Source organism: Solanum stenotomum, chromosome 6, assembly GCF_019186545.1.
Source record: "Solanum stenotomum isolate F172 chromosome 6, ASM1918654v1, whole genome shotgun sequence".
Classification (NCBI taxonomy): domain Eukaryota; kingdom Viridiplantae; phylum Streptophyta; class Magnoliopsida; order Solanales; family Solanaceae; genus Solanum; species Solanum stenotomum.
The window spans coordinates 13,068,759-13,129,706 of NC_064287.1; the positions used below are offsets into that span (position 1 = coordinate 13,068,759).

Genomic DNA, 60,948 nt, shown 5'->3' on the forward strand with positions numbered 1-60,948 from the left:
AGTAAGCAACACATTATAAACTTTTTCACCACATCACATTCTCAATATCATATAAAAATAACTTTTTTACCTTATGGTTCCCAATAAATCCTGATTGTCCTAAAACTAGAGTTTCTTCAATGTGACAATTTATCCTTGCTCTTTACTCATGAAAAACACATGTTCAAAGAATCAACATAAACTCAATTTATTTAGAGGGAAAATCATTTCCTAGTATTACCCTAACTATGACATGTTATGAGCTACAATTTCACAGTTATACAAACAAGTACACTTCAAACATTTACATATATTTAGGAAACACCATGCACATAATCTCAATCATCAAGCTTTGTCACTAAATAAAATCATGTTCATTATATTCATTCGCATCACGGATGACCATTAGATTATCATACATACGATTACCTAGCCTCTAAGACTAGATACCAATTGAAATCTTCTCGTATCCAACTTCCCCTGCTTGTGCCCCTTTAGTCGTGACAATAACATCTAATTTATTTTGTTGAGAAACAAATTGGAATTCTGAGACACCAATTAAACTCAACGCATAGAAACAAGTGACGGATCTCATTAAAAGAGTGAAGAAGTTGAACAATTTTTTAGAATCCTTCATAGCTCCAAGAAGATTATATGTGTATGACAACATACCAATCCTCAGGACTCTATTCAACATTTGCTTTTTTACTAGGAGGTCGATAACTTTAGATCTTATACAAAATTACCATGACCCAATCATCGAACCGCATGGGCACCTATTTTAACACCTAGATAGGAGAACCATTACCACCCAAACTGAAATATGAAATACAAAAGTGAAAATATTATTAACCAACCACCTTATGTGAATACATAAAATACCTCAACTGATTAAAATTAAGTACATTTGAGAAATACATTTATCCTTCCCAAGGAACTTGTCTAACAAGTACAAAAGTTTTTAAGACAGTACAAATTATGAAAGAAAACAGATAGAGCTCCCACCAAAGGGAAAGAGGAGTGGAAGCAGTCGGAGATCATCGTCCTCTTCACTAAGAAACATCACAGATCCTGCAAACAAACTATACCAAGTGGCATAGTTTAAGTATTACAAACACACATACTAGTAGGCATAAAAAATCTACCTAAATCCACCACATAATATCATGTAATAAATTAAAGAAAAAACACAAGACTTGAAAAATCCACCCCTGATCCATTAGCCACCGCTCGTTCTACCAAACACTACCATCTAGATTTATAAACTTTAACATCTCAAATTTAAAAAGGGCTAGAAAAGGGTAAACATGCAAGTCCAACAACCTAAAATGGACCATGGACTATTCATGGTTCCCTAGACAGGTCACGTAGGGGTCCACAACCTTTTAAAAGGCTCGTGAAAGCCACATAGTACTGCCTTAGGCAAGAGTCCCCTGGATGGTGCCCCAAACGGCCCGTGGTGAGTTGGATAACCCGTCTAGGAGTCCGCACAAGTCACATAGTGAGAAATGTTTCATCCTAGGTCACTTTGAAGGACCATAGATGTCTAGACGGTCCATGAAGCTTTACACGGTCCGTGAAGTTATCTGTGAAAGAGACTTATCAGACTTTGAATTTTGTGTCAATTTGAAACAATCATATATTTCATCACAAAATAAATTAGGTATCCCATGACATATCAAATTAAAGATATTTGAGTATGTTTTCCAACGTGGCAATGTTTTCCTAACTTCGAGCCTAGAGTAAAAAGTTATGCCCCTATTAGTGAATCTTTGTCGGGCAGGGCATCATCACGACCCACTAGACATGAAGTGATGCTCTAGACAACCTGTAAACCCCTCCTGAGAGGTACTTCGTTAGCTTTAAGTTAGAGGCATATTGGTCTTCTTCTAATTCTTTTAACCCAATACTATGTCGTTTTATCCTCTACCATAGGTCATATATAGTGATTTTTACCCCCAAAATCACCCAATTCAATTCATTTTTCTAAGATCCAAAAAGTTCATCAAGTTCATCCTCTCAAATATGTTTCTCTCTACGAATATGAATAAAGATAGTATTTCAAGATCAATTCTACAAATTCACCATTGATTGCAAGCTTTGAGCATCAAGGTATGATAATATTCACCTATGATATCATGACCTGAGTCTACACTCAGGGCGTAACTGGAAATCAAGAACCATTTCTAGTCCCTAAACAAACCCTTGCCTTGCTACATAACTAACATTACATTATACAATATGCTGAAGCTTAAGTAGGTGGACAATTAGACATTTTAAAAAGTCTTAAAATATTGTCTTTGCAAAATACATAACATGAACCATGAGTTAAACAAAAATTAATGAGAAAACAATAGAAAACATCTACTCAATCGGTCTACAAAGCCTCTAACAATGTGAGATGGATGTCAGGACAAGACACATGACACCTCCTAAAGCTATTAGCTAAAATGAAAATGAGTCCCCCGAAAGAAAGAAGGCCTCAGCAAATTCTGTCTGCGAGTAGATAATGATCTCAACGAATCACAGGTTGATGATGCAGGTCGAATTACGTCAGCACATTGAATGTAGTGGTATATAAAAAGGTTAGAGTAAACAATAAGCTGGCTTGAAGGACTAAAACAACATTACTCGATCAATACATGAATATGAAGTGAAAACCCATTTAAGATTTACAATATAATATTTAATGAAAGAAACATGTAAATAATATACTTTACTAGTGGGGAGTTTCTTTAACCGACAACCATTACTATGAGCCTAACAATGATACACCATTTTGCCTCATGTTACCAGGGCCACCATATACTTTGCTGGGGTATAGAATGATATCGTGACTATGAATCCATCTAATTTGATCTTCTCAGAGGTAGTAAGGAGTCGCATGAAGAGTCAATTATTTCCTATCCTACGTTGGCTACATAGTTCTGTAGGACTCTTCTGAATAAAAATAAACTCTAACCTTATGCGGTGCTCGATACTACTCCCAAATTATTAACGATAAATTTATGCTCAATTCACCCATTACAAGGAATGAACTTATTATTTGATCTAAATACTTTTCGAAACATTAGACGTGTTCACATTCTTGAAAGTATGCATTTGTGAACTTATCATTCAAGTTCAATAATCCACATAGGTACATAAGTGTGTATATATATATATATAACATGTGAAACTTAAGTGTTTATGAAATACAACCTTTGAACTTCCCTCTTAACTTTACTTTGATTTGAAAAATATGAGTTTAAGAACCAGGATTAGGACATGTATAAGATTTCTCAACGATTTATAGAGATTTAGATAGTTGGTATCAAGAAAAGAATGACAACTCAGCTCAAAGGAATAAGTACGGAGTGAGAACATAGAAGGAAAGTGTTCTAACACTCCGGGCACTATGGTGGTGCGTCACGCCAGGCCAGCTTTTTAATGGGGTTTGATAAGGCACACTGCTGGCGCCTTACGCCAGCCCTAGTGGAGCGTCTTGCGAAGCCTGCTTTTACAGGGGTCTGATTGGGTGCACTACTGGCACCTGCGCCAACCCTAGTTGCGCGTCCACCAGGCATGCATTTATTGGGGATTTCATTGGGTACACTCTTGGCGCCTTGGGGGCATGATGCCCCACCCAAAAAACAAAACTTTGACGAATTTTTCTTGTTCAATTCATGGCCTAGCTCATAAAAAGCTTAATGGTTCATCCCTAAACACATTTAGATTCATAAACCCAACAAAACTAATTGAAACCCCACTCAAATTACATCAAGAACATCACATGTGCGCAAAACCCTCACTTTAACAATTTAACGAGACTCCATTGATAAGGTATGAAACAAAACCCTAAGAATCCTTAAGAACCTTTACATAATCAATTGCATGGAAAACTTAATGAATGAAATACCTGTTTGGCACGAGGATGAACAAATCCATCACTATGGGAAATCTCACGTACCTTGAAAGAACTAATTTTTTTGCGCTTTTCCAAAAACCTTGAAGAACTCTCGAAACCTCCTCTTTTCTCCTCTTGAACTTTTCCCTAACTTGCTTAAACATTTTTGAGATAATGAAAACTGATTTTTATCAGCTTAGACCCCTATTTGGGTAACCCAAAACCTGAGGGCTGAATGGGGTAAGGAAAAGACAAAAATACCCCTCCTTAAAATGGATAAAAAGGCCCTATTTAGAGACGTTGTACCCATTTGGGCATAACTCCTTCATCCAAACTTGGAATTTTTCAAACTCAATGTTGTTGGAAAGAGGACTTGAAAACCTTTGATTTGATACCTCATAGGCCACCTAACTCATTTTGTTGTTTAAGTTATGGTCGTTTGAAAACTCGAAATTTTAAGAGTAACTTGCACGACTCTAAATTGTGTTCTTTCTAATTTATCTCTTTTGAAGACCAAGGTGTTACAATATCTCTCCCTTAGAAATATTTATCCTCGAATAAGACCACTCTAAGTAGAACTGGGTGGAAAACATCTAATATTCAACTTAAACACCCAACATGCAATGCACATATGCTTAATATATTCACTTAAAGAGTACTAAGAAAAGAGTTAGTACCTTATTTTGGAATTTCTCCGGAAGTAAAGAGACGTGGATATCTCTTATTCATATCCTCCTCAGCCTCCTTAGTAGCTTCCTCAAGAAATTGATTCCTCCATAAGACCTTGACCGATGCAACCTCCTTAGTTCTCAACTTGCGAACCTAACGATCAAGAATCTGAATAGGTATCTCTTCATCAGATAGGTTGTCTTTATTACCAATATCCTTAGTAGGTATAATAAGTGAATGATCATCCATACACTTCTTCAACATAGAAATGTGGAATACCTGATGGACTGCTGCTAACTCTGACAGTAGCTCCAACTCATAAGCTTCATTGCCAATTCTCTTGGATATCCTGTAAGAACTAATGTATCGGGGACTAAGCTTTCCTCTCTTACCAAATCACATAACACCCTTCATGGGTGAAACCTTCAAGTAAACACAATCCTCCATCTCAAATTCTAAGTATATTCTCCTAACATCTCTATAGGATTTTTGACGACTTTGCGTTGTCTTTAATCTCTCCTGAATAATCTTCACCTTCTGCATGGCTTGATGAACTAACTCTGTTCTTATCAATCCATCTTCACCAACCTCAAGCCATCCAATAGGAGATCTACACCTTCGCCCATAAAGAGCCCCATAAGGAGCCATCTGGATGCTAGAGTGATAGCTATTATTGTAAGCAAACTCTATGAGATATAAGTGATCATCCCAATTACCTTTGAAGTGGATCACACATGCCCTCAACATATCCTCTAAGGTCTGAATTGTGCGCACTACTTGGCTATAAGTCTGAGGATGAAAAGCAGTACTATGATTTACCTTCGAACCTAAACCTTTCTTGAAAGACTTCCAAAACTGAGTAGTGAACTATGCACCTATGTCTAAAAAGATGGACACACAAACTCCATGAAGTCTACCTATCTCTTGAATATATAATCGGGTATTGTATTATGCTTAATATATAGTCTTTACCGATAAAAAATTGGCCGATTTAGTCATCCGATCTACAATCACCCAAATCTAATCATGCCGCCTATGAGATCGCAGCAAGCAAGTACCAAAATCCATATTGATCATCTCCCACTTCCATTTCGAAAGATCTATATTCTAAGCTATACCACCAGGCCTTTGGTGTTCTACCTTAACTTGTTGGCAATTCGGGCACTTAGCAACAAACTCTGCAATACACTTCTTCATACTAATCCACCAATAGACTTCTCATAAGTCAATATATATCTCTGTGGAACCGGGATGGATTGAATATCTAGAACTATGAGCTTCCTTCACGATCCTCTCGTGGAGTTCATCCAACTTTGGTACACACAATCAGCCTTGATACCTCAATACACCATCTCTCTTTTGTTCAAAAACCATCACTTTCCTCTTATGAAAATTTGCCTTCAACTCAAGCAAAAGGGGGTCTTGGTTTTGTTTCTCCTTCACTTCAGACACTACTGATGATTCAGCCTCATTCATCACCACTACTCCACCTTCATCAGAATCTAACAATCGGACTCCCAAACGTGCAAGCCTGTGTACATATTTGGACAATTATTTCTAGCCTTCCTCAAAATGGGTAGTACTTCCCATAGATAACATGCTCAAAGCATCAGAAATAATATTAGCCTTACCTGGGTGATAGAGAATACTCTTGTCATAATCCTTGAGTAACTCCAAGCACCTCATTTGTCTGAGATTAATCTCTTTCTGTGTGAAAACATATTGAAGACTCTTGTGATTGGTGAACACATCAACATGAACACCATAGAGATATTGCCGTCATATTTTCAAAGAAAACACTACAACAACCAACTCGAGATCATGAGTCAAGCAATTCTTCTCGTGAATCATAAGTTGTCTTAAGGCATAAGCTATAACTTTGCCATTCTGCATCAATACACAACCAATTCCAACTCTAAGCGCATCACAATACACAACAAAGCCTTGTGTAACCTCGGTAGGGTCAACACTAGGCAGTAGTTAACCGGGTTTTCAATTTCTGAAAGTTTTCTCACAAGATTCACACCATTGAAACTTCAGTGTCTTCTGAGTTAACTTTGTCAATGGGGACGAAATAGATGAGAATCCCTTGACAACCCTACTATAATAACCAGCAAATTCCAAGAAACCTCATATATCAGTTGGAATTGTGGGTCTAGGCCAGTTCTGCACTACCCCAATCTTTTGAGTGTCAACTCGAATCCCTTATCCATATACAATGTGGACTAAGAACACCACAGACTTAAGCCAAAACTCACACTTGGAAAATTTGGCATACAACTCTCTATCTTTGAGAGTTTGGAGAACTACTCTGAGATGGCTGACATGATCCTCCTCATTCCTTGAATAAATCAGAATGTCATCAATAAACACAATAACAAACATTTAAAGATATGGATTGAATCCTATGTTCATAAGATCCATTAACACTGCAGGAGCATTGGTCAAACTAAAAGACATAACAAGAAACTTATAATTACCATAACGGGTCCTGAATGTTGTTTTCGGGATGTCACTTTCTTTTACTCTAAACTAATGATAGCCAGATCTAAGGTCTATCTTAGAAAACTAAGTGGCACCCTGAAGTTGATCAAATAGATCATCAATTCTCGAAAGAGGATACATGTTCTTTATAGTAATCTTGTTCAACTGGTGGTAATCAATACACATCCTAAGAGAATCATCTTTGTTCCTCACAAATAAGACTGGACTACCCCAAGGTGAGACACTAGGTCGAATGGAACCTTTATCAAGAAGATCTTTCAACTGTTCTTTTAGCTCTTTCAGCTCAACTGGAGCCATTCTATATGGTTGAATAGAGATTGGTTGAGTATCAGGAAGAATATTCATGTCGAAGTCTATTTCTCTCTCAAAAGGGAATCGGGGAAGATCATCTAGAAAGACCTCTGGAAACTCACACACAACTAAAACTGAATGAATAGGCGGTGTATCAACACTAGAGTCATTGACTCAGACTAGGTGATAGATGCACCCCTAAGAGACTAACTTTCTAGCCTTACGGTATGAAATGAAACGACCCTTAGGCACTGCTGAACTACTCCTCCACTCTATAACTAGCTCATTAGGAAACTGTAACTTGACTACTCGAGGGCTACAATCAACTAAGGCATAACAAGCATGAAGTCAGTCCATACCTAGAATAACATCAAAGTCCACCATATCTAGCTCAACTAAGTGAGCCATGGTGTCCTTGTGATTGACAAAAATTGTACAATCACGATAGACTCTTTCGGTTAGAATTGAATCACCAACTAGAGTAGAAACACTGAAGTTTTTTCAGGGGAAATTCCAAACTTCATGGCTACATACGGAGTTACAAATGACAAACTCGCACCTGGATCAAGAAAGACATAGACAACATAAGCAAAGACTTTAAGCATACCTGTGACAACATGTGGTGAGTTATCCTGCTCCTGACAACTAGCTATACGATACAGATGGCTTGTACCCCTACATATCCCTGAAGTAGATCCTTTCTAGGCACTTTTATCTGTGAGAGCTGCTGAAAAAGATTGGGCTTTATTGCTCCCATTACCCTACCGATTCCTGGGGCACTCCTTAGAAAAAGTGACATGTCCTCCCACACTTGTAAAAAAGATCCATACCAACATGACACTCTCCCAGATAGAGCTTACCATACTTACCACAGAGTGGGTTGCGAGGGAACCTTGTGCTACACTGCTCTGCAATTGAGAACCTTGAAATTAGAAATTCTAGGAGTTTTGATTCTTGTATTCATTCATGTTTCTTGGTGTAGGCACACTAGCTGCTGATGGAGCAGGTGCAGATGAACTCTGCTAAAAAGATGATCGGTTCTTGTTCCCAATCTTATTTTAGACGTACTCATGACCTCTTGTCTTAGCCCTCTTGCCACAGAACTCTTCCCTATAATTCAATTTGTCTTCCTCAACCTACTGCACTCGAATCATAAGCTTGGCTATGTCTATGTCTCCTTTTAGCATAGCCACTGTACCTTTATTACTCCATAAGTGGGATAGTCCAGACACGAACATTCTAATTTTTCTCCTCATATCATCCACCATCTCCGGAGCATTGCAGGATAGCTGAGTGAACTTGAGGTTGTACTCTTGCACACTCATAGATTCTTGTTTCAAATTCACAAATTCTCTTACCTTCGCTTCCCTAAGTTCACGGGGAAAGAAGCACCCTAAGAAAGCATATTCAAACAAAGGCAAAGTCAATTATGGTGCATCCTCGACCCTATTCTTCTTCCACAGATCAAACCATATCCTAGTAATGCCCTTGAGCTAGTAAACAGCCAACTCCACATACTCAGCATCAATAACATGCATGACCTGAAACACCTTCAAAGTTCATCCACAGAGTTTCCTGGATCCTTATTGAATTTTGACCCAGGGGACTCATTCTCAGAAATACTTGAATCTCGATGTATCATTCCCATCTTGATGTCCGGCTCCATAGTGACCAAATTGTGTTGTCACCAGTTGAGTCAACATCTGAATAATATTTCTGAATTCAGCATTGGTGACATATCGTTGAGGTGGTTTCACTCCCGGTGCATTAAGAATATCTTGATCTTGAGGATCAACATTTCTCCTAACAGTACGTTATCAAACATCTCTTTGTGAAGGCGTGATCTGAATGTTAAGCGTACAAATGAGTTAGAAGAAACTTTCATAGAATTGAACTCTATCGCATGAACATGAGTAGAAGAAATTGAAGTATTTCCTTAATGTTGTAGCCTCCCAATTAAGTATGTGGCATGCTTCACACCAATAACCAGGATTCTATAGACACTGTTTCATAGACACCCTAGGACTCTTGAACTCTAGGCTCTGATGCCAAGTTTGTCACGACTCGGTCCTATATCCTGGGTGTAACTAGCACTCGAGAACCATTTCAGATCCACAAGTGAACCCTTGGCCTGGATACATGACTTAAATGACATTAAACAATATGTGAAAGCTTAAGTAGGTATACAAGTAGACACTTAAGAAGGTCTTTAAATACTGTCTTTGCAAAATACATAACATGAACCATGAGCTAAAAACAATGGAAAACATCTACTCAATTGGTATACGAAGCCCCTAACAATATGAGATGGATGTCGGGACAAGACCCACTACACCTTCTAAAACTATTAACTGAAATAAAATGGAGTCCCCTGAAAGAAAAGAGGCCTCACCAAATGCTTTTTGGTAGTGGATAATGATCTTAACAAATCGAATGTTCTATATCTGCATCATGAAATGATGTAGATCGAATGACATCAACACATTCAATGTACTGGTACATGAAAAGCTTAGAGTAAACAATAAGTTGGCTTGAAGGACTAAAACAAAATAACTGGATCAATACAAGAATATGAAGTGAAAAACCATTTAAGCTTTACAATATATTATGCAATGAAAGCAACATGAATAGTAAATACTTTACTTATGGGGAGTTTCTCTAATCGAAAACCATTACCATGAGACTATCAATGATACAATGTCACCTCACATTGCCAGGGCTATCCTATTCTTTGTCAGGGTATAAGATGATATTGTGACTATGTATCCATCTAATTTGTCCTTCTTAGAGGCAATGAGGTGTCACATGAAGAGTCAATGCTATCCTATCCTATGATGGCTACATAGTTTTGTGGGACTTTCGAATCATAAAAGACTCTAACCCAACTCGATGCTCGATACAACTCCCAAAATAATCAATGATAACTTTATTCTCAATTTACCCATTACAAGGAATGGACTTATTACTTGATCAAAATACTTTTCGAAACATTTGATGTGTTCACATTCTTGAAAACATGCACTTGTGAACTTATCTTTCAAGTTCAATAGGCAACATAGGTATATATATATAACATGTGAAACTCTTACGTGTTTATGAAATAGAACCTTTGAACTGCCCTCTTAACTTTACTTTGATTTGAAATATATTATTTTAAGAATGGGATTAGGATATGTATAAGATATCTCAAGGATTTATAGAGATTTAGATAGTTGGTATCATGAAAAGAACAACAACTCAACTCAAAGGAACAAGTACAGAACGAGAACAGAGAAGGAAAGTGGTCTGGTGCGACATGCCACCATGCTTTTATAGGGGTCTGATTGGGCTCACTGCTAGCGTCCTGCACCTGCCCAAGTAGCGCATTTTAGCAGGCTTGCTTTTACTAGGGTCTAATTAGGCGCACTGCTAAAGCCATGGTGGTGCGTCATTTCATGCTTGCATTTACCGGGGATCTGATTTGGCATACTGTTGGGGCTTTGCGCCAGCCCGCCTGGGTCCTTCCGGGTTGATGACATCTTTTTTGAACTGTTGATCTTGAGTTTTACCTGAGGACAACCAAATGTTTAAGTTGGGGGTGTTGACGAGTACAAGATCCAGACTCATATAGGGCCTTGTTTTAATAGATTTAGTGTCCTCAAATGACTAATTTATGCTACAAACTGATGTTAATGCCTTGATTTCAGGTATATGGAATTAATAGAAAAGCAAGGACACTACCATTGCAAAAAGGAGCAAAACAATCAAAAGAAATATATAAAGGCAAGCCTAGTGATTACCAAGAGCACTTGGCGAATTGTCTAATGGCTAATTCAACCGCTTAAAGCTCTAGCGTGCCAGCCCTGAGGGAAGAAACCAAGTCGGCGACAGAAAAGTGATAGTCGGTGAATTTTTGAGCAGTTCCGCAATGACAAGGGTGATCGCCCATAGTTACAGAACTTGAGGATGCTGAGAACTCATGTAGAAAGATGATAGAATAGAGTAATGGGCGGCTCGTCGAACCACCCGACGAGCCCAACTTACCTCGCCCAATGGCCCTTCGTGGGTTATTTTTGGCGACTATAAATTAGATTTTAAGAATCATTTTTAACAACTTTTGGTCTAGAATAGTTTTCTCTGAGTTTGGAGAGTTTTTCATAAGACTTGAAGGATTTTGGAGATTCAATTTGGAGATTTTGGAAGTGGGTTTCAAATTTTTTACAAATTGAAGCATTGTAAAGGCTAAATTAATCTTACATAATTGATGGCTAATCGATTTGGTAACCATTTTTACTGTTTTATGACGTTTGGTTAAAACCCAATTCTTGGTGTGTGATCATATGATTATGGGTTGATTTAGTTTATGGGTACTGTTAATTACTAGTTCAAATGCGATACTGAAGTGGGTTTAATCATTAGCTGAGGTTTAATTTATGAATTGTAGTTCCTAATGCAGTTCTATTCTTGTGTTCTTTGCTTGCTCGAGAGAGAAGTTTTAGAACCAAACGTTTTGATTAATGATTTGTATGTATTGGGTTAATTTGGGTTCAGCTCGAAAGAGTGAATCCTAAACCCAATCCTACCCATATTGCTCGAGAGAGAAGATATATTAAGGTCATGGGTTGTTCTTAATTTCTATGCTTGTTGATGTTCGAGAGAAATCACTTGAAGCGGAATAGTTGTTCAAGAGAAAGCTATTTCAATTATAGTCTAGCCTACCCACTGATATTTAGCTATTTCCTAGTAGTTTCAATTACCCATATATCAAAATTTTCTTATAATCGATCACCTCCCGAGAATTCCTCTCCTTATTGTTATTTCATTATTACTTGATTACGCTGTAGTTGTCAACCGCAAACTAAAACCCCTATCTAACATTCGTGTCACCCCTTTTGATTTTCTTATGTGTTTATTTTGACAAATTCTATTCCTATAGCTAGTTAGATCACCTTTGTACCTCATAATTGAACTTGGAATACATACCGCTCCCTGTGGGTTCGACCCCAACTCTTTGTTGGGTTTTATACTGCTTAACAATCATTTGCACCTAGAATTGGATGAGGTGTACTTGAAACGTTAATCAAAATGGCGCCGCTTTTGGGGAGGGGTGTTGTTGAAAACTCTTTTATTAAAGTTAAATTGTGATTGTTGTAGTTATAGTTGAATCAAATTACTTTGAATTTTGGTTTTGTGTTGTTGTGTTGAACAAAGAAGGAGATGAGTGTTAACGGAAGTAATGGTAGCCAAATGTGCCACCAAGATGACATTGGGAGCCTAAATGATTTCAATGATCCTAATGTCAATGACCCAATTGCATTAGGTAGTGTTGGTGCCATTCGTTTACCACCGACTGAAGGAAACACTATTTTTCATATCACAAGTACAATGCTTCAACTTCTACAATTGAAAGGATTGTTTGGGGGCCTGGCTCATTTGGATCCAAATGAGCATATCAGGAACTTCATGGATGTGTGTGGGTCATTCTCCTTTAAGAACTTATCGCAATAATCGGCCCGTTACCAAGGGACTCCATCACCTCATAGGATGAGCTAACCATATCATTTCAAGTGAGATTTTTTTCCCCCATCGAAGATGATGACTCTAAGGAATGACATCCAAGGATTCAAACGATTGGAAGTTGAGCCAATCTGTGAGACATGGCTGAGATTTAAGAAGCTGGTTCTTCAATGCCTAACTCATAGACTTCCTGATAATGTGTTGATGCATTATTTCTATAGAAGCCTCCATTCGGTAAAAAAATGATAGGCTGATCAACTTTCGCCGGGTGGTACAATGCAACAACCCTATGCAATAGCGTCCCAACTATTTGATTGCATGACCAAGATCAATAGGGCATGGTACACTCGTGAAGACCAGGTCTCTACTCTCACTTATTAAATGACAAAAATAACAGATCGAGAAGGATCAAGAGAGAGACCAAACCATGGCTAAAATGATGAACCAGCTAGATATCTTGACTAAGAATGTCATGGGTATTGGTGCAAGGAGTGTTAATGTTGTGGGTGTTGGTAGAGAAAATCCCTATGAAGCACAATTTGAAGCGCTATACAATGAGGAAGTGAACTACCTAGCCAATCAAGGAGGAGGTTATTATGCCAACTACTTAAGACCGGGTGATTATCAAGGTTGGAATAGAGATGAGGGCTGGAGAGGCCGTGATAGAGAATGGCGTGATAGTAACGCCACTTGGAAGGAAAGAGTAGGGGTGAAGGATAGGTATGTTCCTCCCCATGAGCGTCAAAAGCCCAAAGAATCTGAAGGTGGCCGGACTGAAAATATTCTCTCATGCATTCTCAACAAAGTTGAAGGGTCCGACAAAGTGTTGAAAGAGGTGAAATAAGATGTCTCCACTCTCAATAAGACGATAACCTCCCACTCAGTCTCTATTAAGTAGCTGGAGACCCAAATGGGTCAAATTTTGTCACATTTGAATCCAAGGCAACAAGGGGGGTTGCCGAGTGATACAATCGCAAACCCCAAAAATGAAGTTTGATTTGGTATCCTCGACGTGCCACGACGTTAACTAAGGCGCTTCTTGGGAGGCAACCAAAGTTTTTAATGCTTTAAGTTTGATTTTGAATAACATGTGTTGATTGTGCAGGTTGAAATGTGAAGTGTGCTGGAAAAGTAGCAGTTTTGCAAGCGAAAAGTCCAGTTGGCGACGCGCCGAAGAGGTCGGTGAGCCCAACTTGGACCGCCGTTGGATCCACAAAACCTGAAGTTAATGTTTGTAAAACTCGGCAAGCAAATTGCTAAATCAGGGACTCATCGAACGGGTCGGCGAGCCTGATTTTACCCCATGTTTGGACCCCCACATTGACTGGAGGTCCTGTAAAACTCAGCGAGGAAAGTCAACACTCAGCGCATCGCCGAGTGGTTCGGCGTGGACGACCTACACCGCTAAAAGGGCAGCGAAGTAAAAGGTTTTAAAAGGCCAAACAGTTTAAAATTTTAAAATCTTTCATATGCTCTCATTTCTTACCCCGTATACTCTCACCCAAACTTTAGATCTTCGACATTTTACTATTTCTTTCTTTTTTTGTGTGTGATCTCATTCTCAGAATTGGAATACTTTACCGCCTAGCTTTTCAAATTATCAATTCGGCATAAAGGTTGGTTTTCCGAACCCCACGTCTTTGATTTGTGGTTGAACTCAAATGCATTCGGTAAATTTGTGTTATTGTGTGTTCGATAATTGTTGAAATCATGTTTTGTATGCCGGATCACCCGTAATTGTTTTCAAACTTGTACCTAAATGCTTTAAATGATTATTTCCCAACTTTTGTGCGTTAAAATTGATCTTAAATTGTTAGCTTTTGCTTATTTTGTGTTGGGTCAAGTTGGGTGAAGTTTGAGTAGCCCCGAATATTGCTAAAATGACGTAATTTACCCAATTATAGAGGTTTGACTTCATTATTAAGGGTAAAAGTCATCAAATGGCCAATTTTGGCCAAATTGGGGGAAGTCTGAATAACCCGAAGGCTAGGGTCGACTGGGTCTGTTGTTAATGGAGTGGTGTGTGTGTTTGATTTTTATTACGGAGGCAGCGGGATTGATTTTGGGAAACGGGGTTGAAAACTGGCCCGTTAAGCCATTTGATGAACTGCGTCGAGCTCACCGAATGGGCGGCGGTTTGCCAATGTCTACCTTGATAGGCTTTTAATTTCTTAATTTGGCTTATTTAAGTCTGTAACTTTAAACAGGAAGCCTGAGCTCGCCGAGTTCACTCATCGACTCGTCGAAAGGTTCCTTTGATAGCCCTTTCTACACCCTAACCCTTAAAATACACTGAAATATTCTGCAGGCTAGTCTAAGCTCGTTGAGTGATGTCAGCGACTCGCTGAAGGACCCTGAGTATCACCGACATGCCTTATTTCTGGGAAATATTCAAGCTGGTTCTTTCGATGAGCCCGATTTGGCTCTCCTAAGTGACTCGGCGACCGGTTCGATGAGTCCTTCTGCTACTTTATTTCTATAATTTTCTTAAACGATTTCTAACAGTTTTTGATGTGTTTTGTAGATATGGCTTGACCTAAAGTTTCAGGTAGAGACATGTCACCCCGCAAGCGTGTAAAAGGGATCATCATAAATGATGATGCAACGACATCCAAAGCAAAGGCATCCAAACTCCCTACCACAGGTGGCAAAGGCAAAGGAAAGGGCAAGGCACCCGCAGTTAAGTTACCGGAGGTCAGCTCTGACAGTAAAGGAGTCTACGCGACTCACCTTACCACATAAGAAAGCGAAGGAGAGCACTAGGACTCTCAGACTTCTTTCTCTGATCCCGGAGATGAACAACTTCTGCAAGCTCGGAGAGAAAAACGTCTTTCCAAGGGCATACATGATCCGTCTAGGATTCGAGTGCCTCAGACTCCTTCTACTACTCCAGGTCTAGAGCAGACTGTGGTCCGAGCACCACCTGTACAGGGTCCTCCTCCCCAGTCTCTCAACAAACTTAAGGCTGAGGGATTGAGGACTATCATTGAGGAGAATAGGTTGTCCAAAGATGGCATGGTGGACATGTATATGGGGTCCCTTCATTTCTAATTGGGTCTGGGAGTTCTATTTAGCCTATGGAGAGATGGTACCACAAGGCAAGAGGAAGGCCAATGCATTCAAACTAGTAGACTTTGTGGTTGTCCGGGGGAAGAAGATTAAGTATGATGGTGACGACATTAATTCAGTCCTGGGATGCATTCAAAACATCGCAGATGACTATCAGAGTATGATCAAGAGGGAGACATTGGAGGATATGAAAAATTGGCTGCCTCCTCTCCTTTCTGACAGTACTCGTAGGTGGATTGAGGCTGGAGTGACCATAGAGAAAAAAGATATAAATGTTGTTGCGAGGTACTGGTTTGGGTTTATTAGCAGCACCATTATACCCTTTCAGAATGAATCCATCCTATGCCACACATAGGCTGTCTGTATGGCTCTATAATTGCAAGGATGAGCCTAAATTTAGGTGTGATCATTGGGAAAGAGATGGCCATGAGGGCCAAACAGCATCAGACATCGCTTCTGTTTTTGGAGTTGATCATCGAGTTGTGCAGACGATCACATGTTCCACGTGATGAGAAAGTGGATGGGGAGGTGAATCCCACCTCCTCTACTAACATCTGGCGTATTGAGGATGAATACCAGAAGGATGAGGCCGAGAAGAGGAAGCCAACTCCGGTGGATACTTCCCTAGCGATCGATATTGAGACATTACCTGCACAGGGAGTATTGCCTACTCCGGCCTCCGAGCCTTCAGTTACTTCTAGCTACACCACTTCTATGAATTAAAGTTCTTCTATCGTAGCCCTGCCCCCTAGGTCTGTTGCAAGCACTGTTTCCCGACCTCCACTCACCCAGGCCATACTGCTATGGATAGGGCACCTAGCCCATTTGGCTGATGTGCGTGCCTCCAGGTTAGAGGCTGCAGTACCTGGGATGGTTGAAAGAGCTCTCACCGCTGCTTTGGCACCTTTTAAAGATAATATCGATGCCTTAACGACAGGGATAGAGGTGTGTAAGAGAGGTCAGGGAGCCACTCATGAGGTTACGATCTTAAAGGTCGCAATTGCAGAGTTGAGGAATGACGTATACCAGCTGAAGTCCACTAACATGTTGATGATTTTTAGGACTGTGGAAATTCCTGATGACCTGGACACATATATTTTGGCTTGTTCTGATGTGCCTCTGGCTACCACTGAAGATGAGGTTAGAGCTGATGATATGGCTATAGAGTCCAAAGATGAGACTGATGAGGAGCAGCTCGATGTTCAGGAGGAGACCACCTTTGAGGGCTTGACTGTGGTCGAGGAGGCGATGGTACATTTGGCCATTCAGACTTCGTTGAGGGATACTTCTATGGCATGGTCTAGTATAACTATAGTTGATGCTTCACGTGGAACTGATGCTCAACCTCCGAGTATTACACTAGGAAATGATGCCTAGACAGACTGAGTGACTGAGTATACAAGATCAGTCATTACCTCCCTCTTTGTTGTTTTTATTGAGTATTGTTATTTTAGTTGCATTTTTTTACAACTGCTTTACTTTTCTGGGTGGGGTGAGGTATTTTCATGCCTACCTCTTGTTTTTGTTTTATTTATGAATATTAAGTTTTGTGATATATATGTGTGTGTGTGTGTGTTTTGATCTTGAATTTTGTGGATTGTGGATGTTTTAGCTTATGGTCCCTTATTTTGAATGGAAATAATTTCGAGCCTATTTTAAATATTTTTGCCACCTCTGTTATGTGTAATTGTTGTTGTTCTTGTGCAAATTTGAGTTTTGGTTGTGATCAATACCGATGACTTGAATAGCGCTCTTAATTGATCGAAATGAATGTGCGGCTACGATGAAGCCAATGAAGTTACATAGACAATGTGTGAACTTTGAACATCTCGTTGTGACTAGCCAATTATCGAATGAGTCCCTTGTGATGAACATTGCACACTAGCTAGAAAGTGTGGAGTTTTGTTTGGTATTGATGTCAATGCCTTGTGTGATTAGATTACTTTGAGCATTGTGTGTGATGACACCTAGAATTTTCCCCGTTGGTCCGATTGATTGAGCGATGAAAGAACTTGAAATGATCTTAGGCAACAATTTTGAATAGTGTAAACAATTTGACAATATGCCTCTTTTGTGGCCAACCTTGTGAGATGAGTGAACCTTACTTGGCACACATTTAGCATTAACGTTTTCTTAGAATAAACTTACACAATTGTGACCTCTCTTTATTCCATTCACCCATAACTTGCATGAAATGTGGTTTGTTTGAATAACCAACTTAGGCCAAAAGCATAAGTTGGGGTGTGGTGAAAAGAGAAGGAAAGTCAAGAAGTGTCAGAAATCCCCCTTTGATTAGATTTTGAAAAAGATGGAACCCCTCCATATAAAAAAAAAAGGAAAAGAAGCAAAGAAAAAGAATGAAAAAGTTGTTAAATAAAGTGATAAAAAATGCAATAGAAATGGGGTATCCGATAGTTCATATGAAGTTGAATAATGAGGTGGATTGTGAGCATATTTGAAATGTTAAAGAAAAGGAGGAAAGTGATGTTCAAACCAAACTTCATGAAGGTAGTAGCCACTAAGCCTAAATGACCATACCTTGACACTCAACCCCGTTACAAGCCGTGGAAAAACCTTTGCAATCTTTGAGTGTGTGGAAACGAATATTGATTGGAAAATAATGGTAAATCTATGGGTGAAGTCTTTGTGAGTATAAGAGTTGCATATGATTTCAGAAACTTTAAAATTGTTGAGAAATTTTGTGTGAATATTGAATCATCTTTATTGTGAGGGAATTTTAGAACTTTTGTTGATCTTGAACTCGCATTTGAAGCAAGTATTGTGAACTTGAGCATCTTTGGTAATGATGAGTCACAATTTGAATCTTTTAGTGCACAACTGATCTTTGCATGAGTAGTTCGAGCCTTGTTGTGTATATTCATGACTAAGTCTTGTTATATATATATATAACTACAAAAATAAAAGGTAAAAAGAGGAATATAAGGAAGAGAAATATTTAAGAAATATATGTTTATGTTTAGGCAAAACGGTAGCTTTTGAAATCCTTATTTTTTGGAAAGTATAACTGATCATTAATTAATAATTAATCTTTTCTTTTTTCTTTTTTCTTTTTCTTTTTTGGGATTTTTCTTTATTTTTTCATCATTTATGTGTTATATTAAAAACCTTTAAAACTCACTTCTTTAATTCTATTAATTATATTAAATACAATGTTAAGAAACTAAAAAGTCATTTCTTTAATATACGCTTTAATGATATTTATTTTCATTACAGTAACAACTTTTTATTTTTCTAATTTCTAAAGTAATTAATAATCATATTGATATTTTATATTATAGTCATATAAATAAAGATATTGTCAGATTTTATAGAAATTTTCGAGAGATATTGACAGATTTTGTAGAAAACATCACATTGATTTTTTTTGTTGTTGTTGTTATATTATTTATGTTTATTATTTGCATATTTTAGTTTGACTCAAAAAAATAATATGCAAACCATTGAATTATGATCAACTTATGGGAGTGGATGTCAGTAAAAAAAACTCCAAAGCTTAATTATGCATTGAATTTATATATTATTCTTCGTTTTAAAAAAATAAGGTCTAACGATTATATTGCAAACACATCTTCATCTATATGATACTTAATAAAATTATTCATAGCTTATCATTTTTTATAATCGCGCGAAGCGCGGACAAGTTTACTAGTACATGAATAATCCACAAAAAAACTAATGTCAGTTCAACTAAGCAATTAAGCAATACTAGAGTTATCATTACATGAACAAAGTGATTCAATCAAGAGAAAGTGTGACTATTTTATGTAAAGTACGGTAGGTAAAGACTAAATTGAATTTTGATGGATTTGGACTTAGGATTGTTATAGTTGGGCTAAAGTGTTGGGCTTGAGAGAATGGTGAAGTTAAAAACTTAAGTTAATTAAAATTTAACAAAATATTTTTAATTTATTTATGAATAATATATAAATAATTATAAAATTTATATATCTAATTTATCGGTTCGACTTGGTTATTTTTGCGGTTGTTTTTTAGTAAAACAAAAACCAAACCAAATAGTATCGTTTTCAAAATTTAAAAACCTAACCTAACCAAACCAAACCAAATATCAATTTTTTTAATCGATTTGGTTCGGATTGATTTTTTAACCATAACCATGAACAACCCTAATTACGTTAGGTTGATGAAAAGAAACATCCATATTAAATGGATTTGTAACATTTTTTACCTTTTTTTTAATATAATTCTCTAAAAATTCTATTTTATTTATCCTTTTATTATCATAACTTACTATTATACTTTTTATATCTACAACTTTCTAAAAATAAAATATCTTATTTATCTCGCTTTTACTTCTACCATAAACGTTTTTTGCCCATTAATTTTTGTGTCAATCAATTTCATTTAATTTGTTGCCATAAAAACTTAGCAGAAAATTTAAAATATTTTTTATTTCATCCCTAATACTATTGATTAATTTAGCTAAGACCCTCTTCCTTCTCTCACATCTCTTCCGTTTTATTAAAAAAAAACCTTTTAAATTGGAATAAATTTCAATCAATTTATTTCCTATTAATTGAGTTTTACTAATTAATCATTATAATTTCAAATCAGTTACAAACCTTTTTACCTTCCATTCTTCTTTATATTTTCATAAAATTCTCATAATTTTATGGCCTCTCATTTTTACCACAAACTCATTTACAAGCTTATTCTTTTTAATTTTATACTTTTTCTTTTGAGTTGCAGAAGCTTGGATTTTCTTGTGACAAGAATGGAGGAAAATGATGTGCTAATTTTTTGGAGGAAACCATAATTTAAAGGTGTATTTGTAACTTCTTTTTCTTTTGTTATCGTATTGTTTACGCTCTTTTTTTTTCTTGATTTATTGTGGTTTTAACCTTTTAAAGAGTTCATGTACTCTATTAGAATATTTCAATATGAATCAAGAATCAAGAATGTAGAATACTTGAAAAAAATCACGAGATATTCAATTTCATTTTCAAAATGAATCAAATATGATGATGTACCTTTACTAATCGAAAAATGAGAATAGCATGATGTAGTTCTAATTTAGATTCATATAATTGCTATTCTTTCTAAAGACATAATGTAATTTCTGTAATGACAATTATGTTAGGTAGGTGCAATTACTCTAGGGCCTAGGTGATCTTCTTGGAGGATACACTGTTGCTCACAATAGAAAGAGAAGTGCGTTGTTTGTAGAGAAATAATAATACAGCATACCGTCGTCATATATGTGAGTATGATTTAACATGTGCAATATTTTTTTATGTTTTCATAATGGAAACTACAAGGTTAATATTTTTCTCTTTGTACAGGTGATCATGGCTGCCGCGATTGTGGAGGAAAGGGATCTTTGAGCAAAGTCCAACACTAAATTATATTATTATTTATGTCTTTGTAAGATTTTATTTTAATTTTTGGAATTTCAGATCTAATTCTTTTGGAGTTGTTCCCTAATTTAATTAGATGAATAAGGTTATTATTTCTATCTCTAAAGCTATATATAATAATTAAAGTTAGGCATAGACATTGATATGTGCACTTCTCTATGGCCAATAAATCTATTTATCTTTTTTCTTCTTTATTTGAACTTTTTATTTTCATATTTTAATTAATTGTTGCAATTTTAAAAAAAAAGCAATGTAAAAGTACGAAGGCAATGAAGAGGTGTAATGGAAAAGAAGATTAAAGACTTCTAATCTAATAAATTAGCCTACTATGTTGTTATGAGTTTATCAATTTTTTGGCTAACCTTTTCATATTATCACATTAATGGAATGACACTCTTTCATATTGTGTTTTAATGAAGGATAAATGAATTTCTACGTACTCCATCATTCACCATATTTTTTTATTCAAATACTAAAACAGAATGAACTTGCATTATCTTCAAGTGCAATCATGGCTATCATTACTACTCATAGCAAGGCAAACTTAGAAGGATCGGACATAGTCTTAATTTGTATGGGTTAATATAGTTAGAGGACTGGATATGGGTTAAGATAGTTAGAGGATCGGACATGATTAAAATTGGGTGATATGTTATTTTTAAAGAAAAACATGTAATTTTACTTGATTTGGATTTTTTAATCCAATTGAAAAATACAAATAATAAATTTGTAAACTTCGACGTTTATGGTTGGTTGCATAGTATAACATAGGGTAAAGTTAGCTATTAAACAAAAATTGATGAGTATTTTTTACTCTTCTCCCTACAATTAAACCAAAAGATAATGATAAGATTGGACAGTATAATATAGTGGAATATATAATTAATTGAAAAGAAAATTGATTCTAGCACATATATCTTAACGCACGCGTGAAGCGCGGCTACGTTCCCTAATAGTGTATAAGGCATGTAAAAACATACAATTAATGCCTACAAGATATTCTAATTTCAAATTATTAATTATTACATTTTTTGCACCTTAAATTTTAAATATTTGTAAGGAATTATTCTTACATGTGCTTGTGGATAAAATCTATATTTTTTAGACAATTTTTATTAAAATTATCATGAGATCCAAATCCTAAAGTCAAAAAAATGATACACCAAAATGCTTAAGAACTTAGAAGATCTTTTAACCTCTGACCAAATATTGCTCCTATTATATTTTTAACAAAAAAATGTAAAATATATTCAAACAAACTTTTAATTGTAAAAATATTAATATTGTCATTTTGGCTCTCGACTAAATTAAAATTTGATTTATTTAATTAAATATTAATATTTTAATTATATAATGGTATAATTTAAATACCAAGCGTTGCACTTTAATTCTTTAGTTATTTCCTTCTAATTAAGTTTCCTTATTTACAAATTTGAATTACTTAATTGCATTATACTTAATGAGAAGGAGAATATCATCTTTTACATTTAGTTTTTTCATTTTTTTCTATCATTCAAAAGATATTCTTAAATTGACGTTTAAGTGTTTGATCTCTCACATGAAAATATACTGCTAAAATTTTATTTTATGAACTTATTATGTAATCTTTTAATCTCAGGTATAAACCAAAGATGATTCTTTTGCAGACCGTTGAAGAGAACTTTTAGTAGAAATTGCGCTAATACAAATGAGGTAGGCGGCATGTCTCTCCAATAATTTTGAAATTTTTTGCATGAGTATTTTTTAATAAATTTGATTGAGATTTGATTATTGTATTTTTAATTAGATTTTAATAACTTAATGAATGTGTATTTTACAAGGTAGAGCCTCCTTGATAGCTTTAGTTTGACAATGACTTATTGAAATTATATTTTGCTTTAGTCTCCTAGCTTTCAAGGTAAAAAGGACAACTAATATTTCTCCCTCAACAACATCGAGCAAAAGAAATCGAGAAAAACTCTGAAGAAGACATATTCTAACAAATGAGGTAATTTAATTTAATATGAAGGAGTACTTAAAAGTCAAATAAGTGAATGAACATTAAAATTTATCTTTTTAAATATGAAAAATGAATAATAATCTTAAAGTAAAAAACATATAATAGAAATTCAATTTGAATATAACATAGAAACAGTGATAACGTTCAAATATACTTCTTGAAAAGAAATATAAACGATCGTATGCAATATATTTACCCAACTATGAGTCGGGATCGATCCCACAGAGAATATGGAAGAGTATTGTCAATAGTAAATATTTAACTCGATAGTTGTTATAAAAATGGGGGATTTAAATTGAAATAAAATAAACAAATAATAAAAAGATAGCTTTGAACTAAGTATTTATTTATATTCAGATTATTAAAAGTAACTAGGAATGTGTTCCCCATAAGCTCATAACACAGTAATCCTAATAATAATAATCATTTTCTAGTGTATTACATGCAAAGTGATAAGTTAGGTGTCTCTAAATCCTTGGTCCGGCATTTAGAGAATTTCACCCCGCACCTTGGTCCGGCTACGTGTGTATAATTTACTAACCCTTACCTTTACCTCATATTAGACATCATAATCGATGTTTGGCTTAGTTATTACTTCGCACCAATTGACACTAGCCTATTAGATAGTATCACACTAAATCTATGTTGATAATTCTTTTCTTGTTAATTACCTCCTTGGTCCGGCAAGTAATAACAAGGCTAGTTCTAACGTTGGCCGCCGTTAAAAAGACTTCTAAACGAAAGAATTATCAATGCATGCAAAATACTAGTCAAGAATTGCTTATTTACTATTCATACTTTGTTAATCACTCATGGTTCCCACAACCCTAGTTATGAAAGTTAGTTACTCATTATCTCAAAAACACAATCAAAATTTATTAAAATAAATATGCTTGTGTTAATCATAAAAAGTTAAGAACAATAGCTAAACTATCTTTTATTAATCACGAATACAAATAAATAATAAAGGAGAAGAAAGAATAAATCACACTTCTCCGGCCTCCACGGCGGCTCTTCCAAAGTTCCTTAGCTAGAAGAAAATTTATATTCCGTCTTGTATCTTGGTTCTTGGCTTCCTTTCTAATAATTATTTCTATGCACTATTTATAGATGTAGGAACCCTAAAATAAAATAATAGAGTTCAAGACAAATTAGGAAATTAAAACTCATTAAATTGGGTTTTTCGTATTGTACGCGTGATTTCTCAATATTCCTGGTGCGCCGCCTTCCATAATAATATGAGCCATCCAGCTGCTGACACGTGGCAGTAGTAGTACCCAATTTCAATTTGCAAATTGTTCGCAACCTTTTTCCTCATATATACAAATATATTATTTTATTAAATTTAATCCATTAAGTTGTCTGCTTGATTTCCTTCTTGAACCTTCCATCTTTAATTCGTTTAAGCTTCAAACTTCTCCAATTTTCCACCAATTTAATCCTACAAATAAAATACCCAATTTAGCATAATCCATCAAATTAATGCTCAAAAAGGACAAATATAAATAATAAATGTGAGGAAATAATGATTAAAAATATGTATTTTTAGCCTCACATCAACACCCCACACTTAAACTTTTGTTCGTCCTCGAGCAAACATTAAAGCTCATCCCAAAAAAATTCATACTAGCAATGTCATCACTTTGGTTAATACAAACAATTAGGCCATGGACCAATTTCAAAACATCAAGTAGACTTCTCAATCATTATGCAAGTCATCCAAATAAACAACAAACCTCCTAACCTCCTAACCTCGGGGAAGGACTTTGAACTCATCAAATTTAAGTTTGCTCTCCTACTCTCATCAAAGAAAGTTAATAACATCACTTATCTATCATGAAACAAGTGCCCTCACAAGAAGAAATAGTCCACACACTTGAATCAACAGATTGAATATAAATTATGGACTTGGCATCAAAGAACATTCTCACACTCACAAAGAAAATTCACATGTATGCACAAAGAACCATATGCTTGCCCATTATGTACATCTCCACTAATTAAGCATGCTTGAATAGAATCAAATAGGACTTTAATGGATTGTACCGTAGGCTAGGGGATGGGTAGGAAAACTATATAATAGTGACTTACACTTCCTTAAGCACTTTGCAATTTTAGACTTCATAACCCATTATTTTCTTCTCTTTATTTTCAGCCCTCTCTTCAACAATTATTTCACAAGTAATTCTCATCCTCTCAAAAATGTTTTAATCCTTTTTTTAAAAAAAAAAAAGTTTCCCTTCATAATAGCCACCCTCAACTTACGTATTTTACATGCGTTAAGGTGCACAATATTCTTGGAAGGACCAAGGCCATCATCAAGGTAACTTTTTTCTTTTCATGTCACATTTTTCTTTCTTTTTCTTTTTTTTTTCAAAGAGGGCTTTTAAGCACTTTGTAGCTATCATTGATTACTTAATCATCCCCTTTTCTCATAATTGATAATTATAATAAGTCTATGTTATAATGCTCAAGGAAGCAAGGTGCAAAAACTAGGGATTCAACAAAATAGTTAAGGGCAAACTATGGCTACCAATAAAAGGCTACAGGCTCAAAAGGGCTAACTAGTGATAAAATATCTGAAAAGACAAAAATTTACTAGACAAATCAAAGAAAGCCTATTATCATCTCCTAAACAAAGCAACACTTTTTATTTCGTTTCAATAATATGCAGGGCAAGTTCTACACTAAGATGCAAAACATGGAATAAACAAAGTCTCACCACACATGGCACAAGTATCAATCAAGATGGATTAATTCCACTTCTAAGAGAGACAGGATCGTAACAAACTACAAAATAAAATAAGTTATATACAAAGTCACAACCATGAGCTTAGATGTCAAAGAGTCTGCTTTTTTTTTTTTAATCAAGCATTCACAAGAAAGTACTACTCAAAAATTAGGCCCAAATAGTAAGTAGTGTCACATAACTCAAAAGGGTTTTTTCTTTTCTCTCCAAAAAAATAAAAAAAAAATAAAAAAAATAAAATTTATTCCTAAAAAAAAAAAAAAAGAAACACTCGGTTCAAAGGGACTATCCTCAAGAAAAGAACTGAAAACAAAAGCCAAGGAACCCATCCCAAAAAAAGAAAAGACTCAATAAAATGGTAAAAACTAGGAATTCATTCCTCCACCCCACACTTAAAAAGATGTTATGTCGACAAAGCATTAGATAAAATTTAAAACAAGGGTTAGGAAAACTCCTTGAGGCCTTTAGGCCTAGCTAGTAGCATGTTCTCTTAATTTTCATCAAGGGTCGTCACCCCACACTTAAGCTCAAACATGCTCCCTCTATTTTATTTTTTTTGGATACTCAAACTTCCCCTAATCTACAAAAAAAATAAGAAAAGAAAAAAAAAGTGATACTAATAAAATAAAATAAGAAGTTACACTAATAATTGGGTTGCCTCCCAATAAGCGCTTAATTTAACGTCGCGGCACGACACCATCAATTTTACTATTTTTCCTTCCACTTTGAAGATATGAATTGCACCCCTAATTTTACATCAATTTTTCTATTACGCTCAAGGGGTGGTGGTACAAAAATAAAGGTCTCAAGCAATAGATATCGCATTATGCACTTCTTGGATCCTAAGTGAGGAATGTAATTCTCCGATATTGGAACAATAAATTCAAGAATATAGACAGAATTTTCCTCCTCCATACATTCTTCTATAGGCTCAGATGACTCGATTAATTTCTCATCATCTAAACATAATATGGAAAAATGATAGGAATGAGGTCTAGTGTGTCCTAACTTATGCATTGTATTATTATTTACACCCTCATATTTACACATACTAGAGGTTTTAAAAATAATATTATCTACTTCATTACATAACTCTAGTGTACTTTTCTCAACAATGACAACATCAATAAAAGTATGATCAAGCAATTGGCCCTCAACTTTTAGTTCTTCAAGTTGAATTATAAGTAATTTTTCTTCCTAACACATGTTATTACTAAATTGTTGGGTGTCATATGATTTAATCTTTTTACTCAACTCAATATCTAAATAATAGAGATCAAATTCAAAGGCATATTCACTATTGAGCTTACATATTGATTTATAGCAAAGTATTAACAAATCTTCCAAGTCCCCATACAACTTATCTAGTTGAGAAAAAATTAGCTTAAAAGAATCAATAATATCACAAGGGCAAGAATTGCAAGAACACTTATCACTACATCTTTTTCAGATGACATCTCAAGAAGAGTAAAAGATGTATGATCATAATAAAAAAATAAAAAATTTAAAACTAATCCTAAGAAAAAAAAAAACTACATGTCAAAATAAATACTAAAGACAATTTCTAAGCCACATTCCCCGGCAGCGGCGCCATTTTTGATAACGTTCAAATATACTTCTTGAAAAGAAATATAAACAATCGTATGCAATATATTTACCCAACTATGAGTCGGGGTCGATCCCACAGAGAATATGGAAGAGTATTGTCAATAGTAAATATTTAACTCGATAGTTGTTATAAAAATGGGGGATTTAAATTGAAATAAAATAAACAAATAATAAAAAGATAGCTTTGAACTAAGTATTTATTTATATTCAGATTATTAAAAGTAACTAGGAATGTGTTCCCCATAAGCTCATAACACAATAATCCTAATAATAATAATCCTTTTCTAGTGTATTACATGCAAAGTGATAAGTTAGGTATCTCTAAATCCTTGGTCCGACATCTAGAGAATTTCACCCCGCACCTTGGTCCGGCTACGTGTGTATAATTTACTAACCCTTACCTTTACCTCATATTAGACATCATAATCGATGTTTGGCTTAGTTATTACTTCGCACCAATTGACACTAGCCTATTAGATAGTATCACACTAAATCTATGTTGATAATTTTTTTCTTGTTAATTACCTCCTTGGTCCGGCAAGTAGTAATAAGGCTAGTTCTAACGTTGGCCGCCGTTAAAAAGACTTCTAAACGAAAGAATTATCAATGCATGCAAAATACTAGTCAAGAATTGCTTATTTATTATTCATACTTTGTTAATCACTCATGGTTCCCACAACCCTAGTTATGAAAGTTAGTTACTCATTATCTCAAAAACACAATCAAAATTTATTAAAATAAATATGCTTGTGTTAATCATAAAAAGTTACGAACAATAGCTAAACTATCTTTTATTAATCACGAATATAAATAAATAATAAAGGAGAAGAAAGAATAAATCACACTTCTCCGGCCTCCACGGTGGCTCTTCCAAAGTTCCTTAGNTTATTAATCACGAATATAAATAAATAATAAAGGAGAAGAAAGAATAAATCACACTTCTCCGGCCTCCACGGCGGCTCTTCCAAAGTTCCTTAGCTAGAAGAAAATTTATATTCCGTCTTGTATCTTGGTTCTTGGCTTCCTTTCTAATAATTATTTCTATGCACTATTTATAGATGTAGGAACCCTAAAATAAAATAATAGAGTTCAAGACAAATTAGGAAATTAAAACTCAATAAATTGGGTTTTCCGTATTGTACGCGTGATTTCTCAATATTCCTGGTGCGCCGCCTTCCATAATAATATGAGCCATCCAGCTGCTGACACGTGGCAGTAGTAGTACCCAATTTCAATTTGCAAATTGTTCGCATCCTTTTTCCTCATATATACAAATATATTATTTTATTAAATTTAATCCATTAAGTTGTCTGCTTGATTTCCTTCTTGAACCTTCCATCTTTAATTCGTTTAAGCTTCAAACTTCTCCAATTTTCCACCAATTTAATCCTACAAATAAAATACCCAATTTAGCATAATCCATCAAATTAATGCTCAAAAAGGACAAATATAAATAATAAATGTGAGGAAATAATGATTAAAAAATATGTATTTTTAGCCTCACATCAAACAGTAAACAAGATTATTAGTTAGTGGTTAACAATTTTCACTCCAGACATGTTACCAATTCGCAAAAAAAAATAAAATTACTCCTGACTCCGCCAATATTTCTATTTTATAACTCAAAACTATTATAGATAAGATAATTAGTATCATAATAATAAAGAGCAGTCGTGCAATGCACGTTACCAGAAACTAGTATATATATATATATATATAAATATATAGTTCTTCACCCATCGAAGCCTGCATTGGAGCTAATTTTGACCCATTTGGGCCAAATACACTTTGTTGTATGGACTGATCCGATTGGACCAGCCCTTTTAATTTTTATTTTCTTTGACCAAATTGTTGCTTTGGTTATTAATAAAAATCTAGCCTTTGTAACTACTATTTGAAAAAAAAAGAAAGAAAAAACAAGTCTCACATGAAAGTTAATATAAAAAATATTTGTCATGTTAAAATATTTAAATTGAAGATGTATACAATTTAAACTCTGCATCGCATCAATAATTTATTTTATATGTTTATCGTTTTCAGATGGGTATTTTATGTCACGACCCGAGGCTACACCTTGGACGTGGCTGGCACTCGAGAACCATTGCTGGTCCCCAAACGAGTCATCATCATGACTGACTACAAGAGAAAGACTAACTCAAGCATACAAAGCTTAAAATAGAATAAATTCATTAAAACTGAAATAATTAACTCTGAATATAATTGTATATTCAACTAGCCAAAACTAGGCAACTCAAGTCTTTAAAATATTTAATAAAATAAATGAAATAGACTTCTCAAACTCTATTGTCTATCTATGAAGCCTCTAAATGACAAAGATGGAAGTCGGGACAAAACCCACGACATTCTAACAACTTATATAACTGGAAGTACAAGTGGAACCCTCTGGAAGAAAGGAGGCTCACCATAGCTAACTTGAACTCCATGTGGTATCAACGAAGCTCGTGTTGATGACCGTGAATACCTGTATCTGCATCATGAAATGATGCAGAACAAATGGCTCAGTACGTGGAATGTACGGGCAAGTAAGGGGAATTTTAAGGCATAAACATAGGCTTGAACGTGATAAAAAGGAAATATACTTACCTTTTCTCAACTCACTCAACTAAACTCAACTCAAGAATAAGATACTCAACTAAAAGATATGATATGATACTCAACTCTGAATACTCAACTCAAGATAAAGAAACAATAAAAGATGCAATATATAGAAAACTTTTAAACATTAGAAAGAAATTTAATGTATTTAAGAATACAACAATAACTCAGTCTATTTACAAGGATACAAAATAACTATTTGTATATGGAAATACAAAATAAACTCTGTGTATATAAGAATACAAAATATCTCTGTGGGAGTTTCTTTAACCGACAACCATCACTTTGAGCTATGTGATGATATAGTGTCTCGCCCACACTGCCAGAACTGTCCAATACTTTGCCAGGGTATAAGTCCTACTACTAAGTGGATCCACTAGTCTATGATAAAAAACATTAAGGAATCATCTAAAAAGTATGACCCTTTCTAACCATGTTGGCTACATGGTTTATTGGGGCTGTGAGTTGTCTGAACTCTCCACCATATCGGTGTTCAATACTAATCCCAAAATATATTTAGCTCATATGTTTAAAAAGATAACTCTTTCTGTGTTTTGAGATTATTACTCAAAAATCATTCTCTTAAAAGAGATGGTACTCAAACCGCTCAACACATTTTTTTGGAAATATCAGTTCCTCTCATCTTAAATGTAAAAATATTTACTCTTGGGAATATTTAGTTCCCATATATCATTTTAAAGAAAATGAACTCAGCTCTACTCCTCCTCAACTCAGTGCTCATGTCTTTAAAACAAGTTTTAAAACAATTTGTAAAAAGGCTTCTTAAAATAGGGTTCATGTGGAATTAAGGACGTGAACGACTCAATTCTAGGTTTTCAACAACCATGCATAGAACTCAATACTTGGAGCTCAACAACTCCAGAACTCAAGGAGTCAATGATACTACACATCTCAAGAATGCTCGACTCGAACGGTTCATGCGGAATTATGGGTATGAACTACTTAACTCAAGGACTCAATGATACCTCTCATCTCAAGACTGCTCGACTCATAGGGTTCATGCAAAATTATGGGGATGAACAACTCAACTAGAGGACTTCATGGGTAATATGTAATAGTCCTACGATTAAGAATAAAATCTCAAAAGGGATTAGGAACTCAATACTCAAGACTTAGAACTTGAAGATACTACTCTTCTCAAAGATACTCAATTTATGGAGTCCATATGAAATTTATGGGCATGAACGACTTAATTCAAGGTTCTACATAACAATATGGAACTCGTGTATACAACTCTTCTCATTCTCATACTTACTTCCTCAAAACCTAGCTCAAATCAACAGTTGATCTCAAAGGATTCACAATTGAACTGAAAGACTTTCTTGAACTCTACTCTTAACTCCTTCTTGANCGACTTAATTCAAGGTTCTACATAACAATATGGAACTCGTGTATACAACTCTTCTCATTCTCATACTTACTTCCTCAAAACCTAGCTCAAATCAACAGTTGATCTCAAAGGATTCACAATTGAACTGAAAGACTTTCTTGAACTCTACTCTTAACTCTTTCTTGAATTTGAATTATGAATTCAAGAGTTATGATTCATGATATGAAAGATCTCAATAACAATATAGAAATTCTATAATTAGGAATATAACTTTTAGAAGAAAGACGAACTCAAGAACTCAAATCAACTTATCTCAAGAATACTCAAATCTAGGGAAAGTATCCTAGATTACGTTTTTACTGATTTGAAAGTAGATGTAGGGTGTGAGGACGAACTAGTCCAACACTATGATACCCTTACATACCTAGAAGAACAAGGTTCTTGAAGAATATTGAAGAAGAACTTTATTAGAATCCTTGAAACCCTAGCTTGAAGGTTAACGATCAAGAAAACCTTTCTTGAGATTCTTGAATTAGTTTCTTGAAATCTCTATAGCCAAGAATTATGATTTTTATTAGTAATTCATAATTGTATGGAGAAATTTGAGTTGAAAAAATGGAATTCTTGGATAAAGACTTAACTTGAAGAAGAATCTTGAAAAAGATTGAAAGAATCTTGAATAGAGTCTTCTACTTTTATTTTTTTCTTAGGGTTTTGTCTTAGCGTTTGAGATAGAAGAGAATGATGGATTAAAAGATGAAAATCTGATTGTTTTGAGCCTTTTATTAGTTAAGAAATTCGTTTAGGGTTTTTCATGGAGGTAAAAAGACAAAAACGACTCTTTTTAATGTTTTTCGGTCGGCTAAATTCGTAACAACACTGTATAGGTTACTAAAGTAGTCATAACGTTTTACTCAAAAGTTGGATTGACGTGAAATTGGTGGTGTTGGAAAGTAGATTCAAATACCTTTAATTTAATAGGTTATGACTCATTAACTCTTGATATTCTAAGAGATTTGGTCGTTTGAAGTTGGCCCAAGTAGAATCTTACATCAAAACTTAATCGATAAGGAAACTTCAAGAACACTTATCAAGAAATTAAATTGCTCAATATTTGTGTATAGATTTGAAAAATAAAATCATGATTGGCGTGTGGGTGAACAAACCCAACACTATGGAAGCTTACATACCTCTTAGGGATTAAACCCATGGCGAAAATCTGCAATAAAACTCAAGAACCTTGACGAACGCCTTGATCATTTCCTCTTTTCTACTCTTTTCTCTTCTTGAACTCTCAATTAAAACCCTAGGCGTATATTAGGATTATAAAACTGAACCTAATAGGATTAGACCCTTAAAACCTTACTAAAAATGAATTAAATTTGATTTGGTAAGGAAAGACCAAAATACCCCTCACTATTTTCGGGTAACTTTTCTTATTTGGACAGCCCGACTTCAAACGGACATATCTCTTCATACGAACTCAAAATTTAGCAAACTTGGTGGCATTGGAAAGATAATTCAAAGGCCTTTCGTTAGCTATCTTGTAGCCATTTGATGTTGACCCAAAACTCATAACTTAAGCATAACTTGCAAAATTTCAGATTTTGCTATTTCCAATTTAGTTCTTTTGAAACTCAAGATGCTACATCTAGTGACCTTAACACTTACGAAATTTTAAATTTCTTGGTAAAATCCTACTCACAACGAAGGATAGTTCGAATCTTACTTTAAAAATTTTCTGGGGTGTTACATATCATGGAGAAATGTTAAATATCATTTTATTAGGGATGAAAATTGTGTCCCCAATTTTGTTTTTGCGGTTTATAATTAAGGTTGGTGAAAAGACTATGCAAATTATATTATAAAAGTATTCATGTCTATTTCTCCTAATGAAATTAATTCAATTTTTTTAATGTATTTAATTGATTCCTAAACTAAATATGTATCTTTTCTTTGAGCCAAACAAATCAAAATTCCACAAAAATCAACATTAGCTTATATATTAAGCGAAATTTTAATAAATTAAAAGAGATGTATAAGCTTTTTAAATCAAATAGCTGTCAACATCAAGTCATGATTATTTTAACAAAACAAAGACGAATTAAATGAAAAAATGCAATTTCAAAACCCTAATTAATGAAACTCAATGGAAGTTACGCAAATAAAAAATTATTTTTCAAGCCCTAGCAGTAGTACATTGTAGAGTTTTATTCTTTTTCACCTCATACCTGAACCAAAACCCAATATGCATAAATCGTAACCATGAACTCAAAAATAATTCAGTCTTCAATAATCAAGAAATGTTGATGGTATAGCTAACTTGCAATTCGAAACAACAAACTCAAACAATTAGAGAGTGGAAGAACATGAGAGAGTGTATGTATGTAGAATAGAACAGTAAAGAAGAAAAGAAAATAACAGTCCAGGACGAAAGGTCATAAGGTTAAGTTGTAAGATTTTATGTGGAGAGATGCGCTGTTTGGAGGCATGAAGAACATGAGTATTGCACCTAATAATTTGTCAAAAATCATTATGAAAGTACTTTTCAACTACACTATATTGCATTTCATAAGTATGCATATGTTTAAGAATGAGTTTCAAGGATTAAATTTTTTTAATGATCGTGAAGAGGTGAAATTTTAAGTATTATGGATAGTGGGAAATATTTTAAACGATACAAGGAAAATAAGATTAATTATTCAAAGTGAATGGATGTTGTCATTTTACTAGGAATGGTTAATTTTTATAGGATTTTGGTCTTATTATTTATTAAGGTTGGTGAAAAGGTTATGCTAACTATAAGAGCATTCATGTCTATTTCGCCAAATGAAATTAATTCAATAGATATTTTTTTGAATGTATTTATATATTTTCTTTTCTCAAACTAAGCAGTATCAAAACTTATAATTAAGTAAATAAAAGTGTGTCTTCTCTAAAAGTTAATATTTTAGATGAGATATACAGTCACATATTTCAACATTAGAGCATACAAAAATACTATGCTTGAGAACTTTCACCCTAAATTATAATTTCATGTATTTGGAACAAGAAAAAGAATCAAATATGTGAGAGTCCAAGATATTATAGGAATTTTTAAAACTTTTGAATATATATAAAAGTTTAGTGAAACATCAATATGACTCATCGCTTGAAATTTTTTTATTCCTTAGGTTGCAAAGGAAAAATGAATAGTACTGACATTTCCATGTTTGATTATTTCAAATTGTTGAACCCTTAAAGGCAATAAAAAAAATTACAGTCTTTGTAGAAAAATTATAATGTAGATAGGTAATATATATGAATTATATGTTGAATTTTTTATATTTTTTTCATATGCTTACTTCTTTATATTCTAATTTTAAATCACGTTATTATGCTTATGATTATCTTTTTTAAAAAACATAATAGTTTATAATAGAATATGTATAATTATGATAATTCACGAAACAACAACTATGTTATGCATTGTATCTCTGCTTCATTAGCACATGTTATATATGATAATAAAACATATTACTTGCTTCATTATATTTTTTTTTCTTAGATTAAAGTACACATGCATTTCTTGCGGTTTTTATTTTCACTGAATAATAATGATGATTCTTGGAAAAATAAAAATATCATACTTTTGTATCTCTAAATCGTCAGCACACGTTATATTTAATAATAAAACATACTACTTGCTATCATTATATTTTTTTGTTACTTACTCAAAAGTATTCATGTATTTTCTATTTTATTTTTTGCTAAATAATAATGTTTAATTTAAGAATAACAATAAGTTCAAATACTTCTTAGAGCTTCTAGAAAATTTGAGTAAAATATTTTTTGATACTTTTTATTTAAATAAATATTTATATAATATCAAAACATAAAAGTTAAGGTGAATATTAAAGAATATAATGAATTTTCTAGATTTTTTTTGTATCTAGAACCATCTATTTACTAGTATAAATATGTGTCACACTAATCAGTTGTAACCAAGCAAGTTCAAAAAACAAAGTTCTCCTGCCCAAAACCCTAATTCTCCTTCATGAATACTTCTCTTCTCACAACCCAAAACATGAAAAATCTTAAGAATGAAAAGCCTCATGTTCTTATAGCACTATTCCTAGGCCAAGGCCAAATTAATCCATGTCTTCAATTTTTCAAACAATTAATCAATCTACATTGAAGTCACTTTAACCATGAGCCTATCAACTTTTAGTAAAATAAAAAAACTCCCAAACATTGAAGTATTAAGCTTTGCTCCTTTCTCTGATGGCTATGATGGAAAATTCCAGTTAAGCTCAGTTGATGACTTTCATTGTTCTATTCTTCTGTAAAGTCTCGCGGATCAAAATTCATTTTCAATTTGATCCAATCAAATGTAAAAAATGGTACCCCTTTTTCACATGTCATATATACAATTATCATGGAATGGGTTAGTTTAGTGGCCAAAAAAAATAAATGTCTCATCTACATTATTTTGGATCCAACCTGCCACAGTTTTTGATGTTTACTATTATAGATTCACAAACTATTCTGATTATTTCAAAAACTGTAATGTTAAGGATAAAATAATAGAGTTACCAGGATTGCCACCACTTAGTCCAATTGATTTCCCGTCTTTTGTGATTGATGACGTGGAAAGTACCAACTGGGCAGTTAAGTCTATTAAAAGGCAAATTAAAATGTTGAATAGTGAAGAAAATCCAAGAGTTCTTGGGAACACTTTTGATGCTTTAGAGTTTGACGCTTTGAGAATTTTAAAGCATGTGACTATGGTGGGAATTGGGGCTTCAATTTCTTCAACATTTCTTGATGATGATACTTTTCGAGCTGATATGATTAAAATTAGTTCAAAGAATTGTATGGATTGGTTGAACTCAAAGGATAAGGGATCGATTATCTACATAGCATTTGGTAGTTACTCCAAAATATCAAGTCAATTGATAAAGGAGATTGGTCACGGATTGCTGAAATGTGGGAGGCCCTTTTTGTGGGCGATTAGGGAAGGACAAGACGGAGATAAGATGGAGGACAAGTTGAGTTGCAAAGACGAACTTGAAAAACAGGGGAAGATAGTGAGTTGGTGCTTGCAAGTGGAAGTTCTTAAACACCCTTTTGTTGGTTGTTTTCTGACTCACTGTGGATGGAATTCAACTTTGGAGAGCATAACATCTTAGGTACCTATCGTGGCACGTCCACTCTGGAACGATCAAGTTTTGTAATGCAAAACTCATTCAAGATATCTCGAAGAGTGGTGTTAGAGTTAATGCCAGTGAAGGTGGTGTCGTGGACAGAGATGAGTTCAATAGATGTATCACGATCGTGATGGGAAGTGGTGAAGAATTGAGAAGAAATTCCAAGAAATGGAATGATTTAGCTAAGGAAGCTATGAAGGAAAATGGTAAATCAACTGTGAATCTCAAGGCTTTAACTAATGAGTTTTTACTTGGTTATAATGAGTACTAAATCAATCGTGAATAGATGATTTTAAATAAATTAACTAGTAAGCAATTAGTTTCTTAAGAGCTTGTTCTCCGCTTCAGAAAAACTAGTCTATTTGTTTCAAATTATTCATAATGAAATAATTTTCTTAGTTTCTGAAATAATTATTTTAATTTCTTCCTCACTTAAAACTTTAATTTTTTTCTTTCATTAATTTCTTATCTTTTCACTTTTAATTATTTTAAGAAAATTATTTTTTGTTTTTTAAAAAATATAAATAAAAAGTGTCCTTAAATTTGAATGGGTTTTTTTTATGTTTTGTTTGATTTTATTTACTCATTTTAATATCTATTTGAAATTAACTTATTTTATATATAAGACTTTTGTAATTAAATTTCAAATCAAATCAAAAGGAAAGACAAAAAAAATAAAAAGAGTAAATAAAATCAATAGAAAAATAAAAGAGAAAAAACAATGAATGAAGGTAAAAAAAAATTAAAAAAGTATAAAATACAAAGCAGACGTGTATTAACTTAATTTAAATACAAGATAAAGAAAATAAAAAGATATCAAAGAATTTTTTTTTTAAATAAATAAAAAGGTTTAAAAACATTTAATTATTTTTTTTAAAAGAATAATTATTACACACTTGACAAACACGTGTGTACAAACATAACAAACTTACTTGGTTGAAGGTGTCACATCAGCACAAAAGGTGCAGGAATATGAAAAATTGAGTTCGAGGGATAATATGACCCTAATTAAATTAAGATATGTCACTGAGATTTTGGTCATAGTTCATGAGGGGTACTTATGCATTATCTCTTATTTTCTTAAAAAACAAAATTTGTAATCGAATATATACTTATGTCATTCTTTTGTAACTCTAATTTGTTAGCACACGTTATCTCTAATAATAAAACATACTACTTGCTATCATTATGTTTTTTTTGTTACTTATTACTCGAAAGTACTCACACATTTCCTGTGTTATTTTTGCTAAATAATAAAGTTGATTCTTGGTTTAACAAAGAATTCCAAATACTTTTTGGAACTTCAAGCAAAATTGAGTAAAAGGTCTTTTGATATATTTTTATTTAATAAAATTTATATAATCTCAAAACATAAATATTTAAGGTAGATGTTTAGAGAATATGATAAATTCTTTAGACTTTTTATAGTAATAGTCATGGGCACGTGCATTGCACGTGTGAGCCATGCTAAGTTGTCTCGTTCTCTATTGAGAGACATTTGTAAAGTTATTTTTTCATGAGTGCGTGCAATATTATTGATGCAGTAGAAGTGTACATTTTATTAAATAGACTTCTCATGAGTGCATAAGTTATTATTGATCTTGTAAAGTGATTAAGATTTAATTAATGCATTTCATAATATGTAGGATATTGATGTGCTAAATTATGAATGACATCATCAACTTAATATGAAGCATCAAATTTGAAGAATGAAAGTACTTTAAATTATGAATAATAAAAATAATATTAAAACATTAGAATGCAATACAATAACAACAAACAAAAAACTTAAACATGAAACCATACAATGTTTTATTAAATGTCACCAGTTATGTAAGTGGATTGAGGGACTCAAACAATTATCATGAATATTACATTAACACATTGAGGAGTGTGGGTCGATGAAGAATCGATTATGTCTTCATAGGTGTGTCTGTGTCTTCTAAACCTGAGATATGAAGCAATGTAATATTGTTAGGACTCCACAATTTGTAAAGATTTGATTATCTATGGTACAATGGACATATATGTATATGAGGTTATCATACCTAAAACATCTTTATAGACGATATTCTTTGTGTATGTCCCATTATGGTGTTTGGGTTGCTTTGTTAGGACAAGTACTTTTGTTGTGGACATAGATATCCCTCTTGAGAGTGCAACGTACAACTGACCATGTGAGAAAACATGTCGGGGAAAATACAAACCAATGTTTGGAATTGTTTGACCTTCTACTTTGTTTATAGTCATTGCAAAGCAAAGATGTACTGGAAATTGCTTTCAAATAAATTTAAATGGATAGCCTTCATTTTCTGGTGGTGATAGTTGAATTCTGGGAAGAAACACATGTTTCGTTGCACAATGACCACTTGATATTTTGGAATGCAAGACATTCAGAGCAATGCCTCGGCATATCATTCGGGTGCAATTGCATAAGCCATTTGCAGGGTCTAAATTCCTTAGTAGCATGATGGGTGCATTTTCCTTTAGTTCTAACCTGCATTTAATAAGATATGTCAAAACAAATCCATATTGATTTTTGTTACCGCCTCTTCATGATTGTAATTTGTAATGTATTTTCTGCAATACCTATGTGGCGGCAGGCCGTTTGGTGTTAAAGTATTTAGATATTCTTCTTGGTAATAGTTGTTGGTGTCATCTTCTGCTAGTCAAAGCTATTTAATGTCTTGCTTTCACCTGGGAACAGGGATATTAACTAGTAAATAAGATGATCCACATGGTCATTTCTGCTTGCTAAGATAGCTCGTTCGGTGACATATTTTGCCCTAGTAGCATTTTTTTGTAGGTTTGGAAATATCTCTTTTATAATAGATTCTTCTGGAATTCCATCCCTACAATGCTTGACAATTAATTGTTCTGGAAGAAGGATTAAACTGTCTCTTATCGTTGGTTCATCTTTGTTACCCACACGAAGTAAGAACTCAATGAATGTTGGATCCATTTTTGTTCTCATATTTCTCATAAATTGAATCTTCTCCATCAAAGGCCAGATATATGATTTCACCAAGCTTGCATTTACAATTTTTGCTCTAGTTGATTTTGGAACTACTGGTAACATCTGACGAAAATCACCTCCAAAAACCATGACTTTTCCACTAAATGGCTTATCGATGTCCATTATGTCTCTAAATCCCCTATCGATTGTTTCTATTGTTTGTCGCTTGGCCATTGGGGCTTCATCCATATAATCACTTTTGCTTTTCTAATCAATTTGGCAGCACCATTTTTCTTTGACATGTTCGTCATAGTTGACTCATTTGTTTGCAGGGGGATCTCAGACCTCGAGTGTGCTGTACGTCCTCCAGGTAAAATTGAAGCTGCTACGCCACTGGTTGTTGTTGCCAAAGATATCATACCTCTTGATCTAACATTGGAAAGCAATTCACAGTATAGGTATGTTTTCCTAGTTCCCCCAGGTCCATCTACAAAGAATATTCCAGTTATTCCAGTATCGATTGTTTGCACTATTTTTGTAAAAGCATGCTCTTGTTCTGGATATAATTGTGGTTGTTCATCAAAATCTTCTGAAGGTATTTACAGGGAAGGTTCTTCATTTATTTCTCTACATTCTGATGGACAACCTTCGAGCAATTTGTGATCTAGTTGAGGAATGTCATATATGTCTATGCTTTTTCCCATACTTTCCAAACAGTGATTAATACTATTTAGAGTACACTTTAGTATAGTATTGTGAGAGTTGCCATATTGCCTGCTAAAGTCCTCAGACATATCCTCATAATAAGTATCCCAGAGTTTTCTAATATCAGTTGGGTTACAATGAACCAAAATTGTAGAAACAAACTTCGGAGAGCTGATGGCATTTTGAAGATAACAACCTCTCCTAAACATTCTAATATACTATTGTCGGGCTCTAGTAACCCTCTTTCTTTGGCCACTTCTTTGAAGGTATCACATTGCCTACCGTTGACAGTGAGTAAGTCATTGAATGACAATGGTCCTCTTACATGGTTTAGTAATAACATCTCATAATAACTTTCTCCTTCTTGAGGATTAGCTGTATAATTTAATGAATTGTTTTAGTAATAAGTTTAACAATTATCGATGTGTATGAAGTTATAGTGTACTACATCTGCCTTACCAATTGCAATGCGACCAATTACAAATCTTGTTTTTCTTTTTGTCCAAGTCTTTACCTTGGGATTCCAAACATAATACTTAGGAAATTCTCTGTAAAGGTATCTCGTGCTTCAGTGTCAATTGAGCACATCCTGAAATACTCGGTCAACATTGTTTACTTGACACCATCCCAGGCGATGATATTTTGTAAATTTTGCTATTTCCAGTAAAATTCTATGAGCTCGTTAAGAGTCAGTACTTGTATTGTGACTATTATATTTATTATTTAATATGTGTACCTTAATGTTTTCCTGAAAGATATAGCGGAGTTTGTGGCGAAGTGTCAAAATTGCCAACAAGTAAAATAGGAGCATCAAAGGCTTGCATGTTTGCTTCAGAGAATGACAATTTTGGAATGGAAGTGGGAAAGGATAGCTATGGACTTCGTAGTTGGTCTTCCCAAGACATTGGGAAAGTATGATTCTATCTAGGTAGTTGTTGATAGATTGACTAAGTCAACCCATTTTATTCAAGTCAGAACAGACTATAATGCTCAACAACTAGCTAAAGTATATATATAAGAGATAGTAAGGTTGCATGGAGTGCCTCTTTCTATCATCTCAGACCTTGGTACGTAGTTCACATCCAAGTTTTGGGGAAAATTACATTAGAAGTTGGGTACTTAACTCACTTTTAGCACAACCTTCCATCTTCAAACAGATGGACAGTCAGAGAGGACTATTCAAGTGGTATAGGACATGTTGAGAGCATGTGTGATCGACTTTGGAGGACATTGGGATAGGTTCCTACCTTTGTGTGAGTTATCTTATAATAATAGTTATAACTCCAGCATTGATATGACACCATTTGAGGCATTTTATGGGAGATGATGTAGTTCACCCATAGAATGGTTTGAATCTGGAGATGTAAAACCTTTGGGGGTTAACTAATGAGGGATGCTCAAGAGAAGGTAAGAAGCATCCAAGCTAAGCTCCTAGCAGCCAAAATTCGTGAGAAAAAGTATGCGGATTATAATGTAAGGGACATGGCATTTCACACCGGTGAGAAAGTTCTTCTTAAGGTATCACCCATGAAAGGGGTGATGAGATTCGGCAAGAAGGGCAAGCTTAGTCCCCGATACATTGGACCATTTGAAATTCTTGACCGTGGAGGACCAGTTGCTTATATATTGGCTTTACCTCCTGAATTATCGGGAGTTCATCCGGTATTTCATTTGTCTATGTTGAAGAGATATCGTGGTGATGGAGATTAGATCATAAAATGGGACTCAGTTGTATTAGACAAAGACATTCAATATGAGGAAGAACCCATTGCAATTCTTGATTGTGATGTCCGAAAGCTAAGTACCAAGGAGATTAAGTCCAGTTTAATGGAAGCATCATCCGGTTGAGGAAGCCACTTGGGATATCGAGAAGGACATGCGAGACAAGTATCCCCAATTGTTCGACGACTCAGGGACTACTCTGCTCTTGCTTTAGCCTATTTTCCTAGTTTGTCACTCGGGGACTAGTGCTGGGTAAATTGGTATCTATTGTAACAACTTATTCCCGTCGTTAAAGATAAGCCAACGGGGAAAAAGTTTGGGCCAGAAAACTTTTTGGTAGTAACTTGGAATTTCCCAATCTAGTCCAGATTTGGATGAAATCAGAGCCAGTGATGTCCAGGGAAATCAGGTACCAAATGGGAGATTTAATTATTAATTTGATCATATGAGTAGATAGATAAGACGTTAAGGAACCCTCACGACATTACATAATCAAATTAGGGGGAGTAGAACTCCCAGAACTGATCTTAGCACGAACAGGTAGTTTCTGAGTGTCATGGGGTAAAGGTATGTTGTCAAACGGGGGTTTGGAACTAAAATTTTGAGGTTCTGTCTCCGTCTAAGTCATTAGGGCGGGATTAATATTGCTATTTTTGAAGTGCTATATCGGGATTGGGGCCGCCATAGTGGGACAGTCGCGATTTAAGTCGGAAATAAACCTCAAAAATGCCATTATTCTACTATTTTCATTTTTGAGAGCTAGGAGACGACCCCACACGTTCTTGACAATTTTCCATGAAAATTGGTGCTAAAGGTAAGGTTTACGCTCCCCAATTCCATTTTTTGATCCGTAGAATGTAAACTCTTACTGCACGTTAGGTTCATAATTTGGGTCTTGGGTTGTTGGGTTTGTCATGATCCGGGGAAATTAGACCTTAATAATTGATTCCTGTATTGAATTGTTTGTTTGTAGACCTAGAGAAAACGAAAATAATTCGAAAAGGGAAGAGTCAAGTTTCTTAGGAGCAATCAAGCTTTGTTCGAGGTAGGTGATTGTTGTGGTTTCATGTTTGTGTGGAGTATGTTAGTAAGTACTTCATTTTAATACATGTATGTGTGCGAATGTTGTATTATTGATCACACTAATCGTAAATGAGTATGATTGAATAGTTGTATTCCATGAATAAACACTTGATTATATGATTATGAGAATGTATATTGTGATTGTGATTGGGGCTTGTTGAATAGATCGGGTGTCACGATCCGACACACTAATTGTGATCAGATGTCACGTACCGACATACATATTAGAGCAGATGTAACGATCCGACATACTAACTTGGAATGGGTGCTACGATCTGGTACACTAATAGTTTGGGTATGCGTTCCATAAGAGAACCATTGACTTGTCATATTAATGTATTTGAGAATATGGAATAGTTCGTTGATCCTGATAAGATGACTGATATTGCACATGTTCGGTGTATGCCTGTTTTATTATGTTGTGATTATTTGCATTTGTTGACTACAGGGCATCTTCAAGAGGCTACTGACAGTCCTCGTTTAGAAGATCGGTGATCTGTTGGAATTTAAGGGTGAGCTAGTTCTTCTAGGCTGCCATAAGTTCTCGTTATGTTTAGTCCATTGCTATTTAGACTTAGACTAGTACTTTAGATTTTCTTATGTTTAATTGGGTTGTACCTATTCCCTTTAGAATTTTGGTTCCTTGTTAGAATTTTGGTACATTGAATTTCAGGTTCTAGGGAATAATTTCTGCAATGTTTAGTTAGTCATTGTTAGATCTTTTGGGAGTTTATGGGAACTCTATTTGACTCTTGCATTAAACCTGCTTCTGTATCTTTTAATGCTTACTTTTGAGGTTAGTTAGTTAGTAGTTATGGTTCTCCCACCAGAGACATCTGTACTTTTCTTCGAGAGGCTATAGGACTTTAGGAAATCTCTATGTTTCCTCTTCTCTCCTTCCGTGCTATAACTTGGGTCTAATTGGTATCGGGCGATCCAAATTGGTATCTAACCTCCTTCACTCTTTTGTCCGCATATGGTTAATAGTAGGTTCAACGGCGTCAAGCCCGTAGCTCCCATCAATGCGCCACCTGAGGAATCCGCAGCAAGAGGTCGCAGTTGAGGCAGGGGTAGAGAAAGAGCTAGGGGTAGAGGCCGAGGAAGGGTAGCACCTACTGGGGGTGGAGCTCCGATTGAGAATGCTCTCAGAAGTAAGAATCCTCCTGTGCATCATGAAGAGATAGATGAGAACATAGAGGTTGAGAATGATGAGGATGTTGGACAAGAGGAAGAGGTACAAGCTGTGACCACATGTATTCCTCCATTAGACCAAGTATTGGCTCAACCGATTATGTCTTTCCTGAAATGATTGGTTGGTCCTGGAGTTCTTCCCGCAGTTCAAGCAACTCAAACACTTGCCAACCCCCTATTGCTATTACTGTCCCCAAGGTGGGTGGAACTGTAGGTACTGATGCTTTCTTTTGTCCTTTCTTGGGTCCCGTACTGACTGCTAATGAGCATGAGATGTTGACTAAGTTCTTGAAATTGAAACCATATGTGTTCCATTGTTCTGAGAGTGAGGACGCCTATGAGTTCATCCTAGATTGTTATGAGATGCTTCATAAGTTGGGAATTGTCCATCAGCATGGAGTAGAGTTTGTGACTTTTCAACTTCAGGGCAAGGCTAAGCAATGGTGGAGAGCTTATGTGGAATGTAGATCTTCAGCTTTACCCCCACTCACTTGGACCCATTTTCATGCTCTCTTCTTGGAAAAATATGTACCCCAGACCTTGAGAGATCGTAAGAAGGATAAGTTCAAGGCTTTGGAGCAAGATTGTATGACTGTGGCTGCTTATGAGGCTATGTTTCATGGCTTGTGTAAATATATTACGCACTTGGTGACTGATGAGGAAGAAAGGATCTGTTTGTTTGTTAAGGGTTTGAATTCTGAGTTACATGTATTGTGTGTGCACATGACTTCTGCAGGAAAAAGTTTTAATGAGGTAATAGATTTGTGAAGTAAGTTGAGGGCGTGAGGTGAGACGATCAAGCTAAGACATTGCCTACGAAAGCTAAAAGCGCAGGTAACTTTCAGGGTTCATACTCTAGAGGTTCAGGTAGGCTGACACTTGCAGCCCGGCCAATACAGTCTGACATTCCCGCCTCTACAGCTAATTACTCGGGAACTCCACCTCAGAATTTGATTCAGGATAGCCAGGGAGCTGCACCTTTGGCGGGCAACAGGCCATCTTTTGACCACACTTTTTATAATTGTGGAGAACCTGGGCATATGAAGAGAGATTGTCTCCACCCACGCATGTTAGACCCAGCACAACAGCTGACTAGAGCAGTGGTACCCGCGGGAAATGGTAATAATTGTCAAGGGCGTCCACAAGGTGAGCGAGGAGAAAATTAGCGAGGCCATGGAGGTCGGGGAAATGGTAATGCAAACATTGGTACAGTGCAACCATGCAGGGAAGTCGCCCGTCAAGACGATAGGGGTGAGTGTTATGTCTTTTCGGGTAAGAATGAGGCATAATTTTCTGATGCAGTGATCACATGTACTATTCTTGTATGTGATCGGATGGCTAATGTGTTATTTGATCCGGGTTCTACTTATTCTTATGTATCCGTGCGATTTGCCTCAGAATTTGATGTGATTTATGATATACTTGATTCCCCCATCCATGTTTGTATCCCCATTGGAGAGTCTTTCATAGTCACCCATGTCTATCGTGCTTGTCCTATTATGTTTATAGGTTTTCAGACTTGGGTTAATTTGGTTATTTTGGATATGATTGACTTTGATATAATCTTAGGCATGACTTGGTTGTCCCCCTATTATGTTGTGCTCAATTGTAATACTAAGTCAGTGACTCTAGAGATCCCCGGAAGGGGACAGTTAGAGTAGGAAGGGGTGTACAAGCCTAAGTCCACTAAGATCATATCCTCCATAAGGGCTAGAAAACTGGTGGGGCAAGGTTGTTTGGCTTATTTGGCTCATTTTCAGGATGTTAAGATTGAATCCCCCTCTATTGAATCTTTTTCGGTGGTGTCAAAATTTAGAGAAGTGTTTCCTACTAATTTGCCTTGTATCCCTCCGGATAGTTACATAGATTTTTGCATTGATTTAAAACCCGGTACCCGTCCCATTTCCATCCCTCCGTATCGCTTGGATCTGACAGACTTAAGAGAGCATAAGGCTCAAATCCAAGAGCTTCTTGATAAAGGATTCATTCTTCCTAGTGCTTCCTCATGGGGGGCTCCTATCTTGTTTGTTAAGAAAAATGATGGTAGTATGAGAATGTGCATAGACTATCGACAATTGAATAGGGTCACCATTCAAAATAAGTATCCATTGCCTCAAATAGATGATCTTTCTGACCAATTGCAAGGTACATCCGTTTTCTCTAAGATTGATTGAAGGTTTGGCTACCATCAGTTGAAGATTAGGCCTGAGGATTGATATACCGTGAGTTTACGGTATTTCTAATACATTTCACTTACAAGTTGTGTGTGTCTAGGGCTTTTTTGGATTGGTTTTTATGTGTTTTTATCATATTTTGCAGGAAAGATGTTCAGGTGTGGAAGTAAAGGGACAGCTGAAAGAACTACAGAACAGGCATCTACGGAGGTGATTTACTGACCGTAAGTCCTATGACACTCGGTAGGTGATGGCCGTAGATCAGCAGGCAAGGCATCGAAGGCAAATCAGGGAAATCTGACCAAGTGTGGAACCACGGTGGCCATTGACAGTCCGTAGATTGATCTACGGACCGTACTGTTGATCCGTAGATTGATACTACGAGGGTTCCAGTACCTAATTTTTGAAGATTCTAAGTGTGGAGCTACAGAAAGGGATTGACGAACCGTAGATTGATCTACGGTCCGTACTGCAAGTTCGTCGTTTACTTCAGAGAAGCTGATTTTTGGAGGCTAAAATATTTTCTAAGTCCTGGCTGACGGAAGGGACTCACGGACCGTAGATCCATTGACGGTCCGTGAGTCAGTCTCATGGAATGAAAACGTGTGCCTAAACACACTTTCCTTAATTTGTTTCCCTTTTAATTAGGACTTGTTTTCTATAAATAGGGCATGTAAACCTCGTTTTTAGGGGTTAGAGATTATTACCTTTGTTTTACTTTGTGACGAGGGAATTAATTTTGCTACCCGAGCAATTCTTGATTTCCCAAGGTTAGTTTTGAAGATTTGATTTGAAATTCGAGTTGAATTTCTGGGTTTATTTTTCTCAACTACGTAAGTTCATAATTCTTTCATCTAAAACAATGAATTGTGTTCATATGATTATGGTTAACTAAACTCCAAAACTAGGGTTGTGGGATCTATGAGCGATTAACAAAGTATGAATAATAACTAAGCAATTCTTGAACAGTGTCTTGCATGCATTGATAATTTTTTTGCTTAAAAGTCTTTTTAACGAGTGCACGCATTAAAACGGGCCTTGTTGCTACTTGCCGGACCAAGGAGGTAATCAATAAGAAAATAATTATCAACATAGATTTAGTGTGATACTATCTAATAGGCTAGTGTCGATTGGTGCGAGGTAATAACTAAGCCAAACATCGATTACGATGTGTAATATGAGGTAAAGGTAAAGGTTAGTAATTTATACACACGTAGCCGGACCAAGGTGCGGGGTGAAATTATCTAGATGTCGGACCAAGGATTTAAAGATACCTAACTTATCACATTGTATGTAATACACTAGGAAAAGATTGCTATTACTAGGATTACTAAGTTGTGAGCTTGTGGTGAACACGTATATCCTAGTTAATTCTCTCATCTTGATAACAACAAAAAATGACTTTTGTTTACTGATTACTAACTGAATTCTTACAATTTGTTTCACAAATCCCCCCTTTTTATTACTTGTTTCTGGAAGTACTTTGACTAAACGAATATAAGTGTAAGTTAAAGTTAAGTCTAAACCAGTTTCCTCGTGGGATCGACCCCAACCTACAAGTTGGGTTCTTTACTTGATAACGATCGCTTATGCTTCTTTAGGGAGGTGTAATTTGAGCGTATCAAGGATATACCAAAATGACATTTAGGACCAGCTATGGGTAGTATGAGTTCCTAGTTATGTCGTTTGGATTGACAAATGCGCATGCAACTCTCATGAGTTTGATGAATGGGGTATTCAAATCCTTTCTTGATTTGTTTGTGATAGTGTTTATGGATGACATTTTGGTTTTTCGAGAAGTAAGGAAGAGCATGCCAACCATCTTTATATTGTTTTGGGTGTTCGTGGGAAACAAAAGTTGTATGCGAAATTCTCTAAGTGTGAATTTTGGTTGACTTCGGTTGCCTTTTTAGGGCATGTAGTTTCAAAGGAAGGGGTAATGGTAGATCCCCAAAAGATTGAAGTGGTTAGGAATTGGGTCCGACCAAGTTCTGTGACTGAAATGAGGAGTTTTGTGAGGCTCGCTGGCTTGTATCGTCGGTTTGTGAAAAACATTTCTTCTATTGCCACACATTTAACAAATTTGACCAAAAAGAAGATACCATTTGAATGGACTGAAAAAATGGGAGGAGTGATTTCAAAAGCTCAAAACTCTTTTGACCACAACACATGTTCTAGCAATATCGGTGGAAGGATTTTATTGTTTATTTGATGCTTCACATTCAGGCTTGTGCGGTGTTGATGCACGATAAGAATGTCATAGCTTATGCATTGCGGTAGTTGNGGGAGGAGTGATTTCAAAAGCTCAAAACTCTTTTGACCACAACACATGTTCTAGCAATATCGGTGGAAGGATTTTATTGTTTATTTGATGCTTCACATTCAAGCTTGTGCGGTGTTGATGCACGATAAGAATGTCATAGCTTATGCATTGCAGTAGTTGAAGGTGCATGAGAGGAATTACCCAACACATGATTTAGAGTTGGCAGCGGTAGTGTTTACTTTTAAGATCTGTCGGGATTATCTTTATGGAGTTAAGTGTGAAGTATTTACTAACCACCGTAGACTACAACATATATTCACCCAAAAAAGGATCTAAATTTGAGACAGCGAAGGTGGATAGAGTTACTCAAGGATTATGATGTGACCATCCAGTATCATCTGAGTAAGGCTAATATAGAGGCAGATGCACTAAGCCGAAAAACGATGAGTATGTGTAGTTTAGCTTGATTGAGTGTATCCAAATGACCTTTGGCTAAGGAAATCCAAACCTTGGAATCTAAGTTCATGTAGTTGGGCATCTTAGAAAAAGGTGGGGTGTTAGCTAGCATTGAGGTTAGGGCCACATTCATTGAGGAAATCAAGGCCAAATAGTTTGAGGATGAGAATTTGAATGAGCTTAGGAAGAAGACAATGATTGGTAAGGCACAAACAATGGTTCTTGATGCGGGGGTCATGCTCAGTTTTAAAGGAAGGATTTGTGTTCCTAGAGTGGGTGACTTGATTTAGATTAATTGATAGAATCCCATGGTTTGAGGTATTCCATTCATCCGGGTTTGACCAAGATGTACCGAGACTTGAAGCGACTATGTTGGTGGTCGGGCATGAAGGAAGATATAGCAGAGTTTGTGGCGAAGTGTCAAAATTGCCAACAAGCTAAGTAAAATATGAGCATCAAAGGCCTGCAGGTTTGCTTAAGAGAATGTCAATTTCCAAATGGAAGTGGAAAAGGATAGCGATGGACTTCGTAGTTGGTCTTCCAAGACATTGGGAAAGTATGATTCTATCTGTGTAGCTGTTGACAGATTGGCTAAGTCAATCCATTTTATTTTAGTATGAACAGACTATAATGCTCAACAATTAGCTAAAGTATATGTAAAAGATATAGTAAGGCTACACGGAGTTCCCCTTTCTATCATCTCAGACCGTGGTACGCAGTTCACACCCAAGTTTTGGGGAAAATTACATGAGAAGTTGGGTACTCAACTCACTTTTAGCACAGCCTTCCACCCGCAAACGAACTAATAGTTAGAGAGGACTATTCAAGTGTTAGAGGAACTGTTGAGAGCATGTGTGATCTACTTTGGAGGACCTTGGGATAGGTTCCTACCTATGTGTGAGTTGTCTTTTAATAATAGTTATCACTCTAGCATTGATATGGCACCATTTGAGGCACTGTATGGGAGAGGATGTATATCACCAATAGGATGGTTTGAAGTTGGAGATGTAAAACCTTTGGGGGTTGACTTAGTGAGGGATGCTCAAGAGAAGGTAAGAAGCATCCAAGCTAAGCTCCTAACAACCCAAAGTTGACAAAAAAGTATGTGGATCATAAGGTAAGGGACATGGCGTTTCATACTGGTGAGAAAGTTCTTCTTAAGGTATCATCCATGAAAAGGTTGATGAGATTCAACAAGAAGGGCAAGCTTAGTCCCCAATACATTTGATCATTTGAAATACTTGATTGTGTAGGACCATTTGCTTATAGATTGGCTTTACCTCCTAAATTATTGGGAGTTTATCCAGTATTTTATGTGTCCATGTTGAAGAGTTATCATGGTGATGAAGATTACATCATAAAATGGGACTTAGTTGTGTTAGACAAATACCTTCTATATTAGGAAGAACCAATTGCAATTCTTGATCATGATGTCCGGAACTGAGGACCAAGGAGATTAAGTCCTTGAAAGTTCAATGGAAGCATAGTCCGGTTGAGGAAGCCACTTGGGCAACCGAGAAGGACATGCGAGATAAGTATCACAGTTGTTCGATGACTCAGGTACTACTTCGCTCTTGTTTTAGCCTATTTTTCCTAGTTTGTCACTCAGGGATGAGTGATAGGTAAATTGGTAACTATTGTAACGAATTTTTTCCGTCGTTATAGAAAAGCCAACGGGAAAATTTTTGGGCCTGAAAACTTTTTGGTAATAACTTGAAATTCCCAACCTAGTCCAGATTTTGACGAAATCTAAGCTAGTGAGGTCTAGGGAAATTTGGTAACAAATGGGAGATCTAATTATTAATTTGATCACATGAGTAGAGAGCTAAGACGTTCAGGAACCCGTACGACTTTACGGAATCGAATACGGGCGAGTAGATCTCCCGAAACTGATCTTAGCGCGATTGGGTAGTTTCTGAGTGTCATAGGGTGAAGGTCTATTGTGAAATGGGGGTTTGGAACTAAAATTCCGAGGTTTTGTCTCTGTGTGAGCCGCTAAAGCAGGATTAGTCCCGCCAGGGCGGGGCCGATGTAGCGGGATTGGGGTCACCACAGTGGGACAGTCGCGATTTAAGTTAGAAATAAACCCCAAAATTGCCATTTTCTTCAATTTCCGTTTTTGAGAGCTAAGAGATGACCCCAGATGAGTTCTTGACAATTTTCCACGAAAATTGGTGCTAAAGGTAAGATTTTTGCTCATCAATTCCGTTTTTTGATCTGTAGAACGTAAACTCTTGATTGTATATAGTTAGGGAGGATTATGAACGGTTTTGAATGGTGGGAAAAACCCTAGCTGCACCTTAGGATCATAATTTAGGCCTTGGGTTTGTCATGATCCGGGGAAATTAGACCTTAATTATTGATCCCCATATTGAATTGTTTGTTTGTAGACCTAGAGCAAGCGAAAAGAATTCGAAAAGGGAAGAATCAAGTTTCTTAGGAGGATTCAAGCTTTGTTCAAGGTACGTGATGGTTGTGATTTCATGTTGTTGTGACGTATGTTAGTAATTACTTCATTTTAATACATGTATGTATGCGAATATTGTATTATTTATCACACTAATCGTAAATGAGTATGATTGAATAGTTGTATGCCATGAATCAACACTTGATTGTATGATTATGAGAATGTACATTGTGATTGAATGAATCAGGTGTCACAATCCGACACACTAACTGGGATTGGATGTCACATATCGACATACATATTGGAGCGGGTGTCACGATCTGACACACTAACTTGGAACGAGTTCCAAGATCCGGTACACTAACAATTTGGGTATGGGTTCAATGAGAGGACCATTGACTTGTCATATTGATGTATTTGAGAATGAGGAATAGTTCATTGATCCTGATAAGATGACTGATATTGCACATGTTCAATATATATGCCTGCTTTATTTTCTTGTGATTATTTACATCAGTTTCACTTATTGGGATAGCCGCCTGATCCTACCAGTACACTGTGATTGTGTACTGATACTGCACTTGCTCTTTCTTTGTTGAGTACAGGGCATCTTCAGGTGGCCATTGACAGATCTTGTTCAGAAAACCATTGATCTATTCAAATTCAAGGGTGAGCCAGTTCTTCCAGGTTGTGATGAGTTCTCGTTATGTTTATTCCATTGTTATTTGGACTTAGACTAGTACTTTAGATTTTCTTCTATTTAATTGGGTTGTACCCATTCCCTTTAGACTTTTGGTTCCTTGTTAGAGTCTTGGTACATTGACCTTCAGGTTCTAGGGAATAATTTCCGCATTGTTTTGTTAGTTGTTGTTAGATCTTTTGGGAGTTTATAGGAACTCTATTTGACTATTGCGTTTAAACCTGCTTCTGTATCTTTAAATGCTTAGTTTTGAGGTTAGTTGGTTAGTAGTTATGGTTCTCCCACCGGAGGGTTAGTGTGGGTGCCAATCACGATGGTCTGGGTCGTGACAATTTCGCATGGATAAAACGTGTTTACATGTTCAAAGTAAACAAAATTTATGCAATAGAGGTTACTTTGGCAACATATTATTTTAAATTTATTTACTTAAGAACTTAATCATAAATAAAATAATGGCACAAATTATATTTAAAAAATATAAATCTTTAAAAAAAAAGGAATGACATGATATCATCATTAAAATTTGTAAAAATTTACCATATCTAAAATTTCACCAAAATAATTGGAAAACCAATGATGCCCAAAAAAGAATTGCAGTGGAAAATAGATGTTTCAAAAATTGTTCCATTTAAGGGAGGAAAAAAATGAATGAAAAAGTAACCAAATTGTATCACATAAGAAAGAGTTGGTTAACAAATTGTAGTAAATAATTCAACAATTCACACTTGAATTTTTTCTTGCAATTTTTATGAGTTAACAATGACTAAAAGTTGTGGGAAAGACAATAATAATAAACAAATATGAAAAAAGTCACATGATTTGGGTAATATTTTTTTTTCCATTTTTTATTCTCTTACCCTCACGAAGGACTTTCTTTCTAATTTTGCTAAAACACCGGGATTCAACGCAGTCCATTGAATTATTTCTTTTGATGCTAAATCTACTATTTCAAAGATAGATTTTAACTTTTACTTATAATATGATAATATAGTCATGATAATAATTATTTTTTAATAAATATGTAAGTAAAAATGAACGGATCAAGTAAAGTGTTGGTGACAAGAGATTTCAATCAAATGGAACACTATAGTGAATATATCATGAACATAATTTTTGCCTTCCTTCTTCATTGGCTATGTATTGTTCCATATATATTTTTCTTTTTTATATTTATATTGAGTATGGAATTTTTTAAGTATGAATTTCATGTTATTTTGTGTTTATTTTAATTTGAGAAAATGTTATGTCACAAGATACACTTCTTGCTAGCTATATAATAATAGATAAGAAAATAGTGATTGATCATAAAATAATCTTAAATCAAATTAAAGATTTTATAAGTAATATTGACTTTTATTCATATATTAGCTTTTATTATTGAAAAAGTTTAATATTTTATATCACGATACATCTTCTATAAGTTATTAGATTCTTTCATTAGAAAACAACTATATGATATGTATGCGGCAGAGATGTTGTTCATATATTATAATTAAATTATGCTACTGAAATATATATATATATATATATATATATAAAGAGAGAGAGAGAGAGATATTTGACTAAAACAAAGAATTAATCAAGCTAATATTTGACATACACTCAAACCTCTATTTAACCATCATTCGTTATAACAACAAAGTACTTTTTTATGTTGTTGTAAAATTACCTCTCTATGATAGTCTTACATAAATTTTAATTGAGTAATATATTTTGTAAAAGATAGATTGCGTATAAAGATAAAATATTAAAATATTTATGGTAATCCTTATTATTGTCATGCACATACAAAATTTCAAGTATGACTATCTAAGAGAAAAAATGTACTTAAATGGTGTTGGTTAGATTCGCTTAAACAATTGAGTAAATTAAAAATACTACTAAAGAAATGTCACTTTCTCCCCACATTTTTACTTTGAATGTATTTTAAAATGTTTCAATGATATCTGGTCATTTTGATCTCAAAATACAAGTAAGTCTATGAAAATTTGTATTAATTATTTAAAAACACTTGTCCTATGTTCTTTGAATTATAAGTATTTACTAAAAAGCTTTAATTTAGTAACATTAATTCAATTTTACAGCATTGTATAATATATATATATATATATATACATACACACACAATACACACGTGCAAGGCACGTGCCGTGAAACTAGTATTATTATAAGTGGGAAGCTCCAAAGTAAAAAAGTTGAATTACTATTTTACCCTTATGCTAAATCCAAATGTTATTAAAATATTTACTTAATTAAATAGTAAATAGTAGAATTTGTATAATATTTTTAGTTGGTATACATGTGAGTAAATTAAATAGAAAAAATTAAAAATAAAAGTTATCCCTTTAAATAGATACATGTATGTGTGTAACGACCGGATTCCGTCGTTATAAAAAAGCCAACGGGGAAAAATTTGGGGCCGGAAAGATTTTTCATAGTATTTAGAATTTCCCAACCTGGTCCAGATTTGGATAAAATCACAGTCTTTAAGGTGCAGAGAAATCTAATAACAATCGGGTGAGTTAATTATGATTTGATTACATGAGTAGTTAGATAACTCGTTAAAGAACCTGTACGACTTTAGGAAATTGAATTTGGGTGAGTAGAACTCCCGGAATGGATATTAGTGTAAAGGGTATTTTCTAAGCATCGTGGGTTAGAGGTGTGATGTGAAATGGAGATTTTGGAATTCTTTAAATAGCTCACTGGTTCCGTGCAAGCCGCTGGGGCGCAATTTTTACCGCCAGGGTAGGGCCGCTGTAGCAGGGTTGGTGCCACTGTGGCAGGACCGACGCGACTTAAAGTTGTAAATAAACCGCTAAACGACCTTATTTGTCACTTTTCAATTTTTAGAGCTAAGGAACAAACTCCAGGCGACTCCTACTCGTTTTTCACCATTCTTGAGGCTAAAGGTAAGCTTTTCACTCCCTGAATCCATTTTTCGATCCGTAGAACATAATAGAATGGGTAAGTATCGATGGGGGAGGGTGTTGATATAGATTCTATGGTGGAAACAACCCTAATTTGGATACTTGGAATCATGGGTTTGATCTAGGGTTCATAGAATTGTAATAGTTTCGGATAATNAAAGTCGTAAATAAACCGCTAAACGACCTTATTTGTCACTTTTCAATTTTTAGAGCTAAGGAACAAACTCCAGGCGACTCCTACTCGTTTTTCACCATTCTTGAGGCTAAAGGTAAGCTTTTCACTCCCTGAATCCATTTTTCGATCTGTAGAACGTACTAGAATGGGTAAGTATCGATGGGGGAGGGTGTTGATATAGATTCTATGGTGGAAACAACCCTAATTTGGATACTTGGAATCATGGGTTTGATCTAGGGTTCATAGAATTGTTATAGTTTCGGATAATTAGCGATTGTTTGTTGATTATCGTGTTGTTATGACTGTTTGTAGACTAAGAACAAGCGGAACGAATCCGAAAAGGGAAGGATCAAGTTTCTTAGGGTTTCAAGTTTGTTTCGAGGTAGGTGATGGTTGTGATTCTACGATTGTGTGATGTATGTTTGTTCATGCTTCATTATGATACATGTATGTATGTGAATGTTGCATTGTTGATCACACTTGTTGTAAACTGGATGGATGAATTATGATTGCCATGAAATCATGACTTAAATGTATGATCTTGAAGATATACTTGTGATTGTGATTGTGATTGTGGTGTGTGAATGGATCGGTTGCCACGTTCCGACATAACTAACTTGGATCGGTTGCCACGTTTCGGCATAAGTAACTTAGATCGGTTGCCAGGTTCTGGCATAACTAACTTGGATCGGTTGCCCCGTTCCGACATAAATATGGGATCGGTTGCCATGTTTCAACATAACATTTGGATCGGGTATCACGTTCCGATATGCTAACTGTTTGAGTTTGGGTTCCATGAGAGGACCAATGATTTTATATAAAATGTGAAATTATTCGTTGTTTGTAATTGTTGGTAATATTGTTATGATCAATATATGCATGTGATTATATTGTTGTAATGATTTATGTATGTTGCACTTAGTGGGATATCCACGAGATCCTACCAGTACATTATGGTTTTGTACTGATACTGCAGTTGCTCTTATTTTTGTTGAGTACAAGACATCTTCAAGCGGCTACTGGCATACCTTGCTTAGAAGATCAATGATCGTCGTTCGAATTCAAGGGTGAGACAATTCTTTCGGGCTTCCATGGGTTCTCTTTCGTCTATATCCACTATTTTCGGACTTAGTCTTTTCTAGTTAGTTGATTAGTTCGTTAGTTTGGGATTGCATCCTTTCTTGTTTAGACCTGTTGAACTTTAGATGTTTTGGTAGATTGACTTTCAGGTTCGAGGTTATTTCTTCTGCATTGTAAGTTGTTAGATCTTTTGTTGAAGTTTATAGGAACTTCAGTTTTACTTATTATTTCCTCTTTCGTATACTTAAATGCTTTAGTTTTTAGATTAGTTGCATGATTGGGGTTGTAGTAGTGGTTCTCCCACTGGAGTGTTAGTGTGGGTGACAATCACAATGGTCTCGGTCGTGACAATGTTGGTATCAGAGCCTAGGTTCATTGATCTCGATGTACCAAAATGAGTCTAGTAGAGTCTTACAAAATGGTACGGCGATGATTTTACTTTTCTTCGAGAGACTATAAGACTTTAGGAAATCTCCCCGTTTTCTCTTGTCTCCTTTCGTGCTATAACTTGATTTCTATTGGTATCTGTTGATTCAAATTGGTATTTAACCTCCTTCACTCTTTTGTCCACAGATGGTTAATACTAGGTATAACGGCGTCACGCTCGTAGCTCTTTTCAATGCTCCAGCTTAGGAATCTGCTGCGAGAGGTCGCGGTCGAGACAGGGGTAGAAGAAGAGCTAAGGGTAAAGGTCGTAGAAGAGTAGCGCCTGCTAGAGATGAGGTACCGGTTGGGATTGATCCCCAAAATGAGGCCCCTCCCATACAACATGAAGAGATAGAGGAAGAAGTTGATGTTGAAAATGTCAGACAAGAGGAATAGGGCCAGGCTGAGACTACCGATGTTCCTCCCATTGATCCGGTGTTAGCTCGACAGATCATGTCATTTTTGAAAGGGTTGGTTGGTCCTGGAGTGCTTCCTTCTGCTCAAGCAGCTCAAGCTCCTACTAACCCTCATGTTCCTAGAACTGCGCCTAAGGTGGGCGGGACTGGAGGTAATGATGCTTTCTTCCATCTTTTGTTGGGTTCTGTTATGACTGGTAATGAGCATAAAATGTTGACTAAGTTCTTGAAGCTAAAGCCTCATGTGTTTCTTGGTTCTGAGAGTGAGGATGCTTATGAGTTCATCTTAGATTGCTATGAGAGGCTTCATAAATTGGGTATTGTTTATCAACATGGGGTTGAGTTTGTGTCCTTCCAACTTCAAGGTGAGGCCAAGCAATGGTGGAGAGCTTATATTGAGTGCAGATCTTCCGTTTTACCTCCACTCACTTGGACCCAGTTTCATGCTCTGTTCTTAGAGAAATATGTGCCTAGAACCTTGAGAGATTGTAAGAAAGATGAGTTTATGGCTTTACAGCAAGGTGGTATGTCTGTGGCTGCTTATGAGGCCAAGTTCCACGCTTTATCTAGATATGTTACGCAGTTGGTTACTATTGAGAAAGAGAGAATCTGGTTATTTATTAGGGGACTAAATTCTGAGTTGCAAGGACTATTTGTTCGTATGACTTCTACAGGGAGAAACTTTAATGAGGTGACAGACTATGTTAAGAAAGTGGAGGGGGTGAGGCGAGATGGTCAAGCTAAGGCGTTGGCAAAAAGGGCCAAGAATTTAGGCAATTTCCAAGGTTCTTATTCTAGAGGTTCAGGGAGGTCAACGCTTGCAGCCAAGCCAATTCAGTCCGCCATGCCCGCCTCTATAGGTAATTACTCGGGAACTTCATCTCATAATTTTCAGGAGAGCCAGGGAGTTGCACATTTTACAGGCGACAGACCATCTTTTGATCGTACTTGCTACAACTGAGGAGAACCTGGGCATATGAGGAGAGATTGTCCCCACCCATGTGTATTATATGCCTCACAGTAGCCTTCTAGAGCAATGGTACCTGCATGGAATGGTAGGAATGGTAGAGGACATCCACAAGGTGGGCGAGGAGGTAATCAACGAGGCGGTGAAGGTAGAGCATATGGTAACAGAGGTAGGGGTAATATGAAACCAGGCAAGAAAGTGGTTCGTCAAGATGATAGGGCTCAATGTTATGCTTTTTCGGGCAAGAATGAGGCAGAGGCATCTGACGCAGTGATCATTGGAACTATTATTGTCTATGACCGGATGGCTAATGTGTTATTTGATCCGGGTTCTACTTATTCATATGTATCCATGATATTTGCCTCACATTTTGATATGATTTGTGATATTCTTGATGCCTCTATTTGTGTTTCTACCCTGGTTGGAGAGTAAGTCATAGTTACCCATGTCTATCGTGCGTGTCCTGTTTTGATTATGGGTTTTCAGACTTGGGCTGATTTGGTGATTTTGGATATGACTGACTTTGATATAATCTTAGACATGACTTAGTTGTCCCCCTATTATACTGTGCTTAATTTTAATACTAAGTTTGTAACTCTAAAAATTCCGGGAAGACAAAAATTAGTGTGGGAAGGGGTGTACAAGCCTAAGAAAACTAAGATTATATCCTCCATTCAGGCTAGTAAATTAGTTGAGCAACGTTGTTTGGCATATTTGTCTCATATTAGGGATGTTGAGATTAAGGCTCCATCCATTGACTCTATTCATGTGGTGTCTGAATTTAGTGAAGTGTTTCCTAATGACTTGTCTGATATGCCTCCGGATAGAGATATAGATTTTTGCATTGATTTAGACCTTAGTACTCGTCCCATTTCTATCCCTCCATATCGCATGGCTCCGGCAGAATTAAGAGAGCTTAAGGCTCAACTTCAAGAGCTTCCCCATGGGGTGCTCCAGTTTTGTTCTTAAAGAAAAAGGATGGTAGTATGAAAATGTTTATAGATTACCGGCAATTAAATAGTCACTATTCAAAACAAGTATCATTTGCCTCGAATAGATGATCTTTTTGACCAATTGCAAGGTGCAACAGTTTTCTCTAAGATTGATATAAGATCTAGTTACCATCAATTGAAAATTATGCCGAAAGATGTGCCTAAGACGGCGTTTAGAACTCGTTATAGGCACTATGAATTTTTGGTCATGTCTTTTGGTTTGACCAATGCACCTGCAGCTTTCATGAGTTAGATGAATGGGGTGTTCAAACCATTTCTTTATTCTTTCGTTATAGACTTTATTGATGATATTTTGGTCTATTCGAAAAGTGAGAAAGAGCATGACGACCATCTTCGTATTGTTTTGGGTGTTCTTGGGAAACAAAGGTTGTATGCATAATATTCGAAGTGTGAATTTTGGTTGAAATCGGTCGCATTTATGGGGTATGGAGTTTCAAAAGAATGGGTATGATATATCCTCAAAAGATTGAGGTGGTTAAGAATTGGTTTCGACCTAGCTCTGTGACGGAAGTTAGGAGTTTTGTTGGGCTCGCTAGCTACTACCGTCGATTTGTGAAGAACTTTGCTTCTATTACCACCCGCTTGACCAATTTGACCAAAAAAGAGATACCATTTGAATGGACTGAAAAATGTGAAGAGAGCTTCCAAAAGCGCAAGACTCTCTTGACCAACGCGCCTATTCTAGCATTACCGGTTGAAGGTAATGATGTTATTGTTTATTGTGATGCTTCACGTTCTAGTTTGGGTGCTGTGTTGATGCCGGATAAGAATGTTATAGCTTATTCCTCGCGTCAATTGAAGGTGCATGAGAGGAATTATCCAACACATGATTTGGAGTTGGCAGCAGTACTGTTTGCTCTTAAAATTTGGCGGCATTACCTTTATGGTGTTAAGTGTGAGATATTTACTGACTATCGTAGTTTGCAACATGTGTTCACTCAAAAGTATTTGAATTTAACACAACGAAGGTGGATGGAGTTACTTAAAGATTATGATGTGACCATTCAATACCATCCGGGCAAGGCTAATGTGGTGGCAGACGCTTTGAGTCGAAAAATGGTGAGTATGGGTAGTTTAGCTTACTTAAGTGTAACCAAGCGACCTTAGGATAAAGAAATTCAGATCTTGGAGTCTAAATTCATGCAATTGTTCATCTAAGAAAGAGGTGGGGTGTTAGCTAGTATTGAAGTAAGGGCCACATTCAATGATGAGATCAAGGCCAAACAATTTGACGATGAAAATTTGGAGGAGCTTAGAAAGAAGACTGTGATTAGTAAGACACAAGAGATCACTCTTGATGCGGATGGTGTGCTCAATTTCAAGGGGCTAATATGTGTTCCTAGAGTAGACGACTTGATTGAGAAATTGTTGGCAGAGTCTCATGGTTTGCGATATTCTATTCATCCGGGTGTGACCAAAATGTATAGAGATCTGAAGCGAATTTATTGGTGGCCGGGCATGAAGAGAGACATAGCGGAGTT

The 60,948-nt window shown here is 35.5% G+C and overlaps 1 protein-coding gene and 1 pseudogene across 1 annotated transcript; one reads left to right on the forward strand and one right to left on the reverse strand.

Annotated features, from left to right (window-relative positions):
• Window positions 1–35,650: 35,650 nt before the first annotated feature.
• Window positions 35,651–37,074, forward strand: LOC125869438 (UDP-glycosyltransferase 75C1-like; annotated as a pseudogene).
• Window positions 37,075–39,519: 2,445 nt separating this feature from the next.
• LOC125868495 (uncharacterized) lies at window positions 39,520–40,008 on the reverse strand. Its single transcript, XM_049549124.1, has one exon. The coding sequence runs from the start codon at window positions 40,006–40,008 to the stop codon at window positions 39,520–39,522; it is 489 nt and encodes a 162-aa protein (XP_049405081.1).
• Between the last annotated feature and the right edge of the window lie 20,940 nt (window positions 40,009–60,948).

What these genes read in the sequence shown, in the direction of transcription:
- LOC125868495 (XM_049549124.1), bottom strand. Translation starts at nt 40,008, where the DNA reads ATGGATGAAGCCCCAATGGCCAAGCGACAAACAATAGAAACAATCGAT.